Here is a 72,089-nt window from a genome sequence, read left to right as displayed (position 1 = left end):
TGTGCAATAAAGTCGAGAGTCCCGAACAATGATTCTTACTGCAACTTCTCTTGTACCGCAAGGAACTCGTACAGGTTCAAGTACAAGTAATAATGCGAAACATCTAATGTTAGAAAACGAATTAGAAAAACTTTCATTTCACATATGATAAAGATGGAGGCATACGTCTACGATGACTCGTAATCCTTACTATGCAGGTTGAAAGCAGACTGCCAATTGTATTCGGTTTCCGATTGTTAAATCTGATATAAATATCATGTATGATAATAAATACTTCTGAACGCGAAACAGTGTCAAATAAAAAAGCGTCCTTATACGATAAACCCATATTGCACAAAACAAACTTTATTTGGTCTTAATGTAAACAAGATCATCAAAATGATTTTTTTTTATTTTGTTAACCAGGAGATTCCTCCTCAGTTATTTTTTTTAATGCACGATGAAGGTAAAATATATTTTACTTCCTTAACATAGTGATTATCATATCAAAATAAGTGTTAAAGCTGCACTCTCGTAGATCGAATGTTTTAAAAACTGTATTTTTTTTTGTCGACGAACGAGCAAATTTATGCGAAAAAGCATGTCATATAACACTGCTAATAAAACATGAGATTGAAGATTTTTTATATCAAAGTTCACAATTTGATGTTTTACACGTTTTTCTAAAACCGTTTAAAACATATGCCATCTGAATTTTGTTAGCCATCTTTTATCACTGGTTTGCAGTTATTTACGCAAAACATTTGCTCATTCCAAGACAAACAATAAAACATGTTGTAAAAACGGAAAAATGTGTAAGTGCAGCTTTAAAGTTTATAATAAAATCAATGTGTGTGCTACGGAAGCCCTGCAATGATATTTGTTATTACAAGTTTTTATGTTTTGGCTATAAATAACTTAAGAAAAATAGTATGTCTATTTTATGGCCAATATACAACACATGGGTGTTTGACAAAATCTCCTTAGCCTGTTTAATATTTAAATTTTGTTTTATATACATTTTAGAATAATCGGGATGATTGGGTATTTTTATCAAAGTACCTTAAGGAAATTAAAGAAATTTGTCTGGCAGACGTAGGACCATAGCTCTCTATCAACTTTGCTAGCTGGGCACGTTGTTGATAGTTAACAACTATCGGATATTACACTCTTTCCCTTTTTAACTTGATAGGGCTTAACATTGTTTATTCATTTTATTGGACCAGACATCCCCTTAGAGCCGTACCAAGCAACAACCATGTTATTTCGGCAACGGAAAAGGTATATTTGAGTAAAATCGTGTTTGCCGAATGTGGCCCTAGAACCGGGGATACCCGGACAACAAGGCAATTGCTATACGAGCTAAGCTAGCTGCATTAATGACTGCCTTCCCACTATTGGATACTGCATCCATCCACAATTTAAAATGGCGATGCTTAATCCCGACTATAAACGTTACGGGACCAGACCAGTATTCCGTGCTATACCATGCATTTACCGTACGATTCTGTAACCAGTTACGTGCATTATTGGAGTATCAAGTATGGCCGATGTAATGCTGAACCGACGATCCTTGAAACGCTAGACAGTATGTCAACCAATTGATCTAGTAGGGCACACAGTCGCAGGGTTCATGATCGTTAACTTAGTCGCAATGGGAATCTTCATTATCGACCATATGCACCGTGTGATTCTAAATTCATTAATTATATTTGCTTTAGCGTAGCGCAGGTTCTAAAAAGCTTTTGAATGCCAACTGTGAAGACATACGGGGGATGGGTCCCCCTGCTAGTCCGTTACTATACGAGTCCAAGTATATGGCCGTCTCTTTCTCCAAGTCTGTGTATAAATTATGCAAATTAGTTAGATATTTCTCCAAGAATGTGTTTAAAATGTATCACTTTTTAGAAACAATGCAGGATATTTTTGTTGGTGCATGCACACGTTTTTATTTGCTGGTTTTTATTTTCTGCAATTAGAATATTTTAATACATGTAGAATGGAAGGAAACAGATGAAGTAAGAAACCAGAGTGGCAGACCATGTCTTATTATGTGTATCCTTTTTGTACCAATATAGTACTCCACACAGCTTATATTTTTGGCTCATCTGTGTTGCTACACTACATTTATAATTCAGTCGGCGTAATTACCAGTGTCCAGGTTGGTTAAACACGAACAATTACACGTGGCAAGGCGAGGACAAAGCTGGCGAGGCCATACAAGTTGAGGCGATAATTGAACAGACAATTAAATGATTCTTTAAAGATATTTTGGATCGTTGTAGACACTATCATATGTATGATAGTATATGGAAAGTATCCCTCCTAGGCCCACATGTAAAGAACAGCACTATTAATAAATGTGAGTAATACTTCTACATTGTATGTGTTTTTGTCTCTATGGCATTCGGTTTAAGTTTTATTATAGGTTGTCCTTAAAGATATGTTGTTTCCTCGCATGATTTTAATTCATCTTCTGTGTAACCTGGGAGCTAAATCTCTAGTTTTATATAATAGGCAAGTTCAACGTGCATTTTTGTTTTGGAATAGCTTACATTTCTACGCAAACTTTTAAATCATCAACCTCAACTTTGTGTCCAAGGTCATGTCAACCGTTCACTCCTTTTTTGTTATAAAAAGAGCGAATTAACCACATGGGAGCTATGATCTTCCATGTTGATATGCTGTGTAAATTCCAATTTTGTGGTATTTTGACCAAACTGTTTGCAGAACATCCGCAGAACATCTGTCACACAAACTCTTACACATTTTTCATTTTGTTTTATAAATCTTCGACACTATCGTTTATATTTCAGTTTATTTATCCAGCGGTGCAGACCCTGACACTTTTAGGTATCTCCATATTGCTTAAATTAAGTGATTCCCCGGTCGTTTCCAATACAATTAAACCTGTACGAGCAAGTATAAAATAATGCATGTTATAATTATTAGGTTTGTGTTGTCAAAACGGACGGACGGACAAACGAAAGGCAAGCAGGCAGGCAGGCACAAACACGCACAAACGCACACACGCACAAACAAGCACAAACAAGCACATACGCACAGGCGCACACACACACAAACACGCACACATGCACACATACTTGCAAGCATCGCCAACTGAGGACACGCAACATTTCACATCCAAATGAGGACACCATTTTCCTGGGTGTAATTTTGAAAAATAATTACGTCAATGTGTTAAACGGACTTAAAGCTATCTGGGTAGAGGTTTAAATACGTAAACATTTTTTAACAAAACACCGCCAACCAGGGACATTGACACACCCAAATGCGAACGAAACACCTCCAACCAAGGACATTCTGCCTCCGACCTCCAAATGAGGACAATTTATTACCAGGCAAATTTGAAGAAAAAAACAAAGCGATTGTTCGGGAAACGTTATACGTCAACCTGTTCGTTGTGTGTTTTGACTGTAAACCCTCATTTCTATTAGCTTAACATTAGAGTAACTGTGTGATTAACACAAAGTTTCTTTATATATGTTTGTAAACAGTGGTGGGAGCCAAAATAAACTTGTAAAATGTCATATTTTGTAGAGATGTCCAATTTTATTTTTATAAGAAACGTTCTTGCGTTTTTGTTTTCAAAAATGAGTCACAAACAAGCTTTAACTAGCATGCATGTCATATTCATATTAATTGTTGTCAATAGCAGTATGTGATTCTTCAACACTCAGTCTTATATTGGTTTAAGATCAAACTTTAAGTCCATGCCTATTAAAAAGTATATTATTTCCGACATGCATTTAGAAAGTTAAACATCTTGGGACACATTTTACCACTAGCACTACGTACGTTTGTCAGTAAACGACCAAGGTCATATTTAAAGCTGCACTCTCACAGATTGACCGTTTTGAAAAGTGTTTTATTTTCAGCTCGACTAGACGAAGAATTAGGAGAGCTATAGTACTCAGCCTGACGTTGGCGTCGGCGTCAGCGTCATACCTTGGTCAAGGTTTGGTTGCAAGTACCAGTTACATTATATCTCACCGACAACTTGATGTATTGCATTGAAACTTCAAGGCTTTCCAACCATCACACGAATTGAAATATGCAAGTTAGTTAACTCTATCATGTATTTAATGTAAATTATGGCCCTTTATTTGTATACTTAGGAATTATGGTTAACGTTTTGCTTGCAACTACATTAAAGTCTATATTTCAGTAGCCACATGATTTATTACATTGAATTTTTATAGAAGGCGTCTCAACCATTACACCAATTGAAATAATTAAGTCAGATAACTCTATCTGGTTTTTAATGCAAATTATTGCCCTTTATTTTTTGACTTGGAAATTTGGTTATAGTTTTGTGCGCAACTACATTTCAGTCAATATCTCAGTGACCACTCGATTTATTACATTGAAACTTCATACAAGGCTTCTCGACTATTACACCAGCTGAACTAATCGAGTGAGATAACTCTATTTTGCATTTAATGCAAATTATGGTCCTTTATTTTTCGACTTAGATATTCTGATTAAAGTTTTATGTGCAACTACATTTAAATGCATATCTTAGTAATCATTTGATTTATTACATGGACACTTCTTGCAAGGCTTCTTAACCTATTACACCAACTGAACTTATCCAGTAAGATAACTATTTTGCATTTAATGCAAATTATGTGCCTTTTTTATTGCATTTTACAGGTACATATTGCATCGTTAATGCATTCATTTCTTAAACAAAGCTGTGTATAGTCGAGCACGCTGTCCAACGACAGCTCTTGTTTGTCATGCAATAAGCCAATTTTTAAGTAAATGTCGGGAAGCTATTGAAAAAAAAACAGTTCAAATTTACTTTAGAAATTGATGTTTTATGGCTAAAAGCGTTACTTATGATTTAAAAATAAAACTTTTGGCAGTTTCAAAACAATTGTGATCTGTTGTGAGATATTGTAATGACTGAATTGAAGGCATTGAGGCCAAAATCAGTTGATTCTGAGACAAATAAAAAAAAAAAGGTTAAATCTGTCAATCTGTGAGAGTGTAGCTTTAAAGGTCTTAAAAGCATATGCACCATATAATTTCCCTATTTCTATCCATCACTTAACTTTTTTTATTTGCCCAAACTCTGGTAGCACACGCATGTTAGAAATTTGGTTCTCGTTACATTGCAGCATAATCCTTTTCTTGTCATCTATTTCATATAGTTACCTTCAGTGTTATGCAATTTGTTTTGTTTTTCATGTACTTATTAAAATTAAGCTTTAGTTGCTGTAAATTTATATAATTATGTTACTTTTAATTTGTGTGTTACTAATTAGAATTAAAACTAGTGTAAAATCATCGAACCGGAACAAGTTGACGATATGTGCATCTCCTCTTGATAGTGAAGCTTCCCGTGGAGTTTTATTGAAATTATGAAAACTGTTACTGAGAAATAGCCTGGACACGACTGGTACTAAAGTACTATACTATATTATTTGAAAGGCCATTTCTATGTGAAAACAATCTAAGAAAAAATATACTTCAGAAGATCACCAGTCTCGACTTAGCATATTTATCACATACAAATATAAGATGAAAAACGTGAAACGCTGAAAAAACGAGAGTAGGCTATACAATCGGACGACCAAAAGCTATGGCAACATAGTCTTGATGCAGCAGTTTTGACTTTTCTGTGCATAGTGCACCAAACCTTTGTACATGAGCGAGACCAAATATCAACTGAAAATCATTTCCAAGCTACAATTTAGGAGCTATTTTATTACATAAGCTATCTTCCTATCAAGTTTCGCAAATAATCATTCATGAATAATAAAATCAAGAAAGCATTTTTTTAATTAAATTTATCTTAAAATAATCTACCTACCAGATTAACCAATTTACACTAATTTTAATCGAACAGTTAGTTAAATTAACTTAAGTAGTTACATGAACATTGAATATTGCGAAACCCATTTCTATTTTAAGTAACATTCACCATGACCCCGCCCCCTAAAAGACAACCCCAATCAGGTGTTTGCATACACGTATCACAGATATTTACAGAAAGTATTGATAATCACTATAAAACCATCTTAGGGTAAACGTTTGAACCTAATTAACCAATTTTCTTTGAAAACTTTTTTTTAAAAGGGATGTTGTTCAGCTAGTGGACTTTAAGAAGAAACATAATTTCATGGCCATATCAGCTGATATATAACTGAGTTAAGTTTTACAAAATCGTTGAATATGTTTTTTTTTTATTTCGAAAACACTGCAAAATACTTTTCAATGCATTTTGACAGACATTATTATATGTATGGATAAAGGTGGAATATTTTTTAAATTGCACATTTTATGCTGTTTTCCTATATCTCTATCAGCTAATGTTTCTTTAACCGGAGTGTACAGAAGGTTAAGTACACATGCGGTTCACCTTAAATACACATACATTACATTTTTAGCTGCACGATTTCGGCTATTTTTTAATATCTGTTCGTACAGAGAAATCAAATCGTAATATAATTTAAAACCATCGTCTGCGTTACTTGGAATATGAAGGTCTGGTTTTAGACAATAAGCCAGTTCAATGAATTCTGCAGAACAGCTCTGTTTAAGAACAGCATACATTTCTTTGCAAAGTTTTAAATCATCATTATCAATCTTTTTCCCAAGGTCATTTCCACCGTACAGTTCTGGAATGTAATACAAAACACCGGGTTTACCACATGAAAGTTCCTTATAAATATTCTGTTTGCGTATGTTCTGTAAATTCCAGTGTTGTGCTATCCGGTCCATTTCCGCTCGCAGAACATCCATAAGACAAAATCGTACACATTCTACATGAATAGGATTGCATTGAATCTACCACACTCTCGTAAATCTTTAAGTTTATTTATCCACCAATGGACACCTTGACGTCTTAGGTATCCCCACCAGGCTTATATTATTTGGTTTGGAGTGCTTTTCCTATACATGAAACTTTTGATTCCAGCCATGGAGTCTTGGTGGCCAAGACGGAGCAATGGTTGTAAGAAACTGAGATGCGCATTTTCAGTAGCACAATCTGCTCTAGGATTCATCGGGGCGCACTCCATATTCTCGATTGTTTCCATATTATAACTTGTATTTTGGAGTGTTGTTACTTGCCCGAACCTCTTAGCCACATTATTCGGCGGCTGTATCCGTCCATTGCTCCATGAATACATAGACCTAATTGTTTCAGCTTATCATGCCATCTACATGCCAAACTGAATTAGCACCACGCGCACAGTACCGTCTTCTATTCAGCCTATGAGCTTTACTTAAAAAACACCTTCTGGGTCGACTTCTTTCATCAACCTCATAACGTCATTCCTTTTAACTTTTTATTTTGAAGTCCTGTGTTAAACGCCGCCTCATACTTCTGTAGCCAATACTTTGTCCACTAAGTTGATTTTCTTTCCTAATGAGATCTTCTACGTGTTGTAGTGGTGTATTGACATTTTTTTTGACGACGCAAGTTATTTGTCCTTCATATGCGCTTTAAATGCCGAATACTAATTTTAAGGTTTTGTCGACTACATTAAAGAATAACAATTTCAAAGTACTTAAATACAGCATAAAATAACTCTTTAGTTAATTGTTTCGACGGTGCATTGCATCCACTAACCGAAGGCAAATAAGATGGCATTACAGCTCCAAAAGACTCTATTTGCAGCATCAAAACTAGACACGTAGATAAAATAACAACCCTCCAGTGGCTCCACAGCATTGTTCAGTTATCTGCAAATAAAGAAAACACACGGAATTGGTATTCAATAACGGCAAAGGATAATCAGCGTATTGATATTCGTTAACATACATTTTTCAGCGCACCTCTAACCCCTTGTGCTATATAACCCCCTTCATTGCACGTTAAAATCCTAATTCAAGCTAATCATGAAAGACCCTCTATCCATTTAAATATAATCATGAAATCTAAATCCTGTAATCAGGGTTGCAAATCAAATATACCATTATATTACTTAAAAACTGCACCCTCACAGATTAACAGTTTTTATTTATTTTTGAATCAGAATCAGCTGATTTTGGCATTAATTCACAATAAACAGATCTTAATTCTTTGGAAAACTGCCAAAAACATCAGGGGTGGTATTCTATATTGATCTTAAATGGATCTAAGAACGATGTAGCTAATCGGATTACTTGTTATTTATAACTGATCAATAGAGTGAATGAAGTCAATCATGTATGACCATAAGATTTACTTAAGTTGAATATTGAATACCACCCCAGTTTTCTTAAAGCGTCAGTAACGCTTTTAGCCATACAACATTAAAGGTCGAACGGAAACACGAAAACTGCGATCTGATCTTTTGACAGCTGTCTTGTATGACTGATTTCCAAACATTTGCACAAAAATGGACTCATTCCAAAAAACAAAAAAGTTGTCAAAACGGTCAATCTGTGAGAGTGCATCTTTTAAGGGTGCTTAATATATGTTGATTTGATTGATTTTGATTGTTCAATGTTAAAAGTAAAACAATTTATTGGTTTTCATTCATAATAATATTTTAATGATATAAAATATGCACTTTCGAGCTTCACAGTTCAGGATGGAATTGGCAGCTGATTTTTTGTATACATACTCGTTTAAACGTCTACACTATTGGATGTGAAATACAGCAATTTCTTACTAATACGACCTTTTAAATGAGAAAATACAATTCTTAAATCATTAACAAAGCAATTGTTATTCCAAACAATAAATGTTCAAACAATTCCTTACCTCTTTACGAATGCACCGTCTGCGCTACGAGATTTCCCGCCATAAAGAGTACAATGAAATAAGTAATAAGATATAAGTAATAAGTTATAAGTAATAAGTTATAAATTACAAATTATAAAAAAAAAAAATAATAATGAATTAATAATAACTAAAAATGTCCCTCCAGGGCTTCCGCAATATGTTGTATTCAATACGGAACTATACAAATACAAAAATAAATCCAATCGTTTATTAATAAGATTATCTTGATGCGTGTGTAGTTTGTGCGTGATATGTGTACGACTGTGCATTCCGTTTGCTACAAATTTAAAGTTTCTGGCATCATATTATTTCGATAAAAAATGAAATAACCTTTAAACTTTACATGGCATATCATTTACACTACGACATTATTTTGTTTCGATTAAGTTGAAACTATGCCTTCATATTGTTTCATTGTGTTATATTCATTATGAGACAAATTTCAGCATGTCGCGGTTCATCATTAAAGCAGCGTGAATTGATTTCGCATGTTAATATGATTTCAACAAACCAACACTATATTCATTGCTAAAATTTTATTACACTTGTCTAAATTTCGAAAACATTTCTATTCACAATGATTTCAAAAGCGTTAATTATTTCTTCCATGCAATTGATTTGTCAGTCTACAAAATAGTATAGTATCACAGATAGTTGACGTTAATAATAACCATATATCTAAAGAAGCATTATTAAATAGTATTTATTGTTTTGTTTATTGTATTGCTTTTTGATGATAATTCCACCTTATATCTTAAAACTGTTTTACACCACCGCTTTGAAAAGGGTTATTTCGTGTCCTTGTCCGTGTCTTTAGCCCTTGCCCACAGATTGTGCTGCAGATCTAGACCAACCCGACCATTAACTGAAAGTGTTGAAAAAGGAATTTCGTATCATATTGTGGAAATAAAAAACGGCATTTTTTTTGGCTGTAACGGTTAAGGCGGCCCTTGCATCTGGTTAAGTGATATTCTATACGCAATCACAAAGACAATGCTAATAAAACCGAGGTACAATGAAAGACAAAAAATACACTTTGAGCATATTCAAGCTGTTTTACAGCCGTTACACAACACCATATGTCAAATGTATTCTGTAACAAAATATATATATTAACCACAATTACCTTAATGAACGCATGTGTAATTACAAACGTCAATTGAACATCATGCGATACACCCATTGCAATTGCCAGATCGTCTTTCCAAATCCAAATATGCTACGTTCAAGGTATTTTTCGCAAACTCTCTTAAAGCCGTGTAAATAATGCTGGTTTCTTCCACTCTGCATCGGATTGCATCGTGTTCATAATGAATTGTATTTTTAAAAGCACACAGCGTATCACGTTGTTAAAAGTTTAGAAAGCGTTTGAGGTATGGAATTCTTATAATCTGATCAATGGATTTTATTTTATTTTTTAGATATTGTTAGCATTGTTGGGCCAATGCGTGAAGTAGTGTAGATAAATAACTTTAAACACTTTCTCAATTTTACTTTTACTCACCAAGGCGGTACATAACAATCCGTGATAAATGCCCGTAGTTTAATATATTATTTATGTAGTGTGTGCCAAGGCGATTCTGTTTTGTTTGGTTTTTCTGTTTTGCGATATATCTAAGGCTTTTGAACGAGTCTGATATAGAGGCCTAATTCACAAACAGTCTTCTTTTGGCATCAGAGGGAATCATCCCAACTGGTTAACATCATATTGTTCCGGTAGGAAACAAAGAGTCGTTGTCTCAAATTCTTCCAAATCTTGGTCAGACGTGCTTGCTGGAGTGCCACTAGGCTCTATTCTCGATCCTCTTGTTTTCCTCATTTATATAATCGACATCGTATATAATATTGAAGCGTACAATCGTTAAATGACTTGTCAATTTCAATCCTTCCAAATAGAATAAATTATTTTCTCTAGGAAACGTGATAGAGGGTTTCAAACCCCTTTGTTTATGCACAATACTCAAATTCAGAGCGTTCCCACAAAATCTTGGTCTCTGCCTTTCTGATGATGCTAACTGGAAAGGTCATATCACTTCCGTCCTCGACACAACTTGGAAGAGTTTGGGTATCATGCTTTCCCTTAAATTCATGCTTTCTCGACTTGCCTTGAAAACATGTATATAAGCTTTAGAAAACCCCTTTTGGAGTATGTGGACGTTGTCTTGGACAACTGTAGTGCTAATTTACAGAGTGAACTCGAGACAATTCAGACCGAAGCAGCGAGGATAGATACCGGTGCCACTAAACTATGTTACTTGCAGGGTCTTATGGCTAATTTGAAGTGGGGCACCCTTGCAATTAGAAGGAAAAAACATAGGCTTGTTCTTTTTTTGTAAGATGAGTAAAGGTATGACACCCGAATATTTATCGTGGTTGATTCCCGCCAAGTCTCAGGTCAGATATCCACTTAGAAACTCTGAAAACGTTCCCCTACCAGTTTGTCGTCTAAGACTTAGATGTAGTTCGCTTAACCACGATCTTCACAAAAATATCATTGACTCCCCTTTATGAACGTGCACCGAAATTGAAGCTGCTTCCCATTTCCTCATGATATGCCCTTTATACTCCACCCAGAGACAGCGATGTTTTAATTACTTTCCTTGTGCACCAACTATTCATAATTTACTTTTCAGTGCGGATCGCTTAACTTTTGAACAAAATAAGGACATATTTCTGTGTGTGCAGAGGTTTTCATCAAGCTCCAGGATATTCCATGCTTGATTGGATCTGTTCGGATAGTGTTCGGTGTCGGGGGCAGTGTGTCATGCATGAGATGTTTAACCTACTATATAGCTACATGTGTTAGAAATGATAACATTATACAAGCAAATATATCACACATCTTATTTTAAGGATCATGATCGGATTTGAATATTATATTTTTTTTAACTAAATAACTATTAGGAGATGAGTTTACAGAAGCATCTATTAACTTCTTTTCCAATCCTTATTACTACGTAATTATTTTAGGCATATAAAGAACAAAGTGAAATTGCTTATTGTTTAAGATCAGAACAGACATGACACATGGACACGTAGAGAATGTTTATTTTTTAGAGTAACTCCCACAAAGAAATGGTAACAAAAGCTGAGCGAAATTTATCTCGCGAAACATTTACAATCATAATAAAGTATGTACACGCTTTTTCTTGAACATTATCTTAACCAGTAGAAATTGACTCAGGAGTAAGTGATAATATTCCGCCTTGTTTACTTACTTTGTGATTGAAAGTGCCAGGGTAATACGGAATTCTATGGCAAACGTTGTGAGCTAGATAATTGTCCCTTGTCACCAGTATAGTGATTGAAAGTGTAATTTAAACATTTTCAGTTATAAGTAAAAGATTATGAATGCACTATTTTAAACGCAAAAGTTATGAAATGTACCGGTGTAATACAGGATTATATGGAAATATACATTGTGAGCTAGGTAAGAGCCCCTAGTCATCAGTATTCTCAATCAAACGTGCCGGTGTAAACCGGAATACTTTTGCAAACATTGTGAGCTAGGTAAGTGCCCGTAGTCACCAGTAATCTCGATGAAACGTGCCGTTGTAAGACGGGATTGTTTGGCAAACATTGTGAGCTAGGTAAGTGCCCGTGTCACCAGTATTCTCTATGAAACGTGCCTGTGGATGACTGGATTATATGGCAAATATTGTAAGCTAGGTTAGTGTCCGTAGTCACCAGTATTCTCGATGAAACGTGCCGGTGTAAGACGGAACTCTATGGCAAACATTGTGAGCTAGGCAAGTGCCCCTTGACACAAGTATTCTCGATGAAAAGTGCCAGTGTTAGACGGGATTCTATGGCAAACATTGTGAGCTAGGTAAGTTCCCGTAATCACGTGTATTATTGCTGCTACCTGCCGGTGTAAGACATGAGTATGTAGGTAATCTTGCGAGTTACATTAGTAGACGTTTGTAAGTGTATTATCAATTAAGCAAGCATGTCCATGTAAGCAAGGGTTCTATTGCATCCAATGCTTTGTTTACGTTTTTATGAAGTTATTGACTGCAATCCTTCACGAATGCTGGGATGTACTGGGCAGTCTTGTATGTCTGCATTGTTGTACATTTGTTAAAGTCACTGCAATAAAAATACACCTCTTGGGTATGATATTTACCAACCATAATATTTCAGTTATTAAGTGGGCTATGTGTCCAACCCTCAACCTTTGGTGTGATCCCCAGTAACGGCGGTTAACCTAAGGTATGTTTTCATATAAAGATACCAATAATATCGTATAAAAGATTTTCATGACTTGAAATGCGAATGACGTCAGCGGAAGTTAAAAATCACATCGCCTCACGATTCATCTTTAAAACAGTGATGCAATTAATTAATTATAAACGACATGATAATATTCTTGTTCTTATCATTATATCGTACGTTTATCTTCCGAAATGTGACGCTTCAAATAGCATATTGTATTGTCGTATAAATACGTATTCGTATTTGGGCACGGTTTCGGATTTATTTGTTTATGTTGCCATGAGTGATATGATTGTAAGCAACATATTTGCATCTTTACGTATTGTCTGCTTCCTGATTATAAATATGAAGCTTTGGTAAAGGTGTTTAGTATTGGCATTACACATCGTAAATGTAGGATTGTATACTTTTTTAATTTTGTCTCTGCATTTTCACAGGCTTGTAAGGCTTACAAGTCCAGCATCTTTTTTCTCTTGTCTTTTGTCTAGCGTCTAGTTCGACGAGACACTTTTGGCAGTTGGTTTTAATTGACAAGTATAGCAGCTGGTCCCAGCCTGCTGGACACTTTCAGCGACTGGTTTGGGCTTACAAGTCTAGCGGCTAGAGCAGCGAGACACTTTCAGCGACTGGTCTTATTCTCCTAGTAGTCTCCATATTTTAGATGAAGTAATCAGTCGACAATATTTTGATAGGTATCGCTTAAACAGGGCAGGCCCCAATGATCTGCAAACCGTGTTTTAGCCAGCACTGGAGCCAGCTTCAATGAGGCATACTATTTTGTCGAATGTGGACAAACACCTTGGCGACGGGGGGAGTACAGTTAATCGATGCTGACATGCACAATGTCTCCCACCCAGCAGTATCGAAAAAATTGAATGAAGTAACAAATCATCTTTCCACTGCTGATGTTTTGGGGAAGTTTGTGCATTTCCCACTTACAGTGAAGTAGCTTGCTTAGAACATATGTTATTGCCTTTCTTTCAACATGATCACTATTTACAAAAAAAAGATATAGAGTATACACAAATGAAATAGGTTGGACACAACATTCTAACAAATTTAGTAACGTCTTCCCCAGTGAAGAAGCTTGATGCACATGCCCAACAATTCTATGGAGTGGCTAGATTTTCTAAGGTGGTAGGTGCACCCACATACGCATTCAGACCCCTTCGGAGGATGACCCCCACCATTTGTCAGGAGATTCAATTCCATTTACGCTCAATATGTGTTCGATGGTTTTGACACTGACTACTGCTTCTATATGTTTTAGTTTAACAAATAAACAGTGGATGTGCTTGTTGTAGACGTATTGATAACGTGTGACGTTGTAACTACCGCTCGGACCTCCCATTACCTCTGCTAAAAGCATGCACTCATGCAGAGTAAAAATCGTTGAACGTTTCTTCAGTTCTTTGTTGTTCCATATTCGGAAATGTAAAATGCCGTGTGAAAGAAAAAATCGTGCACACTTTCTTTTTCCGGTTCTGTTTGTTCTGGAAAATACCGGAATTCAAACTCACGGTTCTATATCTAGTTGGCGAACTATTTGAAATCCAAATTCCGTTCTGTATTCAGGTAAGTTATTACTGAAGTTCCTTAGCGAATAGATATATTTGAAGGTTAAACATAAAGATAAGGAATATTTTACGAATGTTTTTTCTGAAAAAAAATTTGAATACATTTTTTTATTGATTTTACTTACCAAAGGATATTATTTAAGGATAAAATAGTATATGTTATATTTTGTCCTAACACAATAGCCTTTAGAGCATTCTGTGTATGATGCATTGCTATGTGATATATTTGCCAATTTTTAAATAGCAAACTGTTTTTCTTTTCGCCTAGTTATCAGAATATCATGGCCTAGATTTGTTTACAACTCGTGTATTTATGATAAAATAATGATATACACTTTTATCAAGTTTTATCGCTGATAATTTTGTTACCCTGATAAATAACGTTCGTATAATAGTTGATATAAAGACCTGCGTGCGGAAAATACATAAACTACAGGAAATATAGAACTTATTTAGGTAATATACTATTTTAAACTTTATCATACCGCTAAATGACGTACCGTTATGTTCTGAGTGCTGATTCTCACAATTTACATACCGTTTTAAGAGAGTATATTAATGCAATTAAAGGATGTCATTACGAACTAAACATTCGTCGGCTCTGTATAAGCGTAACCTCCTCGAAAAAGTATGACACTGACAATTTATAGCATCGATACATAATTAAACATGCTTTTCGTCACATAAGCAAAGCCTCAACATGGATTGTTTGTTCACTTTTGTTGGTTGACGTACGTGTGTTTGTAACATGAATCAAACAAGTTTCGTGCTTTCAATGTATATTTAAGCGGAAATATTACGTATAAAACGGAAACCCAATAGAGCAAATTCATTTTGCACTATAGCGGTAAGGCTGAGTCAATATCTATAATCGGCCGATTAAGCATTCCGCTTTAATTTGTTTAAAAGCAATCAATAATGAACTTTGTCGAATTATGTTCTTCACAAATAATTGTCAGATTTTCACCAATTCATTATAATACAAACCAACTCGTATGTTGAGCTCGCATTAGCAGAACCATTATTTTTGTAGACTATAGTTCTATCTTGTCTTATACGCATAATTAAATATACATCTACTATTTCATAATAAAAAAGAGTAACGCAAATCATTAAACTTAATCGAATTATCTTTGTTTCTTTAAGATTCATTTAAATTAGTGTTTTAGACGACATTGTAGCTTAATATATATATATATATATATATTTATATTTCGCAGTTCTACGAGCATGCACATTTTTATACGTCAATAACCACATATTGAAGTTAGATTCAATGAAAGTTATAATGGTATTACCTGCAATTTGGCCTTATGCAATTATTTAATGCATCTCCTTTCTAGTCTGTTCTGTATGGTTTCAGTATCACATTTTCATTGGTGCAGAAATGGGAGGAAATAAACGTTACAAACGAAGAAGCAGGTATCATTTGCTTATCTAAATATACATTTTTGTATTTTGAACTTTTCTTTCTCTTGAATATACAATTTACTTAAATCTCTATTAAGGAAGCTCGGCCAATAGTTAAATGGTTCACTCAATGTTTTAAACAGGAACGCTTTACAACAAGAAGGATGGATTGGTGAATTCTCAATACCAACATTTTAGCAGTATTAGATGATACCCTGTATAATATGTACTTTGGGCGAACATGACACAATGATTAAAATCTCAAATTCTCGCTTTCCAGAAGATAAGATTGTTTATTTTTTCATTTTTAAATTGTACATTTTCCACAGCAGATCATTTTGCTTCAGTGGATCTCCGACACAAGTTCTATTACAAGAGGAGCAGCGAATGTTTCGAGGGGGAATAGTATGTCTTCGTGATACAGCGATCATCGAGGATGCGATTCGGTTAGATTTACCATTGTCTTTTCCGATGCTAAATAAAATAAATGTTAGTTGGTGTTCGAAATAATTCCCGCTTCTCAAACTTAAATCGGATCTGGTTCTTTATTTTAGAATTAATATCAAAACATGTTGATATAATGATACATACAAACACAACAAAGTTGATTCTACACGGACCCCGTTCTGATTTTATAAACGCTTTTCGAATGTTTGACAGGCGAAACCTCATCCAACAAAATCATAAGGAGATCAACATGCTTAAAAGAGAGAAAAAACAGCTTTCTGAGAGGATATTAATATTGAGGTGAGTTCTAAATGCTTATAAATAAATTCATTACCCTTGACTGAGAAAGAACAGTCAATCCGATTGCAATGTTTGAGTCATGTATCTCTAAGCTTTCATATTTAGGATTACTTTAAAAGGAAAGTGACAACCTCAAGATGAATAGCAACATAATTAAAACTATAATCCGTATTAAAATTAAACCAACACTATTTAAATGACTAATCAAATAAGAAAAAAAAATGGGAACGTTCAAACAAAACACGCAACACTAAGACTATTGAAATAACGTTAGAGTTTGTTGAAAACAAACAAAAACAACCGTGTTTACGGAATGATTCGAAAACGCTTCCTCTGTGTTCGAAAACAGAACATCACTTGGTCAAGAAAGTTGTTGAATAAAAGAATATACATGTTAAATATAAAACTAACAACAAAGTAGTCAAAATTAAACAGATGCTGATATCCACTTTATACTCGCTTTCGTCTGGTAGGTTAATAATCACGGCCTGTTTTAACCTGCTATGGATTTTGTGATTTGAAACCAATATGCCTGCAGAAACGAAAAAGCCGTTTGAATTCGAATGTTAACACACGTTTTGTAGTTATAAAAAGTGTCAATGAATTTCAGCAACACAGTTGCAGGTAAATTGAACGCCATAATAAACCCAAACCTCATTTAATTTGTGGTTAGAGAGTGAGTATTGTCTTAACATAAATAGCTCATAAAAGAGTGAACGAGACCACAACTCCAGTTATCAATCTATGCACCAGGAATATATATATAGTTTATCGGTACCAATAGGTGAAAAAGAAGCAAATAAATCGATATGAACAATACACGTGCATGTAATACAGAATATAAACCGACGTACCCGAGCCCACAACTCGAACTGCACTTCAATATATATATACACACACACACATACACACACACATATATATATATAGTTATATGTGTATACAAAAAGCAAGAAAGTGTTTGCATGAGTCACTGGACAAGCCATAAGGCTTCTCGGTAGCATCCTGTATTGCAAAGAATACACCAGGCGTTCCAACAACTTCAAGTCTATTTGTTAAGCGTTTGTCTGGCGAACGACATAGATTGTTGTAACCTAGAATGCTTTTCATGACTTAAAAAGTGTTACCTAGGATCAGTAATATTCAAGACGTTGTAAGCGTAACCTATCGCCGACAAATACGTTCAGGTCGTAAATGCAGCCAACTTGGTGATGTAGCAATGTGAAATGAAGGCCAGTATAGCATGTAGAGGTGAAGGATATGTTTCTGGCAGATGTTTAGTGTGTTTTGAAGGAAAGTTCTTGTAGGAATTCAAAGCTGTTTTGTATGTTTTTTGTCGAAGCGTTGTTTACCACCCCGTCTGCATCGTCTATAAAATGTTCAAGCTGTCGAATAGAATTTGTTCCACTACAGGGTTGGGTTTGACAGCTCTGCAGAAACTTTTGTAACTGGTCGCCGGAAAGATAGTCTGCTGCTAAAATGTTGTAAATATGTTCGGGTCTACAAATTTTATTGTGTTGTAATGTCTTTACCACAAAACGGCGAACTAGTTATATGTGAAGTTTATCTTTGGAACTTTGTTTGTTAATAAAATGCACTATGACCTCATTGTCTGAATGGAATACGATACACTTATTCTGCAGGCTAACACCAGGGGGAACAGTTCTTTTACAGTTATGTTTAAGGTCTGTTATACACTGTTCACCGGCCACACCCCTGCGAAGTAACGAGCATTTAAATAATCTCCGAATCTAATGTTTCTTCAGTGTTTAGATTGAGAGCGATCCCAACGGTCTGTATGCATCATAGAAATGCCATTAAAAGTGTATTTAAACACGAATCAGGCTAAATCTGCGCGAACGTTAAATGTTAGGCGTTTCTCGTGATGTTCTTCTGAAAACCTATAGAGAGTCAAACGGGGGCCGAAGAAACGCTCTACCGGTTAATATAACCGCACACGCGAAATTCAAAGACCAATGATACTTTGCACTTCCTGTAATTTAGCTTTCTTATTGCGTCTTATTCGAGAAAGACAATCACTAAAGATCAACTATTTCTAAAGGCAGCATTTTACTCATGGTAATTGATTCGAGCTCGATTCCAACGAATTTTATTATTTTCCTGCTTTATGGGAACTGAAATATGGGTTCAACTTGAGGTACCGAATTTGTTCGTTGCTATCCATTCAAGATCTGATGACAATCGTTCGAAAAGGTAACACGGGTGGCTAAGGTCAATCGGCAGGGTTTTGTACATATGAAATCTTACTTCAAATGACAACCAAATAAGTATTGAGAAGACAAATAAACAGGAATGAGTGTAAATGAATTTTCTATGTCAGTCTTAGCCAAGTAGCCCCATCCAAAGTATTTCACCAGTGCTTCCGCATCGTCAATGGTATTGTAGAGGACGGCACATTTGTTTCAAAGAATACCATCATTGACCAAAGCCCCGTTTAGAAAAAAAAATGTGAATGAAACTATATTGTCCAAATGTTTAAGGAACGACTCCGATAGGAGAAACATGTAAATGTGTAATAGGCTTTGATGAAAATTGGCCAGCAATTCTACCGGCCTCTATTTCTTCAGAGTGCTTGTCTAACATGTCATGGGGAAGTTGAAGCTGAGAGTAAATTACTCACATGCTGCTTGGTTAGTGTTCCATCGAACAGAATTGTAAAGCCATTCGAAAACCCTGTTAATGAATCTCTGATATTTGTGGATCATAGCTGTCCAGCCAAAATCGTTGACGGTTAACGCAAATGTGATAACAATGTTTTGAAAGGAGGTAGCGATATCTTTATGTGTGGAATGCTGTTTTCGATCAGTTTGTGTTATGTTCTGTCCGCTTAAAAGTGTTTTTATTTAACATACATACGTTAAGGATGTTCCCCTACATACTTGATAGGTGCGCACGTACCGACATTGTAATTTACTGCACGTGGCATTGTTGAACTGGTAACATTTTTGTCCGCCCTCCCGGCCACGACAGAAGCCTTGTGATGGTAAGAAGCGAAACCGATTTCACATACCTTCAGTTAATGTTTCATTGTAATGTTCCGTATTTGGAAGACTCAATGAATGTCGCAACGGGTTGTCTTTAAAGGCTTTCCTTAAGTTCACATTATACTGTAAAGCAGCATAATGGCCAAATTGTTTGAAGAACATATGCCAAGCTTTCATAGATTTTGTCTCTTCTTGTTCAGCTTTTCTGGAATGATATTATTCAATCGTTTGATTGCTGCATCAAAAGGTGCCCAGATTACTTTATGGAAATTAAGGCCCCGAAGGAAATGAACTGCTCGCCTCAAATACTGGCCTTCAACTAGGAATCCACACTCAAAGGAGGAGAAATACCTTGAGCAACCGAAGATGTTGAGCGCGTGTCGGTAGCGGGAATTGAGTTTGCTAAATCAAGCAGTGTAATTTCTGTATTTCTAACTGTAGCAGATGAACCGGCTGATGTTCGGCACAGATTGAGTGTAGGAATCAGTGGGCTTTTCGTCGGGTGGAGTTGTCAATGATGGCAGCTTGATGACACCCATCTCAAAAAGCGACCTAATGACTGATACGGTGACGACTGGTGCCACTTAAGCCACTACAGACAACAAAAACGCAGTAGCCGTACTCTAAAATGGCGTAATACAACAATCGGCCCCACTAGCCACATTCCGCAATATTGTTATAAAACATACGGTCCCAATAGCCGTTCTCCACAATAGAATTATACAACAATCAGCCCCAATAGCAATATTCCACAAAAGTGTAATGCAAAAATCGGCCCCAATAGCCGTACGCTTCGATAGAGTAAGACAACAATCGGCTTAAATAGTTGTAATCCACATAAGAGCACATCAACAATCGACTCCAATAGCCGTATTCCACAACGAAGTTATATAGCAGACGGTTCAAATAGCCATACTCCACAATGAGTGATATATTTATCGGTCCCTATAGCCGTATTCCACGAAAGAGTAATGCAGCGATTGGCCCCAATAGTCGATCTGTACAATAGAGTAAAACAACAATCGGCCGCAAATGCCGTACTCAACAATGGGTTAATACAACAATCGTAAACAATAGCCCTACTACACAATGGAGATGCTATTATACAACAATCAGCCCTAATATTGTTCTTTACACTATGGTAATAAAACAATCGGCCCGAATAACAAAAATCTGCTCCAATAGTCATACCATACAAACTATGTATACAACATTCGGCCCAAATAGCCGAGCTCCACATTAGAGTAATACAACAACCAATCACACTAGCCGTACTCTACAATAGAGTAAAACAACAATCGGCCTCCACTAGCCGTTCTCCACATTGAAGTAAAACAAAAATATACTCCAATAACCGTACTCTACAATATAGTAATTCAACAATCGGCCTGAATAGCCGTACTCCACATTAGTGTATTACTAGAATGGGCTCCAATACTTTAACTCTTCAATAGAGTCATACAACAAACGTAACCAATAGTCATAATCCACAACAGTGTAATACATCAATCGGCCTGAAAAGCCAAACTCCCCATAGAGTATTACGACAATCGTCGCCGAAGTCCCTAAAGTAGTAATACTACAGTAGGTCCAAATAGCCGAGTATGCACCATAAACTCATATATTCATATATGTTTTAGATATATGTACACATATATATCATGGCAACAGATCCATTCCCGAAGATGATATGTGTGTGGCGATACGGAAAGTACAATAGTGATTGTGAAAGAAATGTATGTATTAAATAAACATAAACACATATTACCATGCTCGAAATGGAAAACAAAACAATATTCGGCAGGAGCTGAGTTTGTCAAAGTAGTGGCCAACACCTAATTGTCCCCTGACGTAAAGATGTACACCGTATGATAAGTAATGAATATGGTCCTGTTGTCCACATTCTGTTTTTTATGTCCGGATTGAATAAACACTATTAGCTGCGTTATACTCCTCGACATGGTCCTTTTACTATGTCGAGGAAGAAAACTGAGGAATAAAATTTCACATGAGATGGCAGCGGGTTGCCCATAGCAACATCATGGCTACAATACGAAACTATAACGAATGGGGATTCATTATACCATTGGTAAAGTCAATGACGTTTCTTCCGACCATCATGATAATAAATCTCGGCGAAGGTAGAGACAATTTCCTTTCAAAGGTGCTGATTACGCGCCTTTATGTTAATCAACCAACACTAAGTCCAAAAAGTCCAACGTACTGTCCATTTGTCAAACGAAATGCATCTTCCACAGAACAGGCATCATCAAAGAGGAAACGATGAAGTATATTAACGTTGGAATCGCCCAGAATCATAACATCTACTCTCATTTTTACATCCGAAGTCTTTGTTACATAAACAAACAAAAAAGTGAAGAAATATGTTCGTAGTGAGATGATTCTGCTCAAATTATTATGTATGTCATAGATAAAACAAATTACAAATTATCATTGTATACTAGGGATATAAACGGATGGCAAATTTGATATTCGAATACAAGACAATTTCGATCGAAGAAGAAAATGCGATAACCCCATTCTTTTTCCCCAAAATTTAGCCTCTGAAATAGCCCATTTTCAGAGAAAAAAACAGTAATACATTTTGAACACAGAAAACACAAAAACATACACTTTTATTTCCTCTGCATTTCAATGCGAAATTAGATCGTTGAAGATCGTAAACACCCGGTTTAATGACATGATGCGCCAACGGAAGGTCATTCTGTAGTACGAACAGTATCGTTCTAGAATTGACCTTTTCTTCGTATAACTGTGGATAAACCAAACCTACTCGAGAACTAGAAAAATAATTAAACGAAAACAAACGTCAATTTTGACTCATCTATTGTACACCAATAACTGAGATGTATCCAAAACGCTTTAATATACAGTTACATTTCAAAGCACGAACGTTATAATTGACTTGGTCATTATATATTTAACGAAAATAATTTAAAAATTGTTCGTTGTCACTTGTTTTATAATCCAATATTGTTGGTTTGTTGTTTATTTAATATTTATTTTTATATAATATATACATGCTTAACTCATTGATTTCGCCTAGGAATGAAGAAAGGAAACTAAAAGAGGGGCTAGGGGAACCGGAGAATGAATGGTAAGGCTTTGCTAGTTTCAATTCACCATTCGTCATTTACTAGCCGATTTAAGGGGGGGAAACTTTAACATGTATTGGTAATGGGTAAAGAGAAAAAAAGAGCTACTGGAGAAGGAATACACTGATATGAAGTAAGGATTCGCGAGTTTTAGGCCAAGAAAACTCCTCATACACTGGTCATTCTAAACCGGAAGTCCAAACACTTACTAACAAAGTTAAAAGCAGAAGGAACCTACTGACCAAAGACAAGGCTTTACTTATTCAATAACCGCGCGCTTATTTATGTTCATTTGCAATTGTATCATTATCAAAGGTTGTCTTTTAGAAGTATATAATAGTGTACATTTTATCTTTATCATTAAAACCTTTATCGGAAGTGATATATGCATGATAACTAGTTCTGCAATCACACGTTAAATTGGTTCGTTGGTCACTTGTGACCAACGTTTGATCTTACACCGAGCCGAAAATATAGCCACTAGTAAAGAAAGATTCGAGATAACACCGATCCTTTATTATAATCAATTGGTAATTAATTTCGATATTAATCTTATCGTAAACATATGATCACTTGTGCAATGATACATTACAATTGATAAAACATTACAATATAATCACTGGTTAAAGAATTTTCGTGTTTCGAGAATTCACTTATCGTAACCATATGATCACTTGTGTAATAATGCTTGATCATACACTTATTGTTATCATGTGATCTCCTGTGTAATAGTGATCTTTGACAACAAAATAAACAAAACGTATATTTCTGTTTTGCATATTTTCAAGAATATTATAATGTTTCGCCTTCACCTGCAGTGCGATAGGGCTATATAGCATCTTACGGGTAGCTGACTTAAAATAGGCAACTGTATTTTCATCATGGAATCATGTCTATTATCAAACGTTGTTTTTTGTTATATTAAAAAGTAAATATGTATTATTTAGATGCTTTAAAGAACAGTACGTGAATGCTTTTACAAATAAATGTTTTGCAACATTCAATTTTCTAAGTAAATTGTTGAACAACAAATGTGTGGCACTATTCCAATCTTTAAGTTAGGCTACTGACCAGAACACGTTTGGCAAAGTTCGGTTTTTGATTTGGACGCTAAATAGAAACATGTCTTCAAGGGATATTCAAGTTCGATGAAGTTAAAGTTCATAACTTAGATACAGTTTCACTCTTGTTTAGTGGTAAAATGGATGTCTAACATGCATTGATCAAAAATACAATTTAAGATAATTTTCATAACAACTATATTTAATTTTAATTTGAAATTAATAGTATGTATTGCATGAGAACACATTTCACGAGTTCAATATTAATACAAATTTCAACACAATATGTAGGCAATATTTAATCTATACCAAGCAAATGTGATTTATAAGAAAAAACAACAATAAGAGTAATATCTAATGTAAACTGCATTGTTTATGTGAAAAATACATTTTACTACAGTAGAAGTTGTAGGGAAAGATGTGTGAGAGAAAGAGATATCGAGAGAAGATGAGCTGCTGATACCGATTGTTAACTTAGCTAAAACGTTGGGAAGTCTTAATAAAACGTTGAACTTCACTAAAGGTTGTTCAAAACCAACAAGCAGTTTATCTGTACTGGGCGGGTGGAATTTTCGAGAATTTTCGAGTCTTTCTGAAAAAATTTAATCGCTGGTCGGCGAATAGTGAACACCGAAATAAGAAGTGTTCAGCATATTCCTCTACATTGCAATGAATACATAGTGGAAAGTCTCGAAGGTGGTTGTTAAATAAGTCGGAATTTAGGTCACTGCAAAAGTTTCTAAGTCGCGCATGATATACCGAGAAGCGACGTTCTCCACAAGTATAATACGATGGGATGGGGGTTTGTTTAAATGGATCTTTTAATTGACGCTTAAACATAGAGTTGGTGAGTGTCTTGTTTCTATATCTAGTGAATTCCACAATGACAAAGATAACGGTATAGTTGAACGATTATATATTTCTAAGCGTCCAGTCATTGTATTAAAATTTTCATTGTTTCTCAGATTATAAGGATTAGAATCATTGACTGTTTGTGGAAAGTGTGCTGATAGATAATTTGATAATAATTTAATTTTAATAACGATTGGTACTGCTGTTTGGAGCAATTTTCCAACGCATCTGACTCCTTGTCCAATGCTTCTTCATCACTTATGCAATTGGACTTATGATACAAACTTTTATGAAAGCTTGAATAGTTATTACAAAAGTATACTATTAGACTATTATAAAAAATATCAAATATTGTTTAACGTGAAATTTGACATCAGTAAACTGGAAAAGTAAAGTGTAATGAAAGAAAACATCGTTTGATCATGTGACTTTTCGGATTATAGCCGTTTCCCGGTGATTGAAAATATGTGATATTTTAAATATTTTCAGTGATGACTATTGAACAATTTCTAAGACAAATTTAGTTTACCATCCAGTTTTATTATGTAATTCTTTACTTTCATGTGCAACGTGTATTTGATTCATGAGAATATACTATGTGTTGTGATTTTTTGCTTCTTCCATGTATTAACGTTGTTGTTGTTTTTATAGCATTTAAGAAAAAAAAGTTCTTGAGGAATTGTGTAGTATGTTCTGTGACTTTGTCCGTTGGCAAACTAGTTTGATTATTCGTTTTGATAAAATGAAAAAAAAATAAACAAATGTTTATATAGCAGGTCTTTAAATCACTTACATAATGTCAGATAATAATTCAATGTTGATCCTTGTGGTTATTTGTTTTGATTTTGTGTTTATTTTTTTTATTTTATTTTTACATCCTTGTCTTTTTTATTTCTATTTCAGATGTTAAAACAAGTATGACACAACTAAAAGGGTGAACACACATCTCTCTCTCTCTCTCTCTCTCCCTCTCTCTCTCTCTCTCTCTCTCTCTCTCTCTCTCTCTCTCTCTCTCTCTCTCTCTCTCTCTCTATATATATATATATATATATATATATATATATATATATATATATATACAAAGCAACGAGGTGAAAAAAAGTAAAGACAATATTCCAAGCAAATTTTAAACTACTCTTTAAACCAATAAAGGATGGCCTTATTTTTCTCCTTTTACAGAGATATATGTATTTTTTAATTTCATAACTAAGTATATTATATTTAATTGAATTTTTACAAGTGGTTCCCAACAAAAATGTCTTGCAATTTAATGGGAAAAAAACATTAAGGGCTGATAAAAACTCTTTAACACAGTTTATTAAGGTTTGAATAATCTCACAATTCCAGAATATATGAATCAAGGTTTCCTCTTCAGAAAAACAAAATGTACATAATCTATCATTAACAATATTCATTTTAAACAAAAGTGAGTTTGTAGCAAAAATCCTATGTATGATTCTTGTTTGAAACCATTGAATATATGTATCTCTTGTAATACTAAAAACCAATCCATAGATCTTTTTCCAATTTACATCCTGGAAAACAATGTCCCATTTAGCCTGACATGTTGGAGTATCCTTATTTTTTATCAATTCATTATAAACTTTTTTACTTCCTTTGGTTTCAAGCAAAATATCCTTAACATAACATGACATTGATGGGTTTTGAGTTCTATCATTATTACTAAATGTAATTTTACATGTTTTAATGTAGTTCTTAACAACTCTAATTAAACCTTCAAACAATATGAAATTTATATTTGTCCCTGTACAATTCTCTAGTATCTCTTTGTTACAAATATGCCTGTATCATCAACAATATCTTTAATAAAACGTATTCCTCTATTATAAAGACTTTTGACAAAAATACCTTTATTACCAATCTTCAAATGATGGTTATAAAACAAAGGTGTATCTAGTATACTCCCAACAGTATCAGTGGATAATTTATCAATGTAGCTATTAAATATGTTTAGTACATCAATCCAACAATTAATTTTTAATTTCTTTATTATACTTTCAGCAAACAATTTTCCTGTATTAAATACTTTACAGACATCAAACAATGAGTTCATTAACACATAACATTTTCCTTCACTATTCACACATTTTCTAAGCCAAGAGAGTTTTAAGCTATTACAATATGCTACAACATCTATTATTTTTTGACCTCCATTACTGTACTCTTTTACTAAAACAGAGTTTTTTATCTTATGGGGTCCATCCCAAATGAAATCATAGAACATGTTTATGATTTTATTGAACACATGTGTACTAGGGTTTGGCAATGACATAAAAAGATGTGTAAAAATGGGTAATTACAATGATTTTACATCAGTGATCTTTCCAATTGGAGTTAACTTCCTTCTTTTTCAATAACTGATACATATCTTCACCTTTTCTAGTTTGCTAGTAAAATTTAATTCTATCATTTTGCTAAGATCTACATCAAAAATTAAACCTAATAATTTAAACTGTGTAGCTCCCCAGATCAATTCATATTTTGTTTGAATTAACCCTGTGATATACTTTAAGGGAAACAATCCATATTAAATGTGTCTTATCAAAGTAAGTTTTCAAGCCAGAATATAAAGAAAAAACATGTAATAATTTTAAGGTAGCATTCAATGATAAATCTGATCCATCAAGTAACAGAGATGTATCATCTGCAAATTGAGATATTTTGTATTCCACACCGTCCACTGAAATGCCCTTGATAGATTTACAATTTCTTATTTTTATTGATAAAATTTCAGCACACAAAATAAAAATATAAGGGCTTATCGGGTCTCCCTGTCTACACCCTCTCCCAATTTAAAAAATATATATTTTTTTTAATAAAACTAAAAGACAAAGTATCGAACGCTTTCTCAAAATCTATCATCATTAACAGACAAGGTATATTATTATCCTAATTTTGATTTTGTGTTTATTACATTTCACATCTTCTGGCTGCTATAAATAAAAGGTATACGTTTAGAAGTAGGGTGATTACCTAAGAAAAAAAGAAAAAAAAAACAACAGTAACGCTATTTCAGTGTATGGTATCAAAACGTATTTTGCTCTTTTACGTAAACTGTTATTTTGTATTATAATACCTCACTTTTGTCTACAATGGTAAAATCCCATTACCCGAAAAAGAGATATTTTAACTATCAGAAAACATTTTCAACCTTTTTGACACGTTACCAGGAGAATATTCACTGTCAGATCATGTGACCGCAGTGATATTTTGAATGTCATATAACGGCAAAGAATTGCTTGAATATTTTAGCTAAATCATGACGTGATTGCCTCCCTAATACACATACAGCAGTGCCGTCTCTATTCAATATGTACACAAAAACATCAGAAGACAGGTATGTCAGTTTTTGAATGAAATTAAGCATAATAAATGGTGGAATTTTGTTCTAGATATAATTATTATGTTATATCTTGTTTACCTTGTTAACCTTTTTTAACTAAATAAATTAAAACCATTTTAAAACTTTTTATGTACCTAATTTTGTTCGGTTTAATTAAATAAATGTCATATTGCAGCATGTGTGACATTGATATTGACAACCCTCGAAACACGCTCGGGTGACACTCTGCTCTCTGGTTGACAATATCAATGTCACACATGCTGCAATATGATATTTATATAATATTATTATATGTAAACATCAATGAGAAATACTTTGAGATATACAATAGTTGAATTAGTGCACAAACGGTCTTGCAATTTATCACTTGCACGAACAATACCTTTTGGAATATTATGTTGATAGGCAACTAATATAGCTGTATTTCAATCAATTTCACACAAGCAAACACATTTCAACATACTCTCCCAAGATTCATTTGCCTTAGGGTAACCTAGCAAAAATGTTTGCAACGTATACTTCAACACTAGGGTAGTCGATGATTTGTATAGTGGGCTTAATTACCAATTGAAGAAATATCCCGTTTTCTTTAGAATTCTTATATTCGTATATACCTTATTTTTGACGATTGATAAATTATTTAATCAAATGTCAAAAATAACATATCAATGTACACGAATTCATACAATTTTTAACTTAATTTATTAAGCATTAAATGAAAGCTTCTATAGTTCAGAACAGTCTGGACGTCTAGCAATATTATTATTTGTACCAAATCCCCTCATTTTTACTTTATTATGCAAAATGTAACAAACGTATGTAATTATGATGTACTCATTTCACTAAAAGTGTTATGAAATCTTAGAATACGTTTGTTATATAAATGTAGCTAAAGTTATGTTGCACACTTTGAGTCAAATCTGCTAAGATGTGATAACTGAAACGAAATCTTAAATGGCTGCAAAGATAACGAATAACACATAAAACTTGAATTGGATGAACTTTAGAAAATAAATTACAAACAGTTTTTTTTCTAACTAACCAAGGAAATAAATCATTTCTTCTGAACATTAAAAATTCAAACATTTGTTCGGAAATGGTAGAATTTATGATGCTGTAGTAATCATCAGTTTGCAAGCAAATTAAATTATAAACTAATGCAGTCAATTGACTTTAGCTATAACAATAGTGATTCTTTATTTGATTGATGAACTTGACTCTTCATTGATTTACATAGATGCATGATCATCTATAACTTATTGGATTTCTATATAATATAAATATTAAGATAAAAAGATCATCATTTATAATATTAGTTGAACTTGTAAATATACGGAATCAAACTAAAGTGATTAATACAACCTCTGCTGCGATACATTATAGCATTAAAAACTTAATTAATTAATGCAATATGTCTTAGAAAATTGATCCCAGCATTGTACCAACGCTCCACAAGGACAGGAAACATACAACCTTCTTGTTGCTCTATTAAGTATTATAATGATAATTTTGAGTTTTCTTGTTAATGTATTTTATCGAACCGATGTTTTTCTTTCAGTGATTTTTTTCTAACTGAAGTGGAGCAGCAAATGTTTCGAGATGACAATTTGTATCCTTGCGTTACAGTTCTCTTCAATAATATGAACCGGTTTGATATAAAACATATATATTCTTTGTTTTCTTTCATTTTTATTCTGTTGTACTAAAATATTAGTGTATCGATGGTACACATCGATTTTAAATCTTAATATATTTTGTTTAAATAAATTAAAGTCATGGATTTGAATAAAAACAATGATTGTATAATTACCCTTGTATGAATGAATATCTTTTTTCAAAAAAAATAAGATAAAATACAAAACAAAAAATGACCTTAAAATTGTAAATATTTGTTTTTACTTAAAAGAAATATGAATAAAAAACCTACCGTGAGCAGCCATAAAGAAGTCTAGAACAAGAGTTGTTTTTGTAGGTGCGATTGTTTAGAGTTATTATGTAACCTTTATTGATACCTTAAGGATATTTCCATTTTTTGGAATGATAGTTAAAATATGTCGTTGTCATTTCATAAACAGACAAACGTAATAATGCAGTAGTGCGATACTTATTTCAACAGAATAGAAGAAGAGATTAAGGCACTTAGAAAGGAGAACATGCAGCTTGAGGAGAAGATACAAGGTCAAAAAGAAGAACTACAAAGTGCTAGGTAACCGTTTTTAGTTCAAGTCTTCATAAAACCATTATCATGTGAGAAAAGAAGAATTTAAACAATGATACAAACATAAATATATATATACAGTCGAACCTGGCTATGTCGACGTCGGATAAGTCGACTTTCCGGTTATGTCGATTTTTTTTCCCGTCCCGAATTTATTCCTTCTTATTCTATATAAAATAAATCTGTTTGTGTCGATTGTTTTATCACGACTTTTTCGCTATGTCGACCTCGCTTTTTAGTCCCAGTAGTCGAATTTCACACATTTTCTATGTTCTTTATGTCGAACTGTAGATTGAGATGTAGGTGTGAAAATATTCATGACGGTTTGCGGCAAGTCGCAAAATACTGTGCGTGTCAATATAACAAACTGTCATAATTGGGGGATACAAAAATGTAATTGGTAAGTGCGAATAATTAAAGTTGTTTGTTTGTGTATTTAATTAAAGAGACATTTATTACTCAAGCTCTTTGGTAATGCATAAACCATGAACATTTTATTGATTAGATAACATAACATAACATAAAGTTTATTCTGATGTAAGCATGTACAGCTTATTATTAATCACACAATTTTTCAAATATACATGTATGTAAATGGTATGCAGTCAAACTATATATAGATAATGATAGAAACACAGAAAACAAAATAATACGTTACTTGACATGAGAGTGTATAATGCAAAATATAACATGTCACCCAGGAATGTTGATAGCAGAGTTTCTTACTTTATTTGCCTTTATCAGATAAGTTGCTATTTTGTGTAGTAAGTGCTTTTTCCTTGTATTCAGCATGTTTACAAATTTGAACATATTCGGTCTTCTCCGATAATATAAAGGAATATATTTTTCACGAATTTCCCTATATGTTGGGCACATAAGAACGAAATGAAATTCACCTTCAATGTCATTATTTCCACAAATATTGCACTTCCGATCACTTTTTGCAATGTTCGTATATTGTCTTTGTTCTACGAATAGTTTATGTGAAGACAATCTAAGTTTACAAATCTCTTGTCGATGTTTAACATTATCTATAACTAACAGATATCGAGACATATTAAAGTTTGGTTTTAGTGCACTAAACAGTGACAATGCGGATGACGCTTGAACTCCTTCTCGCCATTGCCTTATGTAGAGGTCCTTTAATCTGAGCTTAAATTGTTCGATGAAAAGGAGCACATTGACCACAGAGTCTCTGAATGTCCACACATCACTAAATCCAGTCAATTGTAACATCTCCTTAACATTTCTCACCCAATTATTTTTGCCTTGATCACATCTAAGTAACAACGTGGTATACATAGTGTACAGTATATGGTTTGAGGTGTAATAAAGTCATAAGTTTAAACCAATATTGAACAATTCTGACTTTCCTGATAACAAATAAAGGGAAACGTCCCTTTTCACCGTATAAAACTAGGTTATTTCTGCTCATTTTCACATTAAGTGTCTTTTTTAGAATTTACGATGCAGTCTCTCTAGGCTATCGGCTGTAGAAAATCCCCACAATTCTGAGCAATAATTAAGTATCGAGGAAACATAAGAATCAAATAAATCAAATGTGATATTAATTGGTCAATAAAAGTCGATTGTCATATTCCGTAGTGACATAATTGATTTCAATGCCCTACTCGCAATATTATCGATACCTTTACGAAAGGACCCCCCCCCCCCAGAGCTCATAACAAACCCTAAATAGTTGTAATTGTCCACTACTTCTATGTGTTCACCGTTATACGTAAATATATCACTTCGTCGTATCTGGCCAGCCTTGCGGAAAACCATTACTTTGGTTTTGTTGATATTAACTTTAAGCTTCCATTGTTCACAATATCGATGTAACATGTCAATATGACTTTGGTCAGCTGGTCTAGCGTTAATCCTGAGTTCATATTCTCGTGTAACATTGTCTCAATGTAATTCACGAATAGGTTAAACAATATCGGCGAAGTGATCTCCCCTTGAAATAAGCCGATGCCATTCTCGAAAAAGTCTGGTAGCCTGTTCGTATGTTTAACACATGACTTAACATCATTATACATTGATCTAAGAATTTTTAGTATCTTCCCATCTATCCTTTCTTCAATTAGTTTAAACCATAGCCCACTTCTGTAGATCCGGTCAAAACACTTGGAATAGTCGACGAAAGCAGCGTAGACCTTTTTCTTTTCCTCTAGATACATTTGGACGAGGTTATGAAGTACAAAGATCGCGTCAGTAGTGCTGTGGTTAGCTTAAAAAACCAAATTGTGCGTCCGTTAGCTTATCATATTTCAATGCCCAGCCTTTAAGCCTGTTGTTTAAAACATTTGTAAACAGCTTTCCGAAACAGCTAATTAGTGTCACGCCTCTATAGTTATTCACATCATCTGAGGGTGGTTTCTTAAGTACTGGCACAATAATTCCCATTGACCATACACTTGGAAATGTTCCAGAGTCAAGTATCGTATTAAACAATATCTGCAGCGCTCGTGTTAGGTGTTCGGCACATTCAAAAAAATATTCGTTTAAGACATTGTCTATACCGGTCGATTTATTCCGTTTTAAGTGTTTGATGCCGTTACTAATTTCACGTTGTAAATTGTGAGTCCAGTTCACTATACATAGTCTCATAAGTGTATTGTTGCTCGTCAAATGTTTGCAGGAATGCTTCAATACCCTCGTTGTTTTCAGCATCTGAATTGTAAGAAAGCTGTCGGAAATGCTCCAAAAAGGTTTCTAGAGAAATGTTTGGATTTGTTTCAGATTTTATTTTCTTAAATTTCTTCCAGAAAACTCGTGGTTGGGAATGCCTTAGGTCGTGCATTTGTCGGCCCTTATATATCTGATAATTGCGCTTAGTGCGTCGAACACAATATTTATAGTCCTTTGTACACTGTTTCATAGTTGTAAAATTCGCGTCATTTCTTGTACAGTTAAATTGTTCAATGGCTTCCTTATACCTGTACAATTTGAATTTACATTCGTCGTTAAACCAAGATTTTCGCTCCTTGTAATCGCTGTCAAGAAAAGTCCGTTTATACGAGCGTACTTTCTTTTTAAAATATTTATCTGCCCTTGAAACAACGTACTCTGTAAAATATGACACTGATTGTTCAATGCCGCCCGCTGTATTGCCATTACTTTGAAGAGTTTCAATCAATGAATTTAATTCCGACGATATATCATTAACAAAACTTAATTTATCAGAATCGTTCCATTTGCAAATTTCAATGTCCTCATTTCTAATGCTCCCGATTTTCGTACCAGTTCTAAGTTGCAGCGATATAGGAGCATTGTTTGAAAATTCATTGTACGAATGAACTTTAAAGTCATTAATATATTTCAAGTTTCTATATCTTGTTAATGCATAGTCAACAACACTTTCACCATTGTGCGTATAACAGGTGTATTGTCCATTGTCTTCTTTATAACCCGTTCGACCATTCCGTATACATATATTTGTAGATTTACAGATATCAATTAAATATTCACCGAATCTATTATTTCCATAATCCCGTGATAGACGTCGCGGTGGTTCATCATTTAATGTACCGTAAAGATCAATGTCTGTGATCCGTTCATGTTCAATAAAGTCAACTTTTTGGCCTATTCTGCAATTCAAATCCCCGATTAAGAGTGTCCTTCCGCGTTGAGTGAAAAGGTTCAAATCGTCTTCAATCTTGCCAAAAATGTCCATATTATACAACGTATGCGCTGGTGAATTTTCAGGGGGATATATGACACTGCTATGTACCAGTCCTCATCATTTCCGAAAAATGTCTATCTAATTTTATCCAAACAATACAGTCAATATCGTTCTTAAATAATTGTACCCCTTTTTTCTTATCCTATCATCGATATAAATAATAAAGCCCCCACTGGACCTTTTCGCACGTCGATGTTGAAACTTTCTAAACGAGTGTATAGGATTGCTAAACCATTTAATCGTATATCTGAACTACTGATCGTCCATGTTTCTTCAAGGCAAATAATATTATATTGTGAAATAAAGTCTTGGAAATCTTTGCACGACTTTTTTGCTTTGGTTAAACCTTCAACATTCCAGGAAAGTAAACTAATACCACTCCCATGCGGGTCCTAGTGACTGCTTAGGTTTGTTGGCTGTGGGATGAATTCCTCACCGTCGATGATGAGCTTGTCGTATCTAAAGAAAGCCCTTTTCTTATCACGTTTAGCCTTTTTGAACTCTGCCATGAGCGGTTTACGTTTGTCCATGATTTCCTTGGGCAGGTGTGGGCTCACACCAATTGCTGTATCCTTCAGTTTTGGACATGACCGTCGCACATGTTCTTTGTCCTCAAATTTATCGAACCTGACTAAAATAGGGCGAGTTACCCCGGCCCTGTACTTCCCAAGTCGTTCTACCTGGATTTGCATCCTCTCTCCGGCGTTGTCGATCCCCATCTTTGTTTGTAGGATGTCTACAACCGCGCCCCGACAGTCCGCCTCGTTCTCTGTACTCGAGTCCTGTAATTTAAAGAACAATAGGTTGTTCTTTAGTTCATCGCATTTGAGCTTGTTCATGAGGTCATCGCAAGTCGACCTTTCATTTTCCATGTGCTTTAGACGCTTGTTTAGTTGATCTATGTCACCCTGACGCTTTGTTAAGGAGTCCAAACTGCTCGAATCAAATTGCCTGCTACTTTCAAGGTCCGTTAGTCTCGATTCAAAACTTCTAACCTTTTGATCAACATTTTCTAATCGGGTCATTATTGTATTCACTGACGATTGAATAGTGTCTATTTTTCCCAATTTTAGGTCCACACGATCAAATCTTTACATAATAAGCATAATAGGGTCTACCTGTCCTTGTTGTAAGACAGGTGTGCTTGGAATTTGGTACATGTTTTGAACGATTGGTGGTCCATTTTGTTGCAAAGTATTTATGCTTCCACTATAAACTCCCGGTGGTGTCATATATGGTTGGCCCGTGAACTGTCCATTAGGCGATTGCCCACTCGAAAACACTGGTGATGAATTTGCTAGACTCATGTTTAGTCTCTTTGGAGTGTCCGTGATAGAGCCCGCGCCTCCCGGAGAGCTCTTACTCTGCTTGCGTTTTCTTCCCATATACCCTAAGTCCACTTAATTCACTTAATTCACTGTTCACAACGTTCACATAATCCATATAGTCCACATAAATTGTATAGATACTATTATTGTTCAAAATAAATCTATAATCCAGGTGTAGTCCATTATTTTGCAAATTTTTCACAGCATTTCAAATTTAGATATCAAACCCGAATGGGAACAGAAAGAATAACTTAAAAATGTCAAATGTTAGTTCCACTGCTCTGGTCGACCAATTCAGAGAAAGGACCCGGTGTAAAATCTTACAATGTACAAATGTATGCAATTTTGGTTTTATATGTGTTTAGTGTGATTCATAAACGTAAAAGAAATAAATTTGACACAAATAATTCTTCTTTTGTTTCACTTTATTTTTCAATAATAAGCTGTTTTCACGACGAAAATAATTAACGAGACCGTTCAATTGTGGATGTAAACATCGGACAATCCAACTCAAACCTGTTGGGGTTGGTGATATTTTTTGTAATTCGGATGAGTCGACTTTTTGTTATCTTGATTTTTTTTCACAAGGTCCCGGAAAAGTCGACATAACGAGGTTCGACTGTATATTTGTATGTTGTCAATGAATAAAATAATAAACAAATAATCCTTTAATCAGAACAGACAGGATCTTTTTTTTTCTTTTTGGAACTGCTAAAGTATAACAGTCCGTTTATTAGATAATAAAAGCAACAATGTCACAGGTAATAAAGTAATACATAGACAAAGATTTAAAAAATATATATACACTCAAAGTATCTATTGAATGTACTTAAGGTTTTTTATAAAGTCATTTAGGAATCGGTAATTGACATTTTGTATTCGTAGGTATGTTTCTAAAGCAATCAGATCGTAATATAAATAAGACAATATGTTTATGGGCTTCATTCTCCGGTCGCATATGAAGTATGTTTTATAAATACAGTAACATATTTGACTTAAAACAATATTCACACAGTTGTATTCTTTTTGGTGTATCTTATATCCTATTACAATATATTTGATATCATTAAACATTTTCTTTATACCACATTTTTTAAATAAGGCATTTATCGTCGACCAAACATTTGATAATGAAGAACAATGGATAAAAAAATGTTGATAATCTTCAACTTCCTTGCAACACATACACAGGGGACTGTCTCTCAATTTCCATGTAAATAAATTTAAGTTAGTCGCCACTAAATTATTTAATAATTTAATTTTGAATTGTTTAACTTTGTTGTCAACGATAGATTCATGAACTATATAATACCATGATTTCCACTCGATACTTTCTTGTACACGTTTATTCCAGTATCTATGGATATACGGTGTTTCGAAAATTTGCCGGACAAAGAGCTGATATATTTCCTTGTTTGTCATTTCGTTAATTAGTTTGTTCCCAAACCTTATTAAAAGTTTTGAATTGACATTAGTATTTATTGATTCATTTGATTTCACAGATATTTTCCATTGGATCGGAATGGCTTTTTTAACTATATTTAGTTCCGCTATCCAATTAGTTTTGTTTTTAAGTTTATCTAGAATCAGATTGGTGTCTATAGTGCCAGTATTTGAAAGTATGTCGTTTACGAATATTAAATCCGATTCAATCCAATTCTTAAACAGTAAGCTTTTATTATTATGTTTTATAAATTTATTGCCCCAGATAATTTCTTTTCTAATATCATAAAAGGTATTGGGTATTTTAGTTTGGTTGGCATTCAGTTGTTTAAAATGAATCCACGTTGAAAGTAGTTGATTATAAAATTTGGTTAGTTTATATGTGATAGGTTGTAAAGATTTGATAGATTCTATGTTCATGTAAAAGATGAGGAAATTCTTTCCGAACTGGTCAAGCAGTACAGATGGTATAATTTTCCAGTTAGCATTAGTTTTGCTTATAAGATGTGTTGCCCATTTTAATTTCATAGTTTTAGAGAAAAGTCCAAAGTCTGGCATATCTAAACCACCCTCAAGTTTATTTCCAATAATTGTTGTGCGCTTTATTTTGTCTCTTTTTCCGTTCCATAAAAATTCGAAGATCATCGAGTTAATTGTCTTAATAATGAAATCGGGTGTAACTATATTTTGGGCTAAGTATACTAGTTTTGGAAAAAGTAATGACTTTATAACAGTTATCTTCCCAAAAAAGGTGAGTTTTCGTTTACTCCATGAATTAATAAGTTGTTTACATTTTTCGATTTTTTCAGTCCAACTTAAATTAACACATTTATCTTTATCATTGCCAAAGAAAACCCCCAGAGATTTTATGTACTCAGTTGTAAAATTAATACCATGAATCAATTTGATACTTTTGTATTTTGATCTACCTATCCAAAGACCATGCGTTTTTGTCCGATTAAGTTTAAGACCTGAATGTTTTCCAAAGGTATCTATTATTTCAAGAACAATAGGTATTTCATTTTGGTTTTTAAGAAATAATGTTGTGTCATCAGCAAGCTGTGTAACTTTTATATGTTTTTCCTGTATCTTTATACCTTCGTACATTTCACAACTTTTTAATTTCATTGATAGAACTTCAACAACTATTATAAAAAGCAAAGCAGATAGAGGACATCCTTGACGGACTCCACGATGTAGATAGAATGAGTCAGATATCCATCCATTATTTGAAATTTTTGATGTTATATTGCAGTAAAGGGTTTTAACCCATTTGATAAAAGATTCTTTAAAGCCAAATTTAGTCAAAATATTAAGCATGAACGGCCATTCAACTGTGTCAAAGGCTTTTTTAAAATCTAAAAATAGTATTGCTCCTTCTTGATTGAGAATATCAGTATAGTCTATTACGTCTTCTATTAATCTAATATTAAAACATATATTTCTATGTTTTATGTACCCTTGCTGATCAAGGCTTATAATACTCGGAAGAACCAATTGAAGACGATTTGCTAGAATTTTTGCTGCGAGTTTATAATCTATGTTTAAAAGAGATATCGGACGCCAATTCTCAAGATTTTCTGGATCGTCTTTTTTATACAGTAATGAAAACAAACCTTGTTTCTGAGTATAAGACAGTTCGCCTTTATTGTAACTTTCATTTAGTGCCAAAACTACTAAATTACCAATAATATCCCAAAAGGCTCTATAAAATTCGACAGTTAGACCATCTAGGCCAGGGCTTTTGTTTAGCTTCATGTCATTAAGAGCTGCTGTTGCTTCTTGGAGTGTTATTTTACCTTCGCATTTGTCGGCTAAATCAGATTTTAAAGTAGACTGAATGTTGATACTATTTAAATAATGCTCATATTCTACATTATCATTTAAAACACTTGTATATAAATCATTGTAAAATTTTACTTCTGCGTTTAATATTTCCTCAGTTTGAATGATTCTGTCTCCGTTTATTTTTAAGGAATTTATAACTTTTCTGCTTTGGCGAGATTTTTCTAGATTCAGAAATAATTTAGAATTAGTTTCGCCCTTTTCAATGAAGTCAACTTTAGAACGTAGTTGTGCACCTGCGGCTTTGTGTTTATATATATCATTTATTTCTGATTCAACTGAGTTAATTTGGCGTTTAGTGTCTTCATTTTGGTTTTGAGTATCATACAGAAGTTTGAGTTCTTTTTCTAAAATGTTCAAATGGTTATGCTGTCTTCTTGAAAATTGTTTAGAGAATTCTATTGTTTTTTCCTTAATTTCAATTTTACAAAATTCCCATTTAACTTGCGGATTAATATTCATTTTGATTAATTGGGTAAGGAGAGTTTTAATTTTGCTTTGGTATTCTTTATTGTCGAGAAGGGAATTGTTGAATTTCCAATAACCCGGACCACGCGTATTTGGTATTTTTATTTTAAGTGAAATTGCCATATGGTCTGTTGTTTGTATAATTGCAGGTCGGATGTCAGCTGAGAATATTTGTGGCGTAAAATTATCGTCGATGAGCCAAAAATCTATTCTACTTTTCTCTATATCATGTTTTCGTCTCCATGTAAACTGGCTTTTATTTGCGTTAAATATTTTCCAAATATCACACAAATTGTACGTTTTTATCAGATTTGTTAAACTTTTAACTGTATCAACTTTGAAAGTTTGTAATTTTCTTATTCTATCATTTATGTTTAATGTATCGTTATGATCCCCGCCGATTATTTTTATACCGGAACTTTTCTCTGAAATTATATTTAATAAGTTGGAATAGAAAGTATTTCTTTTTTTTCTATTATTAGGCGAATATAAATTTAGTAGTGTGTATGTTATTCCTTGTATTTCAGTATTAAGTAAAATATATCGGCCGTTTTCGTCACATAATTGGTCTAATATGCTGTATTGAATATCTTTTTTTAATAATATAGAGCAGCCTTTACTATTTGATTCACCATGACTGTGTACTAGTACCCAATCATGAAACTCATCTTTAATAACATGTTCAATATCTAGTGTAAAGTGAGTTTCTTGTAGAAAAGCAATGTCAGCCTTTTGATTTTTGAGCCATTGAATTAAGCGCATACGTTTACCTCTATCTCTTAGACCTTGAACGTTAAGGGATATAAGATGAATTATGTGCTGTTGCATAGCAGAGATTTAGTTATCATGAAAATATAAATAATATTATATAAAAAAAGTTCGATGGTTAACTCCTTAATAAAACAATCTTATCATTTAAGAAAACGAAAGATAAGAAAGTTAAAGGAACCATACCTTTATCAATTCTAATACACCAAAGTAGGCTAAACTTCTATTGAAGTAAATAACGTGTGTATATAAATTGAACATCAGTATAATATTACAAACATATGATGCATTCGACAAAATATTAACGTAATAAATATATTGTACATCGATAGTTAGCAATAACAACCAACATCGTGGAAGTACCACAATAACTACAGAGTAAATGATCAAAGTAATGCTTGGCTGAGTAAACGGTACAATTGTTGGAAATTAAGGCAAAACAAAATAAGCGTGTGTTTCCCAAAACCGTCGGTGTTTAATATTACAAACTAATAAGTTATTTATGTCGATAGAAAACATTCGCCAGTGGTATAGCAATGTCATTTATTTAAGTTACAGGCATTTACACCAGTTTATTATTGAACTGTGTTTTTATATAAAATAGCGAAACCAGGGTTGTGCAATATATGTTTAAAACGACATGTAAGTTGTTTTAACGGCAATATTAGGGTGTGCAATATGAACTTTAAGATGAAAAAAACACCAGTTTCTTATTAAACTGTGTGTGGGTTTTTAATAAATTATATCTATTTAGGGTTGTGCAATATGTACAAACCATAACGACAACTCCGTATTGACTGGGCGTAAGTTCCGTATGTAAGCGTATTAACATTGCGAAACAAACAAAAGTAACGACGTATATCAAACAAAAGATAAACGTAGCTATGTTATACAACAACAATTTGATGCAACATAGATTGTTATGATAGGATACGCCTAACGCGTATGGATAAATCATATAAAATCGCAAATCAAAATCATAATCCATAAACAGGATAGTGTCAGTCATCGTAATATAGTGTGGTCCAAGAAAGAAAACAGTTATTTTTTCTTCTTTGACTTTTTGCCATTGTTTGTTTGTGATCGGTCGTGCATGATTTCTACAGGTGTGGGAGGCGACCTCTCCGGTGCATGGCCTACTTTTCCTTTGTTTGGAGTTGCGGTATTGTTTTCTGCACTCGACATGTTTATAAAGCGATCAATTGAGAGTTGACCGCTACAGCTACTGGACCTCGCATTTCTCGAGGATGCCGGTTTGTTTAGACTGGTATCCGATATGCGCCCTCTGTTAACCTGATCGGTGTCTTGTGGCTTTTGGGGGCTGCTGCCTTGACTTTGTGGCTTTGAGACTGATTCGGAATCCGATTCTTTTTCAGTTTCAGAGCCAGAATCAGAGTAATTTAAATCTGGACAGTCTGTTTGCTTGTGGCCAATATTTTTACAGTTCCTACACACCCAGTCGTTGGGACAGTCACTGAATTTGTGACCAATTTGCGTACATTTGGAGCAAATAATGTCGCTTTTGGTGCCAGTCAATTTGTTTTGACCGCTATGTAAGACACGGCCTTTAAATTGAGCGAATTCCATGAAACTAGGAAGAGGCTCATGAAGGGTCGACGCTTTAACAATCAAAAGTCTGTCGCCGGTGTCACAATTAGTGAGTTTGCCATCAATCCTTAGTTTCTCGCGAATGACACGAATTATTTCGATACCATGGAGCGTTAATTTTCTGGTTATTATCCCATCATCGGCTGACAGCGGGATATTTTTAACACGAACTCTGATTGTGTTTTCTCCATCGAGTCTACCAGGATTTGTAGACAGTACACTGACAGTTTTACCCCTTATGGGCACCCCGTCGGACATCAATATTACTTTGTCCTCTAGACTATCGAGATATATTCTCCACATGGCACCAACTCTTTGTAGCCCACATATATGAGAAGCATTTACCTTTCGGCCTATTGCTTTATACAACTCTTCATGCTTTAACCATTCAGTTTGGGTCGGCTTTCTATTCCCAAATAGATCTCTCTCTCTGAGAAATACCAGAGGTACATCATGTCCGCCATTTAAACTCATGACTGTCTTATCAACCTCACTATAATTCGTGTTTTCGGCCATAACAAGATTGTTTCACATAAAACAAACAGTACCTTGAATTTTCCAAGTTGAAATAGTATCCTTTTAATCCAGTACACATAACATTTGATGCTAGATAGTTATTGTTTTATCAATATTTATACGGACCGAAATAAACACTGTCTTGACTGTGTCGCTTACGTCCTTCCAATCAGACAGGATCTTATCTCGACCGTTTTGTTGCAAGTAGCAGAAGCAATAAAACAGCATATTACAATTCATATCCTGGCTACAGACTAATATTCTGGTCGAAGTTGTGATCGCTGAATTAATGCAAAGTCCAATTTTTGTTTAGCAAGGTAGACATTTAAAACGCTGTTTATTTCCTGTCTCGTTTAGAGAAAAAGAAACGAAGCTGAAAGAGGACATCGAGAAGCTGAAGAAGAAATATACTAAACTAAAGTAAGGTTGTGCATAATACGTCTTCATTTTAAGTGAAATGTTATAATATAAGTCGAACGACTTCAATATACACAATCTAAGGTTGAGGGTTTTCAACTGGTTTTAACAGGATATTGTCCTTAACCTACTGGAATTATCGCTGTATACATCACTGTTGCAAAGAAAACATTGATATAGAGCTATTTATTAAGAACTTGTTTAAAGTTCACAACGTGACATCGTTATTACCATTTTAACGTAACATATTTAAATACAAGAAGTACAGTTGTTTAAATTTTGTTAAAAAATGCAGCCTGTCACAATTGTTTCTATTAAACGTCCAGAGCAGGAAAGATTTGAAAGTTAAGAATAAAGAAGATATACGTTATAAACTTTAAGATCTGGACATTAGTCAATGAAATATATTTCGTATAATCAGCTGTTGAATTTACGTTTGGTGTTATTTATATATTTATCATTACTTATTTATGAACGTGTTCATTTATTTTAATAGTCAAATAAATATATCTATGTTTTAGCCCTCTCTGTGGTTGTCATAGCAAATCTAAATTGAATCATTGGTACGTTTATTTCAGGAACAGTAGAAATATTTTTCATGACACTCTAGAAGGAAAGTCAAACGAATTGAGACAAAAACAAGAGCAGTTAAAAGATTTGCAAAGTCAATTAGAGTAAGTATTAAATAGTTACACGATTTTGCTAACATTGTATACAAGGTTTCTCCTATTTAAATGATCCATTCATATATATAACAAGGTACTTTCAAACAATAACTTTAAACGTTTTACCATTGCGTAAACTTACAAAAAATAAGCAGAAATTGTATCCTGCCGCTTTAATTAAAGCCATGTCTCTGATACATTTTGCTTGATCAGTTCAGTTCAATCGGCCCTATGTATGTATCACGTACCAGTTTTACATTTTGTTTCCTGAAATACGTTTGCTCATTTACAAATGAGTTTTATTATCTTGTAAAAACGTTTTTGGTTTTTTTCACATCTGAAATAAACGGTAGCTTGCAATTTAATCTAATCCACGTCCATGTTTACATGCAGCGTCAAGTTAATATACAGTAAACCAAATGTAGGCAAGAGCAAAGAGAGGGAGGGAGAGAGAGACGGAGAGAGATAGAGAGAGAGAGAGAGATAGGGAGAGAGAGAGAGAGTGGTAGAGGGAGAGAGAGAGTGAAAGAGAGAGAGAGAGGGGGGGGGTGAGAAAGAGAGTTATTCCAGGGAGAGCGAGAGATGGGAGAGACAGAGTTATTTTGTTTGGTTTTCGAAGAATATAATCGTAAACTCATTGGCGTTGTCGTCATCGTGTATAAAAACACAAAGCATATAAAAACAAAATATGTTGGCGTTTCTTTTTAACGGAATAATATACGTTTTATCCTTAGGTACAAGGAAAGAGCCTTAATGGATTCCGAAAAAGAATTAAGGTAAGCCAAATTCTACGAGATTTTATGTGTTTCGATATGTAAATTGAAGGGCCGTAATGCATTACAAAATTATAGTGATGAATGTATGAGTACCGTTTAAACTATGTTTACTCTTGTAAACACAAACTTTTATAACTGTATATGCCAAAGGTCAAGACTTATCTTGTACAACACAAATCATGTAGTTACATGTTCATGTAGTTTTATACATGAACATCAAGTACTCGAGTAAACATTAATAAACTGTATTTTCAAAATTTACACAATATCAGAATTTACCAGTATTATATTTTATTCGAAATCAAAAGAATTTAAAACATATAGGGCTAAAGTCACACCAATGAATCAGATTTTTAACCTGGCCCTATATCACGAACATACAAACAAATATATGTTTTTTACACATTTTTAACAACATTCTATCATTACATATGTTCATTGGAACCTTTGTACTAGATTCCAGTCGGAAAATATTATACAGCCAAATATGTCTTGAGTTTAATTCATTGTCTTTTAATAATTATTAAAGACTATATTTTGCTTTAGAAGAAGTTCTCTTTGAAATATTATCAAAACCTTTCGATAACACATTCTATGAGAAAATACGTTTTCAAAAAGTATAAAAACATCAAAGAGTTTTAACAAAACTATGCTTTTATGTTATAAAATGAGTTTAGAATGAGAGTGAGATTTGACTTAAGTATTTTTGTTATATTGGGACCTGAACTATCAAATGAAAACAAAACATGTATTTTATCCTTAGATTCAAAGAATTGGCTTTAAAGGAATCCGAAGAAAAGTTACGGTAAGCCAATATGTATCACCTTATTTGATGTGTTTTGATGTGTTATATATATATATATATATATATATATATATATATATATATATATATATATATATATATATATATATATATATATATATATATATATATATATATATATATATATATATATATATATATATATATATATATATATATACATACATGGGAATGTTTATTCAAGTTTCGTAATATTGTTCTTTGTTACTAAATAAATGTCTAGCAAGCTTTTCGTTAAGATCATTTCTTATTCGGTAGTCTAACTTAGTTTCATTTCACTAGTATGCTTGGCGTTTAGTATGTATCAGTCACAATGCACCGTCAAAAAATACATTACAAGCAATAATATTTAGTGTGTCTGTTTTCAACGTATTGGTCAAAAAATCATTCGGATATTGGCGGTTCCCCTTTTTCGTCAACGTACTTGATCTTGATTTTATCAACCTTACCATGGCCTATTATGATCATCATAAATGTATTGTCATTGAAAAGTTCAAAACTCTTTAACTATAACTTTACACATTTACACCAAATAAAAAGAGTGAGCTTAGTGGGGTCCATATTTCTAATAACATATTGCAAAGCGGATACTATTCACATTTAACGGGGAAAAACACGTTATTGTAATTGAGCAAATCGTGACAGTTGATAACAATCTAATTAACAAGACACTTTAGATTTTTTAATACAAAGAAACAGTTTGTGTTTATTTCACATACAAAGAAAAAAAACCGTTATAATTTATACATATTTTATAAAGAAAGCATTTCTGTAACTTTTTAATCTTTCAAGTTTGTAAACGATCAGAATAAAAATTCTTAACCAATGGGAAACGATTAAAATTAATTTATAATTAATTGCAAATTTACCTTAAGACAAAATGGAAAAGAACAAATCATTCATTTTATTTTTTTCCGTTCGAAATTGACGGCATGTGTGTTTATGTTAAAAGAATAAACTATGTAACATATATCATAATTTCAGTGACCTGAATGAAGACATGGAGGTAGAATTAAAACTACAACTGCAAAGACTTAATAAGTATAACTTAAATTATTTTGGATCGTTTTTAGATCAAAGTCAACAGTGTTATGAAAACTTTGTTTACATAAATACTTGCGAACAGGTTTTCTTCAACAATTGACATGTTTATGCCAGGTTTTGTTTGGGCCAGTTGATTACCACTATTGTTTTCTTTACAGTTATGTAAAATATACTTTTTGACATAGAGTTCTAGAACTGGTAGACCATTCAATACCATATGAATGCTTAGCAGCAAGCCGTTAAGTTAAAGCGGCGCATACGCAGATTATGAGTTACAAGTACCATTATCATAAGAGCTCCTATATACAAATAACGAGCGACACACACACCCTCATATTTGATTTTTTTTAAAAATCCAATGGATCTCCGCATTGTAGCGGGCAACAAAACAGAAAATCACTGAGGTCACACCTGTACCGACATATTAGCAATACTAAAACAACATCAACACCTAATTAGATCATTCATCTGAAGACCTCGAAGAACGAATAATAATAACTGGTAAAATACTCAAGGAGCAGATTCTCATATATACTTTCGTGCGTTTTGACTCACACGCATTTTCCCTTTTTACATCTCCCATTGACTATAAACAGAACGAATATTAGCTGATCATGTCATCTCTACTGGAAACGCATATTGCATTTTCGTTTGATTATCTCTTGTCCTCTAGGTACGCCTTTTGCTTTATTTTTTGGTCATTTAATCACACCTACACATGCCTTTGGCATTATGGTTTCATTATCTCATCTCATTGCCTGTAGGCAAGCCTTTTGCTTTATCATCTGAACATTTATTATTACCTAGACCCGCCTAAGGAAAAATCTTCTGTTGCACATGTTTATATAAATATATAGTATTATTTTATTATAGAAATCCGTTCACGCAGTATTGACTATGGTTTCCACCCGTGAGATTATCACGTCACGTGTGGAAGATTATGGCATATTAATCGATGGAAGACGAGCACATGCACTATAAAGTCACTTATACGAAAATAAGAATGGCCGACTTATACCTGATACGCAAACATTTATAAAATAAATGTTTAAAAGGGATGTAAACGGAACTTTCGGTGCTAGGAAAATGAAGTCAGTTTTAGTATAAATGATACCTTCCTTGAGAACAATTACTTTATGGAACCGTACTGAATGTTTACATTCGGTGAATATCAAGGAAAAGTTTTGTTCAAACGTTTTTGTTTTACTGGATATGTTATTTACTGTTGTAATTTTCCTCGAGCAATTTTTCTTTCCACCGGGGCAATCATTAAACAAAGGCCAAGGTCAACCATTTATTATTCTCTAAGAATCTCATCGCATTTAGAAACGGCTACTGCATCATCTTCTGATCGTCTCATCTCACAAAATAACATCAACATTAGACAATCATATTTCATTTTCTTCTGATCAGACTATCACCCGTTGACACGCCTTTTGCATTACAGTTAGATTATCACATTTGCTCTAGATACACCTATTGCATTACCTCATCTACTCTAGACTTGCCTATTGCATTGTAATGTGATCTCTCCGCTTTTAACTAGACACGCCTTCTAGCTACAGTCTAGTTATAACGTAATTCAAGTAATACAAACAGAGGACTTTTACTTATCAATTATATCAACGGATGCATTTGAAGCCTCCCCTTTTGTTACCATTGCCACGTTTTTGTTTAAAGGATACACTCACACCGTACTATTATTTAAAAAAAAAATAATATTGAAAACTATTGCTGGAAAAAAAATAATCAGAGATGATCACTGTCATTTGTATGCACCATTATAATACATACTATACAAATATATTTATAACAAACATTATGTTTAGTTGCCGATTTTCTATCAAGTTAGATGACACTTGTCTCTTCAGGTTGGAAGAAAAAAATCAAAGGTTGGATGATGAGAACCAGAGGCAAGAATTAATTAGCGTTGTAAATGTTTAGATATTCGTATAAAACGTAGAATAAAAAATGAAATGCACATGTTCTGAATATATTTATTACATCGTAAAACAACGAACCGTAATATACTTACACCAAAATACAATAACGACAACGGAAACAAAAAAAAACAACAAAAAACAACAACAACAACAACAACATCGACAATTTGATAGTTAATATCCAATATGATTTCATAAATGTACTTTAAATTTTAGCTTTTAATAATAGTGATCAATTAGACAGTTGTTTGTCAAAATAGTGATTGAAATGTCTAACATAATACAGAAGTCCCCAATGAAAAAATAAACAGAACTATTATTTGTTTCAGGTTATCTATGGAACTTTCGAAAAAGGAAGAGGAAATACAAAGGTTTGCAAATTTATACCTTCTTTGTCTTAAATAAGTTTGGCCTACTGTCGCTTTTTATCCTACGACTTTAATTGTACTCAACGTCTGGCGTAGCAATATGGTACGGTTTGACATCTACAACACCTGACAAACTTAGCACTACACGGCCACACTGCACATAATTCAAACGTTAGCGCTACTGAGAAACACAACTTTCCAATGCCAAGTGTTGTCCCCTCTGGCCAGAATATTCGTACGACAAACAGGATCGTAAATTGTACATGAGGCATGGATCACAATTCTACTAAAATGTTGTGTAAGTACGCTTGCTTTGACGTATCATAGCATTGATATGGAAAACATTGACGGTTATTGATATGACAGGCAAAGTGTTGGCCTCAGTCATTGTTTGTATTGTCTTGCATGCACCAGTTATTTCTTAGGTAACGTTGTCTCAACTGCATTTCAACCTTACCATTGCAAATGAAGATTTTTGGTCAATATAATTTAATTGACGTAGACTTTGATTTTGTATGGGTTTTTTTGTGTCGATATGACACTTGATGCACATAATCACAATATTCAATGTATGTGAGATGCGAATGATAAAATAAAATATTCCATCATTTGACCTTTATCGTATATTTGTATTTAGTGCATATGCATCTGATAATCGTTCATGACCAAGCATGTTTTTTCATAATGGTAAAGGTATATAGACATATTCATTTAGCCTACTTAAAAGAAAAGTGTGTATTTATCTGTTTCTTGTAATGAAATGATTCTCATTTCTTCATTTTTTCATAATTTCATTTAAGCAATTTAGGCTGTTAACGTTTCAACTATCATTTAACTCACCAGACTCAAACTTCTCGAATAGCTGTGCTATTTATCCTTATCGATGTTCAAAGATCCAATAGAAAAATAGCGTAGCAATAACATTACACCCCATATATGCCCCCTTGCTAGCTATGTTTCATTGTAAATATAGAATAGGAATGGTGAACCGCACCAGTGTTATCACTTCGGTAGTTAGGACAAATATCCTTGGTGTTGTATAAACATTACTGTTTAGCTTATACTGGCGTTGTAATTCCTGTTTATGGAAAACTATTGCTGGAACAAAATAATCAGAGATAATCATTGTCATTTTTATGCATCATCATAATACATAATATACAAATATATTTATAACAAACATTATGTCTCGTTGCCGATATTCTATCAAGTTCGATGATACTTGTCTCTTCAGGTCGGAAGAAAAATATCAAAGGTTGGATGATGAGAACCAGAGGCAAGAAATAGTTAGCGTTGTAAATGTTTAGATATTCGTATAAAACGTAGAATAAAAAATGAAATGCACATGTTCTGAATATATTTATTACATCGTAAAACAACGAACCGTAATATACTAACACCAAAATACAATAACGACAACGGAAACAAAAACAACAAAAAACAACAACAACAACAACAACAATATCAACAACAACAACAACAACAACGACAATTTGATTGTTAATATCCAATATGATTTCATAAATGTACTTTAAATTTTAGCTTTTAATAATAGTGATCAATTAGACAGTTGTTTGTCAAAATAGTGATTGAAATGTCTAACATAATACAGAAGTCCCCAATGAAAAAATAAACAGAACTATTATTTGTTTCAGGTTATCTATGGAACTTTCGAAAATGGAAGAGGAAATACAAAGGTTTGCAAATTTATACCTTCTTTGTCTTAAATAAGTTTGGCCTACTGTCGCTTTTTATCCTACGACTTGAATTATACTCAACGTCTGGCGTAGCAATATCGTACGATTTGACATCTACAACACCTGACAAACTTAGCACTACACGGCCACACTGCTCATAATTCAAACGTTAGCGCTACTGAGAAACACAACTTTCCAATGCCAAGTGTTGTCCCCTCTGGCCAGAATATTCGTACGACAAACAGGATCGTAAATTGTACATGAGGCACGGATCACAATTCTACTAAAATGCTGTGTAAGTACGCTTGTTTTGACGTATCATAGCATTGATATGTAAAATATTCACGGGTATTGATATTACAGGCAAAGTGTTGGCCTCAGTCATTGTTTGTATTGTATTGCATGCACCACTTATTTCTTAGGTAACGTTGTCTCAACTGCATTTCACCTTACCATTGCAAATGAAGATTTTTGGTCAATATATTTAGATTGACGTAGACTTTGATTATTTTATGTTGTTTATGTCGATATGACACTTGATGCATATAATCACAATATTCAATGTATGTGAGATGCAAATGATAAGATAAAATATTCCATCATTTGACCTTTATCGTATATTTGTATTTAGTGCATATGCATCTGACAATCGTTCATGACCAAGCATTTTTTCATAATGGTAAAGTTATATAGACATATTCATTTAGCCTACTTAAAAGAAAAGTGTGTATTTATCTGTTTCTTGTAATGAAATGATTCTCATTTCTTCATTTTTTCATAATTTCATTTAAGCAATTTAGGCTGTTAACGTTTCAACTATCATTTAACTCACCAGACTCAAACTTCTCGAATAGCTGTGCTATTTATCCTTATCGATGTTCAAAGACCCAATAGAAATATAGCGTAGCAATAACATTACACTCCATATATGCCCCCTTGCTAGCTATGTTTCATTGTAAATATAGAATAGGAATGGTGAACCGCACCAGTGTTATCACTTCGGTAGTTATGACAAATATCCTTGTTGTTGTATAAACATTACTGTTTAGCTTATACTGGTGTTGTAATTCCTGTTTGTGATCGAATGGTACTTATTTCTAAACATCGTTATATGATTACTACCCACAATCATCAAAACAACAACAACAGCAACAACATAAATATGAGCAAAAATACAATCACCAATTTGATTATTTCATGCAAGGGGGGGAGGAACCTAATTTCATAAATATAATTCCAATTACCTTTATCAATAAAATTAATCACTTAAGGATACAATTGACAAATATTTAAAGTAAGGTCATAAGTAAAACAAACAACACCGAAGTCCGAAATGAAGATGATTAAACAACTTTATATCTCTACGCCACTTAGTATCTTTCAAACGCAGCTCTCCGAAATTAACACATGTCCGTTCTGTCCGCTGTCATCGTTCGACAGATACCATTGTAAGCCGTACGTTGGATCACATTTCTACTTAGTCTTTGTGTAAGTAAGCAATAAGTTAAGAAAATTAACACTTAAACTTTAATAATCTGACCACTTACAGCGTTAACACTGAATTCTAAAAGAAAGGTCTCTTATTACAACAAACATCATTGAACCTGTCTCATCAAAACAAAATGCAGCAATGAGTCTGATTGAAAACAGTATCGTTATAAGAATCCTGTTTGTTTAACTAATAAGCTTGAAATAAATAAAACATCCCAGAACATTCAATGCAAACCTCAACAATTATATGCTAGAAATATCCTAGGGAAAACATAGTTTATACGATTTAGATAGCACTTCTTAATAAAACAATAAATGAAGATACATACATTCACTTCTCATCATTTCGTTTCGGCTACATACATCTTTTGCATTATCATCTGATAATCCCAACTTCTGTATAAACGCTTATTGCATTAACTTCTGATTAGCATATCTCCCGTAGATGCTAATATTGCAAATAGTATCTTATCATGTTTTTTCACTAAATACGAATACTACATTATCTTGATGTTCTGATCCCCTAGTCACATGCATGCATTATTTTGAAGTGTATCATCTCCTCTTTATAAACCGCTGATTACGTCATCTCCGCTAAACACATCTATTGCGATATCTCCTGTTCATCTCATCCTCACTAAACACGTATATTGCATTATTTTCTGATTCTAGATTTGATTATATATACGTTTTACAAGAAATTGTAATAACAACAACAAAAACAACAACAACAACAACAGAATCAACAAAAACAAAAAAAACCCATAATATTAACAATATCAACAACAACAAAAGCAACACAAACTTAAGCAACAATTTGATAGTAAAAATCAAGAGGGGCCCGAGTATAATTTCATAAATATAAATTCAATTAAAGTTATCAATACTATTAACGAATTAGGAATTTAATTATTAAAAAAGTCAATTCAATATATTAAATATCATCGAAGACTTACACGCAGATCATAAAAAATATAAGTATTTGTTTCAGGTTAACTAAGATACCGTCTGAAGAGGAAGCGGACATACAAAGGTTTGGGAAAAGTATACCTTCTCTGCCTCTGATAAATTTAGCCTACTGTGACATGTTAACCTACGACTATAATTATATCCACCGTCGGTCGTAGCAATATCGTACGATTTAACTTGGAGAGCACTGACCAATTCCACACAACACAGTCGCACTACAAGCAGTGCATACGTTAGCAATACGGAGGAACTTTGAAATCCAGCTCTGTTCAAACCTAATTTGGGTACTTTCTGTCCGCTATAATCGTAAAGCAGACAAGATCAATATTTTTAACACTATTTGTTGATTTGTGTAAGTAGGCAATACGTTATGCAAATCAACGGTTGTTCATTGATTGATTTTAGACGTACGTATTAAATCAGTGATGTGGAAAACGTTGACCGGTATTGATAAGACGGGCAAACTGTTGGCCTCAGTCAAATTTTTGTATGTGTCCGTATGTATATTCATTAAACCGACTGGTATTTGTCTTTGAACCTTAACAAAGCAAATTAAGGCTTTTTGTAAAGATATTTTAAATGACGTAGAACTGTATGCGTATTATGCCAATGTGCAAATTGCTTATATTGATCACGTGATAGGCTGTGCAACATTGCTCAAACATCGCCGTAGAAACTTAAGCGAACACCTTATATATAACCTTTTTGGATAGTGCAAGAATGTCCCGAGACTAAGTGCGCAAAAGCTGCATGACACTTTCTTTGCTTTTCCGCTTGTGTTGTAAAAAATGTCAGCAGAAATTGATTTGAGACTAGATAATTTTATAGTTATGGTCAATACTTATTATCAAACAGCACTAGAAAAAGCATACTGAAAATCATAGATTAATGAAAATAATTAATTCAGCATCTATTACTGTAACCGTGATAGTGTACATTTCAATAACGATAAATGTTATCATTTAGTCAAGTTGGAATGCATACGTATCACATATAAAGCGAAAATGGACCCAATATCACGTTTAAATTGACATCAATTTGACACACTGTCCCGTAAATGTGTAAATCTAGCATTTAAAACGACGCTTCATCTCTCGTACAAGCTAATGGACAGACATACTAAAAACAACAAATAGAACACTATCCTACAAAACAATTACACAGATTTCACAATGAGACAATCATTTACATCGGACGCACACTTTCCTGCATTTCACTAACTTAGCAATAAGAGGTTGCACATCCAGATGGTTAAATTAACTGTAACAAGAGGCACGAACAAGGACAGACCTATGCGTACGGTACTTAGACGAACTCCGATAGTGCAAGAATTTCCCGCGACTAAGTGCGCAAAAGCTGCATTATACTTTCTTTGCAATGATATGTATTCGCCGTAATGTTCATAGTTAACGATCACAAAAAAAATGAATTTACATTTAACTATTTATAATATATGCGCAATAACTAATCAGGTGAAGTCATGATACGGCTGAAACACAAGTTAAAAAGTCACTTTAGTTTTCATCGCATTTTTAGATTATTCGCACAACATAAGCTTTATGTCTATTACAACATGAGGTATGAGAAAGCATTATCGTATGACATTTCTAAGCGTGTTTGTCTTGTATCTCTTACAATATTCGTTTTGAAAAATGACATTTTTTATAGGGATGACGTCGCACGAAGCGGACCAGAGTATTCCTTACACAGGTTAGTCCGAAAACATACCGGAACATACGGTATACATAACGATGCAATAGTTCTTGTTTATTTTTGTTTTGCTTCGTGAAGCGAACATAACTAATAACTAAATTTGTGTTTGCGTGTATAGCTTGATAACTCACTTCAATAAACACTTAATTTCTCAATGATAAGATGGCGTTTGTTTGTAAGAATCAATCGGTAGATCCCATCTAAATTTTAACAAGTGGTAGTTTAAGACACATACAGACCATTTTGCTTGCAATTTAGTAAATACATATTTATTTAGAGCATATGCAGATTTGTGCTTTATATCTGCGATCCAAGACGTATTAAATGCGTATGTTAATTATTTAATTTTAATACTAATGAAACATTGTGATTTTTTTAACATTTTGAATTGCTCACAAGCAACATTGTTTTAACTTATTAAAGTCGGATACTAATCCAGTCTGGTAACAGTGGCTGTTGAACGTGTGTTGCAGCATTCGCAAACAAACTGCATTTACAGCAAAATGTTACTAACTTTGTGAAGGTTTTCCTTTTTTAATAATAAAATACGTTTATGGAAGTTTCAAATCCATTTTAAAGTTTTATAATTGTGTAATAAAGTCTTTTTTGCGATAAAATGTATACAGGCATGTCGTGCGTTTTTTTTTTGGAAAACGTCTAAACTTTCTGTATCTTTATCCCTTCGTATTGTGTAGGTAACTGATATCGAAAAACTACATCCTTTTGTTTATAAAATTGATTGTTTCTTTTTATAATGGACTTACAATTAAAGGTATACAGTTAAAGTTAACGATTTCTATTAAGAAATGATTTTGCGGGATTGATGACATTATCGGGATATGAATGCAGTTTGGTTGGTTTAAGGGTGTGGGGTCATACACCAATAGTTCATTATTTCATTTAAGAATTTTTAAAATACGTCATATTTATCAACGAAAACCTAACAATAAATATATCTTGCCCATTAACCGGGTCCAGTATATCAAATTAATTTAAATCACTTTTAAACGTAACATTGAAACACTTATGACAAAACTGCATTAAACAAACCATTTTCTGGCTTAATGATTTAAGTTTTTCGGGGCCTGTTGACAAAACACAAACAATAACAAGGTAAACTTTTTTCAATTGACATATATATTAATATGCTTTGCTTCAAAACCCGAACATATCCGAAGATGGTACTTTTATCGGAAAATATTATTAATTGCCGAAAGGCTGTTCAGTTAAAGAACTGAAGTTGAGATGTACTATTTGTTGACAGGCGAAACCAACAAACGAACAAATCGATCAACAAGCAATATATGGAAACCGTTGAACCTTTGAACAACATGGGTGGTCAAGATGAAGACATACAAAAAGCTAAGTAAGTTTTAAATATTTACCTTATCGATAAATGCACTATCCTGAATTAATGAAGTAAAATATGATTATTAATGTCTTGGTGTGTTTTTCTAAGTTTAATTCTGACAGTGTTGGAATAAATTCCTAAGAAAATTAATCTAAATAAAACCGACAGCACTGTTCACGAGCTGAATATATTAACAATATTAAAGTTCAGGTTGTTTATTTAAAATATGTTAAGGCACACAATAACGTATTTAAAAATAATATTAAAACTGAGTAGACAACACGACCAAGGAAGCTGTTTCTTAGAGAAATATAAATAGTACAAATAAGCAAAATAAAACATTCGTCGTTAACATCTAAAGCATTTAAAACAGTACTATTTCTGTTTTTGCTTATAGTTTTATTCAGATTGATCCTTCTAATAACACGCTTCAATTTGACTTCATTTGGAATGAACTGAACTGGTTAAATAAGCTATACATTATGCAAATTATTTATAATCATGCTAGAGTGTAAAATGGAGCATTTTGAAAAGGTAATAGTAATTACAAGTTGATCTTTGTTTAGATAAACTTAGTATCTTTTTACCCTGTTTAAAAATGGGAAAGGATACGGAACCTAAACGAGACAAAAAAAAGATTGGAGCGTACAATGCTGAGGTGTGGCTTAAACAGTACATGAATACTTGCAGTAGAGAGGCCATAAGACTAAGTGCTATTTTTTGTTTAAATACACACGAGAACAGTTAACAGATTTGCGAGAAACTATTAGTAACTACTATTTTTCACATTATATACAGGAGATAATATATCAAATTATATACTGAATTAATTGACCTTTGAACTGTCCTATCAGTATGTCATTTACTTCACTACCACTTGACCATTAATCGGCGCCTACGGGGATATAACTTATACATGTACTTGTGCAAAATATTATTTAGGGTTTTGGAGATCCACTCTTATAGTTATGAACAAACCTATATATATATCAGTTTAACAACGCTTTACGAGTCATAGCAAAAGGTTAACACTACCGATATTATAGAAACAAGGACTGTTGTCGATTTTTAATTAAAACTGAACCATATTTGACACGTAGTTATGATTCTCGCTTTGTAAAATCGATACATTTAAAATATAATACAATAAATCATAAAATATGTATAGGATCTGACATAGTTGTCATTTAATACAATACTATTCGAATATTTTGTCATAAATGTCCAATTTTGTTATCCATTTAAAAAAAAATTCATGTTATACAAAGTACCATAAGTGAAGGTTTATATTTGTCTTCGTTAAACCAAAGTGGGTCTTATTGGCTTGAAATTAAAATTGTAAAAATAAACAAAATTCAATGTTATGTTATCATGTAATGTTTACTTTCCTAAAACTACACATCCACCATTTGTTATATGTTTTGTGTAATTGAAAGATTTTCAAAATATGCATTATTTAAAAACTCATTTTTATATGTGTGAATGTGCTAATCGCTGCTTATACACTTAACACTTATTAAACATGTATGCTAAAGGAAGAGTTTTTCAGGTTGTTTGAGACGAGGAAGAAATCAAAGATGGAAGAACGGCGCCCTAGGTTAGTACGTGAAGTTTTATTATTTGATGTGTTCAGATTTTGTAAACTTTTTTTTCTTTATGTGACACTGTTGCAAAATTAATGTAAACTGCAATGTTATTTTCTATGCATTTAGAATTAGCGCGGTAGATACTTTTAACATTGGTGCGTTACGTAAAACTAATTGTGTTTTTATATAACGAAATTGAAATATTTCACGGATATGAGAGTTATTTAGATATTTTGCCAAGAATACTAGGTGTATACATATGTCTTAGAATATTTTTACCACACTAAACACTTAGACAGCTAGGAATGCCATTAACATTGTTAAGTTGTAATATTTCTTTAACTAAATATGATCTTCATTTGTAAATGCTCATAGTAGCAGATATAACAAGGGAACTTATAATCAAAATAATAATAACTTTTTAATGTTACATTTGGTACACATGATTTCAGTGACACTGTTCACATATACAGCAATGCATATACTTCTGAATTGAATGATATTTCAGATATGCCGCTGGTTTGACTGAAAACAAACTGACTAAGGTTGACTGCACTCTTGATATACCGTTTTAATGTTAAGAGATTTATAATGAAATTGAAATGAATTTAAGTTGATATGGGATATTTAAAAAAAGAACGAAAGGACAATCAAACAGGATTTATGATCTTATCTAAAAAGAAGAACATAAGCGTTAACAATCCTGATGGTGTACACACAATAACGAATTTGATAGAAGCTTAAAAGTTATCAAGAAAATCTGTATTGGCATCAAATAATATTCTATTAAAAAAATGGTCGCTTAAACATTAAAGCTTGAATCCTTTATTTAAACTAAAAAGCTCGACTAATAAGATAACAATGTATCAGAGTTGTAAAAAGTATGCAACTGATATGATGGAGGGAAAACACATATGTGTGAAACGAATATACATAACACTTTATATATCCTATAAAAAAGAAAAACATTTAAAGCATTAAGTCATGTATAAGTAAGTATGGTATTGCATAAAAGTGCCGACGTTTCATTGTAAAAGGACTAGAAGCGTTCAAAAGATAACCCGCAAAACCAATATATCATTAAAAAATGGTTTTTTGACCGTCACGAATCGATACGAGTCAGTATCCGCAATATTATAAGTGATCATCATTAAACGCTCGTCTTAATTCTGAAAATAAACTCAAGGTTGTGTCATAACCTTTGTTTCTTTGTTGTCGGCGTCGAAGCCGGATTACACACACAAGAGCCCTTTTTACTTACAAGTGTTTAAATCATAGGTTATTAGTATGAGTTTAAATTCTACCATTCACTGCATCTATTATACAAAGTTGGTCATGATGATTTTGAAGTGTCCAGGAAATATCAGAAAGCTATAATGGCTAAGAAATAAGAATGCTTAATATAAATGTGCATTTGTTAATCGCGAAATATAGAAGTAGTACATAAACATATACATGCATGCTAAATGAGGAGACATTTCAGGTCGCGTGACGGACAGGAAGGTGGGAATGACTGGCTACAAAAGTAAGTGTTTTTTGTAGTGTTATGAGTTCATATCATCAGCTATTGTAAACTTATTTTATTGGACCACGTATAAATATATTAGTTTGTTATTCCGTGTGCAAATGTATGTATCACGGTATATACTTTTGGGAGTTGTGCGATACGCACATGAACATTGTGTGTACTTATATAAAAAATAATTGAAATACTTCTAAAAATGTATTAAGATAGTTTGTTGATGAGGGAATGTCTTAACATGTCACTAGCTTGGGTCAGTCAGTCATGCTTAACACATGGATTCGTTTGTGATGTTACTTTTACTGAAGTTAAATTTCATTTAAAAAAAATCCTATAAAAATATATTTAAAAGGTGTTCTTTAAACACAAAAAAATAGCAAAACACTTTGGACACATGATTTAACGACAGTACGCACATCTACAGCAATGCATAATTTTCTGAATTTTCTGATGTTAGAGTTATGCTTCTTTGTGACTACATCAACTGACTTTGATTGACGCTCGTTCTGCAGCACTCTTGCTATTATAGTGAAATCTACGGACTTCGATTGTCGTTCGTTCTGCAGCACTATGGCTATACTGAAATCAACGGACTTCGATTGTCGTTCGTTCTTCAGCACTATGGCTATACTGAAATCAACGGACTTCGATTGACGTTCGTTCTGCAGCACTCCTGCTATATTGATATCAACGGACATCGATTCATGTTCGTTCTGCAGCACTCTTGTTATACTGATAACATCGGACTTCGATTGGCGTTCTTTCTGTAGCACTCTTGTTATTGTGAAATCAACGGACTTCGATTGACGTTCGCTCTGCTATACTATTGCTATACTGAAATTAATAGACTCTGATTAGTGTTCGTTCCGCAGCATTATTTCTATACTGAAATCAATGGACTTCGATTGACGTTCGTTATGCAGCACTATTGCTATACTGAAATCAATGGACTTGGATTGGCGCTTGTTTTACAGCACTATTGCTATACTGTAATCAATGGATGTCGATTGATGTTCGTTCTGCAGCACTCTTGCTATACTGAAATCAACGGACTTCGATTGACGTTCGTTCTGCAGCACTCTTGCTAAACTGAAATCAACGGACTTCGATTAATATTCGATCTGCTGCACTCTTGTTATACAAAAATCAATGAAGTACGACTGATGGTCGTTCTGCAGCAATTTTGTTATGCAGATCACAACGGACTTCGATTGATGTTCGTTTTGCAGCACTCTTGTTATTCTAATAACAACGGATGTCGATTAACGTTCGTTCTGCAGCACTCCTGTTATACTAGAATCAAAGGAGTTCGATTGACGCTCGTTCTGCAGCATTCTTGTTATACAGATAACAATGGACTTTGATTGGAGTTCGTTCTGCTGCACTCTTGTTATACTAAAATCAACGGAGTTCGGTTGATGCTCGTTCTGCAGCCCTCTTGTTATACTAATACCAACGGAAGTCGATGGATGCTCTTTCTGCAGTACTCTTGTTATACTAATAACAACGTATTTCAATTGATGTTCGTTCTGCAGCACTCATGTTATACTAAAATCAACGGAGTTCGATTGGTGCTTGTTCTCCAGCACTCTTGTTATACAGATAACAACGGACTTCGATTGGAGTTCGTTCTGTTGCACTCTTGTTATACTAAAATCAACGGACGTTGATTGATTCTCGTTCTCCAGTACTCTTGATATACTAATATCAACGTACTTCGATAGATGTTCGTTCTGCAGCACTCTTGTTATAGTGAAATTTACGGACTTCGATTGATGTTCGTTCTACAGCACTCTTGCTATAGTGATTTCAACGGACATCGATTGCTGTTCGTTCTGCGGCACTCTTGTTATAGTGAATTAAACGGACTTCGAATGATGTTCGTTCTGGAGCACTCCTGTTATAGTGAATTCAACGGACTTCGACTGACGTTCGTTCTACAGCACTCCTGTTATACTGATAACAACGGACTTCGATTGCCGTTCGTTCTGCAGCACTCTTGTTATACTGATAACAAAGTACTTCGATTGGAATTCGTTCTGCTCTGCCCTTGTTATACTAAGAATAACGGACTTCGATTGATGTTCGTTCTGCAGCACTCTTGTTTTACTGAAATCAACGGACTTAGATTGACGTCCGTTCTGCAGCACTCTTGTTATACTGATAACAACATACTTCGATTGACGCTCGTTCTGCATCACTCTAGGAATAGTTATTAAATATGTTAACATGCGTACAAATCTACCGAATGTTGTGACTGAATGCACTAATGCCTTATTAGTAAAATGCAGAAGCAATGACACATCGTCAACGTAACATTATGTGAATCAAGTTTGAATTACCGAAGTGTATTTCGGAAATGCTAACATCGAAAAAAGAAGGAACACGAACACATATACAGGCTTTTTTATCCAATTATTAACAATGTGCCTGAAATTTCACACACAATAAAGATCGAACTATATCCTGTTTCATAACAAAAGGCAAAATATGTTTTAATTCAAATATTTAAGAATTTGATCACCTTTCTGTCCCAAGTGACATCATGTTTTAATACAAACAATTAAGAATTTAATCGAAGCTAATAACGCATGAAGATCATTTTAGGCATCAAAGAATGGTCTCTTTTTGTTTTTTATGCTATTCAGAATATCTGTTTGCTGAAATCATACAGGTTGAATTGTGAAGCATGACTTCAGTATGTTCACATGGTATTAGAGTTATAAAAAACATCGAACTATTTTGATGGGAAAAATTCGAACGTGCGAAACGTATTTCATATTATACTGCATATATTATATGCGAAAACATGTAAAGCATTTAGTTATATATTTGCATGAATGTTATTGCCGGATATTGCCGACGTTAGGAATAGCACCAATCAAACGATCAATCTAAAAATCATTTTTGCATGCATTTTTAGCTCACCTGTCACATAGTGACAAGGTGAGCTTTCGTGATCATAATTTGTCCGGCGTCCATCCGTCGTCCGTCCGTCCGTCCGTCCGTCTTCCGTCCGTCCGTCTTCCGTCCGTCCGTCCGTCCGTCCGTCCGTCCGTCGTCCGTCCGTCCGTCCGTCCGTCCGTCCGTCCGTCGTCCGTCCGTCCATAAACTTTTACTTTAAACGACATCTCCTCATAAACCGCTTAGCCAATTTCATCCAAACTTCACAGGAATGTTCCTTGGGTGGTCCCCTTTGAAAATTGTTTAAAGAATTGAATTCCATGCAGAACTCTGGTTGCCATGGCAACGGAAAGGAAAAACTTTAAAAATATTCTTCTCAAAAACCACAAGGCCTAGAGCCTTAATATTTGGTATATAGCATCATCTAGTGGTCCTCTACCAAAATTGTTAAAACTATCCCCCTGGGGTCAAAAATGGCCCCGGCCCGGGGTCACTTGTTTTACATAGACTTATATAGGAAAAACTTTAAAAATCTTCTTCTCAAAAACCACAAGGCCTAGAACCTTGAAAATTGGTATGTGTCATCATGTAGTGGTCCTTTACAAAATTTGTTCAAATTATTCTCCTAGGGTCAAAAATGGCCCCGCCCCAGGGGTCACTAGTTTTATTACATAGTGTTATATAGTAATTCTTTAAAAATCTTCTTCTCCGAAACTGTAAGGCCCAGGGCTTAGATATTTGGTATACAGCATCATCTAGTGGACCTCTACCAGATTTGTTCAAATTATTGCCACAGGGTCAAATTTGACCCCGCCTAGGGGGTCCTTGTTTTTACGTAGTGTTATATAGTAAATCTTTAAAAATATTCTTCTCCAGAACCGTAAGGCCAGGAGCTTAGATATTTGGTATACAACATCATCTTGTGGACCTCTATCAAAGTTTTTTCAAATTATTGCCACAGGGTCAAAATTGTCCCCGCCCTGAAAGTTATTTGTTTTTATATAGTCTTATATAATAAAACTTTAAAAATCCTCCTCTCCAAAATATAAGACCTAGAGCTTTCATATTTGGTATATAGTGTAACCTAGTGGACCTACGCCAAAGGTATTCAAATTATTGTCCCGGGGTCAAATTGGCCTTGCTCAGGGGTCATTTGTTTTTACATTGTCTTGTCACTTAAACATCTTTTCCTCTGAAAATAAAGGTCAGAATGACTCCATACTTGATATGTAGCATCCTTACATGGTCCTCTCTAAACTTTGTTCAAATGGTTTTGTTTGGCCCCTTTTAGGGGTCACCAGAGCAAAAAATAGAAAAACCTTTAAACAACTTGATCTTATTAACTGCTTGATGGATCTTCAAGTCTGAAGCATCCTAGCATGGGCCTCTGTCAGGTATTTTCAAATAATTTTGTTACGCCCCGTTTAAGGGCCACCAGAGCTAAAATTAGTAAAAAAAACTTAACATTTTCTTCGCATGAACCCCTTGATAGATCTTCAGCAAATTTGGTTTGAAGTGTCCAGGTCTCAAAATTAACTCTTTTCCTTTTGTAAACTGTCGATTTATATGTAAATAACTTTTGTAAGAAGTAGTAGGGATGGCTCTCCGACCCCACTCTCCATGATGACGGGGATAATTAACGGGCAACTTTGGTTGTTGAAATTACAATTGTTTTTTATAGATACAGCCCTGAAATTTAGATGACATATACAGTTTTGCACAGTGATTTTAAAACTGACTTTCAGTGACCATGAATGGGACCTGCTAACCTACTTTCTTAATATTTTAGCATCAGTTTGACATTTGAAACATGTAGCTCAAATTACTCAGGTGGGCGATCCAGGGTCATCATGACCCTCTTGTTTATAAAAACCACTTAAAATAAAAATTAAAAAAATAAACAATATTGAAGGCACATTAAACAAAATCCGAATTTGGGCTTATATACGTGCACAAATATATATGAGTCCAAATCCGCATTTTTTTTTAAATTATCATTATTAAACGTACGAAAGAAAACCGATGTATTAATATGACATCTTTGTCGTAGTTGGCGAACAAACACATTTATGTTGAACATGACTTTACCAAAGCTCAGTATACTCATATGAAATACACTTGGTATTCACTTTTCCATGGACAATATTCGCATGTTCCATTATTTCACTATTAATTGTTTATAGGATAGATAAATAGTATGAGATTCAACTTTACCATAAACTCCCTATTTGTTTTAGCACAATATTTATGATCGATGCTTTTGATGTGCAATTTTCCAGGAAATAATAATTCCAATGGCTAAGAAATAAACATGCTTTATATTTATATGCAATAGTTTATCGCTGAATATATAAGTATATCATAAACATATACGTTTATTGTAAATAAATGACATTCCTGATTCATAATAAACATTAGAATTAAAATATTTACTCTATTCATAAATATGCAAACACACGTAAACAGCCTGCAAATGGTTGTTTAAGTTTCGGCCTGCTAATCAAATCATATATTTTTCTGAAACGAATGTATTTTTAAAGCGGTTTTTAGTGAAAATATAATACAAAATAAGATGCTGTTAACATGGCTTTTGGTTGATATTTTCCACAGTAACAAATAATTATCCTCAGGCAATTATTCTTCCGACTGCAATAATTAATCAAAAGCCATGGTAGATATTAGTTTGGATTCTAGCTACCAGAAGTTATTATTTTCGTTCAAATGTCTAGGTGATATTACCGCTGTCGGTTTATATCCACTACTCCGTTTAATTACACAAATACACTTCATATTTAAACAACAAGATACATGATATGTTGACTGATTGTCATAATTATACATCACATGACTTAAAGATGCACTCTTACTCCCAAATAAAATTTACAAAAATTAATAAAAGTGTTTAAATATTCCAAAAAAAAGAAAAAAAAAAAATGTCAAAAACAATAGTTCTTCTGAAGGATATCGATTTTAATTTGAAAGAAATGAGCATTAAACACAGTATTTCTACCTTATGAGACTACAGTAAACCACAGTAAATATTTAAACATTCACCATCATTTAATAGTTTTGCGCTTTCTGCTATAAAGTTCACAGTTACAATCTTGTTACCAGTATTTAATATTTTCCATAAATGCATTCTTTCATAAGTAGTTGAAGGTTTACCAGTCAAAAATTATGTTTGTTTATATGTGTATGTATTGATTTTGAACATGAATGTGTCTTTAAAAGGTTAAATGATAAAGCACTATCTGATAATGTACAGTGAAATGTTTACGAGATGCACATTTGATTGTAAATGTATGAAACGATCATCACCTTTAACATATATAAAATGTCCTTATTGTTTAAAAGAGGCCAGAAATTTGGGCCGGGAATTACAAAATATCATTTTTAAACATATATATTAATTTTGAAAAAAAAACTTAGAGGTAATTGAAAACAAACTTTACCTTTGCGTCTTTGTCGTCGGTTTCGTAGATGGCTTGGACATGTCTTACTTACTATATTACCAATATATATGAATGTATATATTTAAGAAATATTACTCACTACTGAGGGTCATATGACATTATAAAGTCCGACCAGTCAGCCACCGAACACCTCGGTCCATTCATCTTCGGGGGCTGACTGGCCGGTCCTTATAATGCATGTTACTTATATTATACCGAACAATTTATATTACCATTCAATAATTTAAAGCACTTAAGATGTGTTTTATTGAATCAAGCTAATAACGTTTACTTGCGATTTTTTTGCCGTTGTGAAAATAGCAAGCCGCACTTACTAGAGGTCCCGACTGAGCAAAAATATGATATGGACCGCTGACGTCATACAACTGGATTTTATTAAGAATATAGTGATATACAGACCGATCGACTTTATATATAGAGAGAACAGACACATTTATGTGTCAAGAGTCCAATGTCTAACATGTGCACTTTTACTTTTAATTAAAGAGGTTTTGTCTTTTGATGCGTTTTTTTTTTCCTTTTTCTCATAAACATACCAAACCTGATTGCTAAAAAATCGGCGTGCTAAAATTATAAAATTAATATATTAACATATACATGTGATATTTCAGTTTTGTTGAGGCACATTCAGGGACTGATCAATAAAGGCAAAGGTACGTTGTTTATTGTTCTGATATTATATTATCAGCGCTTAAAACCTTTCTTTTATATGTTCGACTTTTTTTATTGTGCATTAAATGTATATTCTTTTACGATTGGTGAGTCATTTAAAATCGCACGTTTGAACAAGATAAAAACATTTGAAATACTTCTAGAATATGAGAATCGCAAACATTTTTTTTACAAAAAGACTATGCATATACGATTTACTTGTCTTAGTCTATATGCAGATACACTACGATTTCTGACAACATGATTAGCCATATATATTCTTTAGTTTGTGAAACTATTTCTACTTAAGATAAATTCCATTCGTCGAGGCATTTTTTGAAAGTGCTATCAAAAACAAAAACATGTTGGATATGCGTTTGTTATACATAGTGCACATGTATTCAGTGACAATACTCACTTGTCAACGTTGTGTATGTTAAGACCGAAAACAACGGATGTGCGTGCGTTGATAATTGTTCCGCTGCACTCTTCTTATATTGTTTTAGTGTTAAAACAAGAAATTGTTAAATTGTTTCCTAATTCTACTTCTACAAATACTGCTGCATCTTAAGCTACTTCTACTACTACTACTACTACTACTACTACTACTACTACTACTACTACTACTACTACTACTACTACTACTACTACTACTACTACTACTACTACTACTACTACTACTACTACTACTACTACTACTACTACTACTACTACTACTAATACTACTACTACTACTACTACTACTACTACTACTACTACTACTATGTTACTGCTGCTGCTACTGCAACTACTACTACTACTGCTGCTGCTGCTGCTGCTGTTGCTGTTACTGTTATTATTGCAAACATTTCAATTGATATATTCCAGAAGCGTGGATGACCCGACAGGATCCAAAGAGTGTCGCTTATCATAACGGAAATCATTGGAACGCCAGCAGGACTTTACCTTAGTATCAACTCTTCTTATACGTATTCGTTTCTCAAATTTATAATTTCTCAACAAGAGTATAGTGAGCTACTAGAGGAAATAGTAAATGGATTTTATTCATGTGTTTGCTCTGAATGTGTGCGCTATTGACGAAAGGTATACTATCATTGGCATAAATTATATGAAGGTTAACAAAGGATTACAGTGTGCTCGCGGCAGGATTTTTTTCTATCGAAACAAATTTAAAATGTACATTCACGAATATATTAATTATCAAAACCTGATCTGCAAAGCTGCCAAACAATATACATATAAGCCATACATGTTGATAACGACGTAAGGTGCATGAGTTATATAAAGTGAATGTGTGAATGTATCGTGCAAAGAACATATACATCATGTATCAATGTTCTTATTCGATAAAACTTACGAGTTCCTTTAATAAAAATGTATATTTTAGTGTAAGATTACGTTTTTACAATTAAACCTAAAAGTTTTAAATCTTAAACACTCTCAAACTATACTGCAACTTTTTGTATTAGTTATTGTTGCGAAGGAACCCTTTCATTTTTGCATTATTTATCCGGTCTTTGCTGTTTAAGACTCCTTGTTCTGTGTTGAATGCCAGAACATAGGCATTGACTCGCCCACAGTAGCAACCACATATATGGGTTAAACTGTTCTCAAATATTTCTGAAACATATAAGTCATATATAAACTTCCCGTGCATCTACTACTACTACTACTACTACTACTACTGCTACTGCTACTACTACTACTACTACTACTACTACTACTACTACTACTACTACTACTACTACTGCTACTACTACTAATACTACTGCTACTGCTACTGATACTACTACTGCTACTGCTACTGCTACTGCTACTGCTACTGCTGCTGCTGCTGCTGTTGCTGCTGCTGCTACTGCTGCTACTGCTACTGCTGCTGCTGCTGCTGCTGCTACTGCTACTGCTACTGCTACTGCTACTGCTACTACTACTACTACTACTACTACAATAATTATGCTACTTTTGCTATTACTACAACTTCTTCTAGTAAATTAGTATTTAAAATCATTTAACCAGAATTGTTTATGGTAGCATGGACGTATTTAAAATCATTTAACCAGAATTGTATATAATAAAAGTGTTATTGATACTGTATTACAAAATATAAGCAATAAGAGCTAATAACAATCCAGTAAAAAACTTATTAAGCTGGAAAACTATATTATACACCAATTGTAGAAACTATTCAATGAATAAAGTTACACTGCATTCTGTCCCAATAAAGTTTCAAGCCTTATTCTCATTCTGATCTGATTGTTAAGAACGATGTTTATTTTAGTAATCACATGAAGTTATGTTACGATGACTCGAATTGCAAAATGATCACAAACTAGCATTTACGCGTTAGCGATATATATTCAAATATTTCACATAATACGTTGTATGCTACAAGCACATGTGTACGCAAGAACTGAAAACAGGATTGAAGTTTTGAATTTTTCGGGAAATGTGATATATAAATCAATTGGTCTAGCTATAAAACATTAATAATCACACTCATCGTATGAAGATGACTTTTAGCCATCCGACAAAATCAGTTGTACACCGATAAAATGTTTTGATTAACCGTGTTTAGTAGTATTTAGCATTTAAAGCGGGTTGCCCCGCCATTTATAAAATTGTGTTATGGTTGTTGTATTTTTATTAGTTCGTTCATTATGTACAGTAACTGTGGAAATGACTTTATTGTAACATTATCCTCACTTGTAACGATTATTTCCTTAGTGTTATCATAGTGTGTATGCTATACAAACACTTGATATCATAATTATACAATAAGAGCAGATAATATATATTTAACTTTATATTGATACATATACTTCTAAATACATATTTAATTTACATTACGAAGTATATTACACATGGAACCATTTTTTTAAAATATAACTCGCATGCTTAAATGAAACTTTTTTTCTTTAAACGTTTTGTTATGTGTTTAACCCTGTATGTATTCTACGACACATCAAATAAAAACATTCCACTGCAACACATGCAATTGTCAACTCTATGTCCTAGTTAGCTTGGCAAACTTTCTTTTCAAATCAGAGTAAACCGGAGAGTCTCCTCTACTAATAATATCTGTCATGTGTTCCCGTTCCGGATAGAAAAATCCGACCCGAGGGCACCTGCGTTGCCTGGTAACGAGGCTTGCCGAGTTACCGGCTACGCAGCGTGCCCGAGAGTCGGATTTTTTTATCCGGAACAGATACACATGATAGATATTTTTTCTAGCATACCTTATTTTTGTGTGTGTGAAGAAACTGCATAAAAAAGCTCATTTTTGTACATTCACCAAAAAGCGCGTGCGATAATGTATACTGACGTCATGACGCGCAGTAATTTTTAATTACTGTCAACGTCAATAAGTTCCTTCGATATCAAGTCTTTGAAGGGTTATTTCGTTTTGTTGTGAAGATATATTTTTGCAAAGTTAATGTTTATGAAACTCATCTATTGAAATCTCATAATTATGGTTACTTAAAGTATATAATAAAAGAAATGAAAAGTATTACGTCACAGCGCGTGACTCATATGGCATGGGGGTGCAAGATGGGATTTTCCAGCACTGCTGACGTCACTGGAAATGCCTATCCGGTGTGCTAGAACGTTTTATATGGCACTTAGTTTAGTTTAAACTTATTTAATTTTACAACGATTGTGAAATAAGCTATTGAAACTAATATTTATCACTCTCGTTGGCACGATGTTGCGCGATAGTGTGGTCTTGTGTTGTGGGAAAACCGGAGTACCCGGAGAAAACCCACTTGTCCGACTTAGTGACAACAAACCAAACACACATGCGCCTAGACCGGGAATCGAAGCCGGGTCGCCTAGGTGAGAAGCGAGTGCATGAACCACTGCGCTAATTGGACAACCAAATAACAATTTCACACTTGGGATTACTTTCAATCTCTTATATAAAGAAGGTCATACAAAGTGACCCCTGCATCCCATATTTACAATTCCATAGAAAACTGTAATAAGCAACACACATTTTAATTTGTTAAAGTTGTTTTTGGTTTTAACAACTATTTTCATAAAACTATTAACTTCTACATGTGCATTTATCATGCATGCATGCATGTATGTATGTATGTTCGTACGTATGTATGTATAGACATATATGTTTAATTCTACTGCACTCTATTATGGATCTTTAATTTAACTTAATGTCGTTTTAACCTGATAACATTTATTTTGTAATCATTAAAATGTTTATATGTATATTATATGTTTGCTAATTTCGAACAATTACAAAAAAGTATATATTAGGATTTAAGTAATTTCGGTGGCATTTATCTTAATTGTCGTGAGTAAAACTGGAAATGCCCATCAAGCGCCTTCGGTGAAAATGTGTAATATTATTGAGGGTCGCATAAATGCTCACAGAACGAATTCCAATATTTTGTTCACATGTTTATCAAATATGAGTATATGTATATGCTTATTACACGCATTGTATTGTATAGAAGTTTACAGCATAACATCTCTAAACAAAAGCTATTAAGGAGCTGTTTTGGTTTTAACAAATGTTTAGTTTATTTAATGTCCAAAGAGTGGGATATCTTTATTAAAGCCTCCTTTAATAGACTTTTGAAATAACTTTTAAATATATACCGGTAAATAATGTTTTTATTCTAACTTTGCAATTCAAAAAATATATCAAACCAAAGAAAAACAGTAAATTTCTCAATAGTATTAACATTTATATAGTTTACAAAGAATATCAATGCACGGAATATTTAACATATTAATCTTTCAATTTCAAGCGAGTGATAGTATATTTGGTTCAGAAATGAACACAAACTGATCTAAATGTTGTTGTTTTAAATCAACACATTTTGATATTGTTAATATACATATATGTATTTTCAAAACAAACTAAACATTTTATTTCTGTTTCACAAGATCTGGTTATATTCCATCAATAATAATACACAAATGAACGGACGCACAAATCTCGGTAAATATCAACGACGAGTTCCAATCAGAAATGCGTCGACTATAAACTATAACTGTTCACATAGGAATTTAATAAATGTAGAAATAGCCATTGCAAGCTAGAATATATATTGCAGTTGTTATCTGCATCTCCTTTCAAATGAAACATTTTAGTGTAATAAAACAGCTGGCCATGTAAACTGCTATTTCATCTTTTCAATTTGCACTATTGGAATTTTGAATTGTATATGTTAAAACAATTAAAAATAATAAAAGAGTCAATGCATTTAGTTTAATTTTTATACATAATCTTTTACGAAATACCTTAATTTATCAAATGTTATTAAGAAGAAGGCAATCAACTTGATTATAAAAAAATCCGGAATATTAGCAAACTCCACTTTTTTAATATTTGAGACATATTCAAAAGTGGCTCTAAAATCACAAGTAAAATTTTGATATTTCCAGTAAAAATATAAAAAAAAACAAAATATGTGGGGATCATAGAATTTTGAGATAACAGCCGTTGGAAATTGCCATAGTATAACAGCTGATGAAATTAAGTACAGGTGGGTACATTAGCACAGTTTATTGAGTTTTAATTTTATAATGTATATTAATTATGTAAATAACAATGTAAGATGTAACCTGGGTTCGCGTATTTCATCTGCATTTTCACTTGTTTTCAATATAGCGCAGCTTTATCATAAACAACTGTGTTAGATGTATGTTCTTATTATCTGTTTTCTAACTTGTTTTAACCAAAGGCATAATTGTCTTTCAAATTGAAGTTGATGTCTCAAATAACAAAACAATAAGTTTGCAAATAAAGAGGATTTGCAAACTTATGCCGGATGATGTTTTATAAGATTGAGTGGCAACCGTATTTGTGAATGCCCATTTTATATTCTCGCAATATGCAGTATCACTCGACCAAGTACAAAACAGCAATCAAAATAATAAAGTAAATTTATTAAAAATGTAGTAATACCAGATGAGGCTAATTATAAAAGGCTTCCATCTTTGTATAAGAACATGTACACGTAGACGTAGATCAGCTAAGATCTCCCATATGAATTAGGTGTCCCGAAAGCAGATCAGTATAAACAATTACGTGCACTTGTAACCCAATTCAACGTTTCCTTTATGTCATCCGACATCATAACATTATTTCATTTTTTCTTATTAAATGCGTGCCATATTGATGTTTACATATCGTAAAAAGTATATTTTAAAACATTTCAGTACTTTTGCCGTTAAGTAATATGATTCATACCGTAAAGTATGCAACATAGAATAATTATGTTCGGTACCGTTTCTGCTTATTTTCCCAGTGAATAATACCAGGCAGCTGAATAGATGTAATCTGCACTGTTTGGATTCGTTTGTTTGTATTCTTCTAAGTACTTCCTTAAATCGTCCGATCCTTTGATGAGTGCGGTTTCGAGCATACTGTTATCCGCTGTCCATCGTTCATGGCCTACATCAATTGATTTGTACCATTCATCTATATCGTCAACACTAAGACCGAACAAAGGAATAATCTGAGCTGGATGCCCTAGGCGTTTACAATCTTCCTCTATAGATTGTACTATGTTAAGTTGATTTGGATGAAATCCCTTTGTGCCCGGTGGGTAGACACTTATGTATGTTCCTGCAGGCGTCTCAAGTGAGACATGGCAGTCCGAAAACAGCCAGGAATAGAGAAAACAGCTTTTGTCCATTGGTTTTTTTCTGAAACACAGTAGTTAAAAAACAACAATATTCAGTGCATAGAAAATACTACAGGAAATACTAA

This window comes from Mya arenaria, chromosome 16, assembly GCF_026914265.1.
Source record: "Mya arenaria isolate MELC-2E11 chromosome 16, ASM2691426v1".
Taxonomy (NCBI): Eukaryota; Metazoa; Mollusca; class Bivalvia; order Myida; family Myidae; genus Mya; species Mya arenaria.
The sequence above is the reverse complement of the archived record's forward strand: the minus strand, read 5'-3'. Positions refer to the sequence as shown.